The sequence below is a fragment of the Pyrgilauda ruficollis genome, unplaced genomic scaffold (assembly GCF_017590135.1).
Source record: "Pyrgilauda ruficollis isolate IOZ18807 unplaced genomic scaffold, ASM1759013v1 scaffold17, whole genome shotgun sequence".
Classification (NCBI taxonomy): Eukaryota; Metazoa; Chordata; class Aves; order Passeriformes; family Passeridae; genus Pyrgilauda; species Pyrgilauda ruficollis.
The window spans coordinates 10946974-11015423 of NW_024515875.1; the positions used below are offsets into that span (position 1 = coordinate 10946974).

At 50.1% G+C, this 68450-nt stretch overlaps 5 protein-coding genes, 1 long non-coding RNA gene and 1 other non-coding gene across 20 annotated transcripts in view; 1 reads left to right on the top strand and 6 right to left on the bottom strand.

Annotated features, from left to right (window-relative positions):
- The window catches only part of IFFO1 (intermediate filament family orphan 1), a 10512-nt gene extending 9745 nt beyond the window's left edge, over positions 1–767 (bottom strand). For all 8 annotated transcript variants that reach the window (XM_041463926.1, XM_041463925.1, XM_041463924.1 and 5 more), the window contains exon 1: positions 1–767. This exon is cut by the window's left edge and continues 126 nt beyond it. In XM_041463926.1, coding sequence (XP_041319860.1) covers positions 1–557 — 557 coding nt within the window. In that variant the 5' untranslated portion in view covers positions 558–767.
- Positions 768–7129: 6362 nt separating this feature from the next.
- Positions 7130–13114, bottom strand: NOP2 (NOP2 nucleolar protein). Of its 2 annotated transcripts, XM_041464027.1 has the most exons (16): positions 12980–13114; positions 12854–12899; positions 12693–12778; positions 11349–11611; positions 11014–11057; positions 10734–10900; positions 9747–9946; positions 9555–9644; positions 9388–9475; positions 9152–9292; positions 8845–8984; positions 8491–8580; positions 8098–8220; positions 7914–8011; positions 7686–7816; positions 7130–7577 (listed from the first exon to the last, which is right to left on the bottom strand). In XM_041464027.1, the coding sequence occupies exons 1-16, from the start codon at positions 13083–13085 to the stop codon at positions 7318–7320; spliced, it is 2073 nt and encodes a 690-aa protein (XP_041319961.1). In that variant the 5' UTR covers positions 13086–13114; the 3' UTR covers positions 7130–7317. The 2 variants fall into 2 exon arrangements, with proteins under 2 accessions (XP_041319961.1, XP_041319960.1); XM_041464026.1 differs by having other exon boundaries at positions 9555–9946.
- Positions 13115–13618: 504 nt separating this feature from the next.
- CHD4 (chromodomain helicase DNA binding protein 4) lies at positions 13619–34253 on the bottom strand. 6 transcript variants are annotated; one of them, XM_041463768.1, is made up of 40 exons: positions 34161–34253; positions 33298–33463; positions 31188–31315; positions 30811–31002; positions 30331–30449; positions 29674–29915; positions 29462–29589; positions 29198–29333; positions 28573–28754; positions 28210–28449; positions 27279–27482; positions 26987–27192; positions 26623–26754; positions 26219–26315; positions 25640–25831; positions 25352–25552; positions 24266–24403; positions 22213–22334; positions 21929–22102; positions 21486–21627; positions 20893–21024; positions 20662–20779; positions 20326–20450; positions 19796–20033; positions 19503–19675; positions 19158–19338; positions 18971–19081; positions 18717–18805; positions 18498–18631; positions 17863–18007; positions 17502–17667; positions 17032–17141; positions 16680–16812; positions 16455–16532; positions 16202–16339; positions 15999–16107; positions 15548–15680; positions 14576–14771; positions 14283–14474; positions 13619–14186 (listed from the first exon to the last, which is right to left on the bottom strand). In XM_041463768.1, exons 2-40 carry the CDS (start codon positions 33392–33394, stop codon positions 14125–14127), a joined length of 5835 nt encoding a protein of 1944 aa, XP_041319702.1. In that variant the 5' UTR covers positions 33395–33463; positions 34161–34253; the 3' UTR covers positions 13619–14124. The 6 variants fall into 6 exon arrangements, with proteins under 6 accessions (XP_041319702.1, XP_041319705.1, XP_041319707.1 ...); XM_041463771.1 differs by having other exon boundaries at positions 18717–18802; positions 18971–19057; positions 34161–34235; XM_041463773.1 differs by having other exon boundaries at positions 14299–14474; positions 18971–19057; positions 34161–34235.
- On the bottom strand, positions 17336–17474 carry LOC121351748. Its single transcript, XR_005954831.1, has one exon.
- A 9210-nt stretch (positions 34254–43463) lies between the features above and the next one.
- On the bottom strand, positions 43464–49983 carry LOC121351720. Its single transcript, XR_005954827.1, has 3 exons — positions 49788–49983; positions 45978–46260; positions 43464–45483 (listed from the first exon to the last, which is right to left on the bottom strand). It is a non-coding gene; the product is annotated as an uncharacterized LOC121351720 (long non-coding RNA).
- Positions 49984–55329: 5346 nt separating this feature from the next.
- On the bottom strand, positions 55330–56460 carry LPAR5 (lysophosphatidic acid receptor 5). The gene has a single exon (XM_041464005.1). The coding sequence runs from the start codon at positions 56458–56460 to the stop codon at positions 55330–55332; it is 1131 nt and encodes a 376-aa protein (XP_041319939.1).
- A 9231-nt stretch (positions 56461–65691) lies between these two features.
- LOC121351740 (protein Wnt-4-like) overlaps positions 65692–68450 on the top strand; it is a 3229-nt gene continuing 470 nt past the window's right edge. The window contains 11 exon segments of the mRNA XM_041464112.1: positions 65692–65756; positions 66092–66189; positions 66192–66329; positions 66830–66901; positions 66904–66960; positions 67110–67258; positions 67919–68009; positions 68012–68122; positions 68125–68154; positions 68157–68257; positions 68310–68450. The exon segment at positions 68310–68450 is cut by the window's right edge and continues 52 nt beyond it. Of these exon segments, the coding sequence (XP_041320046.1) occupies positions 65692–65756; positions 66092–66189; positions 66192–66329; positions 66830–66901; positions 66904–66960; positions 67110–67258; positions 67919–68009; positions 68012–68122; positions 68125–68154; positions 68157–68257; positions 68310–68450 (1053 nt within the window).

Below are 68450 nucleotides of genomic sequence, written 5' to 3' on the forward strand. Positions count from 1 at the left end.
CCCTGCACCAGGGTGGTCTCGGGCCCCGGGCCGAGCCGCCGCGCTTGCGAGAAGGACCAGATGGTGCCGGGCATGAAGCGGGAGCCGGCCGAGTAGGCGGAGGGCTGCCCGGGACCGCCGGGGCGGGAGCCGGGGGACCCCAGCGCCCGGGCCGAGCCCAGCCCCAGCCCCGGCCCCAGCCCCAGCCCCAGGGTGCGGATGGGACCCACGAAGCCGGTCTGCACCGCCTGGTCCCGGCGCGGGGGTCCGCGGCCGCGGCCGCCCGCCCCCTCCTCCAGCGCCTGCTGCAGCTGCTTCTCCAGCTGCCGGTTGCGCCGCTCGAGCTCGTGGACCTTGGCCAGGAAGCAGCGGAACCGCAGGTTCAGCGTCTTGAGGACGCTGATGTTGGAGCCCAGGTCGTTGCGGAGGGCCATGGCGGCGGGCGGCGCGGGGAAGGGGCCGGCGGGCGGCTCCCCGGACAGGGGCTCGGCGGCGGGCGGCGGCGGCAGCTCGGGGCCCGCCAGCCCCTGCTGCTCCTGCGGCAGGAGGAAGAGGTTGGGGCCGAAGAGCGGGTTCATGGCGGCGGCGGGACGGGGCGGGGAGCGCCGGGCGGGGGGATGCGCCCGGCCGGCCCCGGCGGCGGGGGCGCGGCTTCCGCTGCGGCGGGGATGCGGCGGCGGCGGCGGCGGAGCCGAGAGCCGCCCCCGCTCCCGCCCGCTCCCCGCCACCGGCCCCGGGCGGAGCGAGCAGAAGAGGGGACGCGGCAGAACCTCCCTTTCCTCTGCCGGCCCCCGCCGAGGGGCGGCTCGGCCTCCCCCGAGGGTTTTGGGGCGCCCCGAGGCGAAGGGACGCGGCCCGGTCCAGCAGGATTCCCCGGAGGGAAGTCCCTCTCCGGCACCGCTAGCTGAAGCCCCGCCTGTTACCGATTTCCGTAACTAGCCCAGCTGCAACACAGTGTGCTTCTGCCTCCTTTTTAATATTTTATTCTTTTTTTTCCATAGAATTTAGTGCTTTCCCAGAGCTGCCCCCCTTAAAGAAGGCATAAGTTCGCCTCTGCACCCCAAACCCTCTCGTTGTCCTCTCTGGAGCCCCCCAGGACGGCCCTGCCCCAGCTGTGCCCGCAGCCCGCCTACGGGCTGGACAATGGCGAGCCAGCGGGCCGAGGAGGCTGTGTGGAGGCAGCCTCTCGGATACCGTGCTCGGCTTGCAGCCGGCCTCCTCCTTCCTTGTTCACAAAGCAGCCTCGGGTCTTGCTCCATGTCCCTTCTTTTAGCCTTCTTTAGGTCATTGCCTCTTACCCCCTGACCCCGACCCCAGGTGAATTCTGCAGACAGCGCTGGCGTCGCCCCTCACCCCATTACCCGGTGGGAGGAGACTGCGCACAAATCGATCGCTACGTAAATATTTTATGGATGTGGACACCTGTGTTCCCTTGCTGTCTGCGTGCTCCTGGCCCGTTCCCCCAGGACTTGAGGAGCTGAGCCGAGTGTGGCACTTGCGCAAAGCGGCCTCGGATGTCTCACTGAGCCGTCAGCAAGGGGTGAGCGAGCAGTGGGTTGGAATTCAGAGAGATGCTCAGCACCACACTGCGCTGAGCTCTGTGGAAGGAGCTGGGCGTGCTCCAGTGGGGCAGTGTGGTACAGCCCTTCCCTTGGGATCAAAGGCATGGCTCAATCCACACTGCCGGGAGCTTCCCGGCTCCACTGAGGATGGCCAGCTTTGTGAGTCTTGACTGAGAGTCTGCCTATTGTATGTTCCCTGCTGCTTCTCCTCCAGGGCTACAGGTCTCCTCCATCCCTCCGTTACTCTTCTGCCATCCTGACCCGGGAGAAGTCCAAAACAAATCTGTTCCCCTCTCCTGCCTTGCTGTGTCCAGCATCAGTTATATCCTGTGGGCCTGCCTATCTCCCCTGTCCTGCCCACGACTCAAGGCTCCCCAGAGCAGCCCCCAAGTGCATTTATAATACTTCCACCAGTAACCATCTGCATCCTCCCTGGCACACCCATGACCACTGAAGCTCAACTGGATTTCAGTCCCTCCGAGATGGGCTTAGTTTGGGGAAGAAGTGAGCTTTTCTGTCACCTCCTTTTTAAAGCTTTTCCTCTTCTCAAGCAGATGTTCCTTTGCTCTTCCTCTGACTAGGGAGTCTGAGCAGTGGCAAGCAGTGCTTTTCTCCAGGGAGTGGAGGGCAGGAAGGCTGTCCTCATGGGCAGGCAGAAGAGATTCCCTTCTTCCAAAAATCAGTGCTGCAACAGCAGCTGGTAGGGAGCAATGTGCCTGGCAGCAATGCCACCAAATAAACACCCAGGGAAAAGAGAAGGACAGATGGACAAGAGGGATCCCAGTCAAGAAGCTTGTTTTGAAGCAGCAGTGACAGTTCCAGCTCGGAAACCTCCCAGCATGTGACTTTCAGCCACTGCTGACTCCCTCCTTCCTGCTGCCACGTCCTGTCACCCGTCCCCCACGCTGCCACAGCCTGCCTGCGTGCCTGGCAGCCCGTGCCTTCTGCCAGCATCCTCCCCTCTCACACACTCCTGGTTTTACCCCTCCACACCCTTGCACCTGGGAAAGCAAGGTCAGACTGGGGGGATCTGCTGGTGCAGTGGAGAGCACAGGCAAGAGCAACGCCACAAACTGTGCAGCAAGTGCTTTCCCAAGCTCTGCCCCTGTCCGGCTGGGGAAACCCAGCAAGTGGAGCTGATTAATGAAATGCCAGTGGAGGAAGGCATTGCCATCCATCAGGAAAAGCTTTTTTTTTACCAGCAGGCCAGCACAGCACTGGAGCAGGTGGTGGGATCTCTCTTTGTGGTGGTTCTTGGGGCTCAGCTGTGCAAATCCAGTGATGTGACCTAGTGCCAGGACAGCCCTGCTTACAGCAGGGACTGGGCTACAGACCTCCAGCAGCTCTTCCACCAACACTCCTGCTGCCTCCGGGACAGGAGGCAACGTGGAGCCTCCTTTTTTCTCTAACTTTGTTTGCTTAGGATACTTGCTGGAGTAAAGGATTCCTACTGATGCAGAAGATTACTGGGGCAAAGGGCCAAATTATTCTGCTTATTCCTGCAGAAGCCCAGAAGCTGGAGACAATCCTGGTACCCAGAGCACTTCTCCTCTGGGCCTCAATCTCACTGCGGCACAACAGCTCCTGCTCCTCATCTTCCCCTCTTGGGTCACCTAACACCTGCCACATCTCCAGACCCTCCCACTGCTCCTGCTCCCACTTTATCAGCTCAGGGTCAGCAGTGGCACTGCTGGACTGCAGCTGCTGACATGCAGAGCTGCTCGTTACAGCCCTTAAAATCATTCCTGTAGCCAGTGTGAAAAAAGACACTTGCAAACGTGGTATTTATCTTCCATGGATTTTAAGGCCAAGGAAGAAGCACTGCATTTTCTGACCCTGTGCAAAACAGACAGTGCAAATTCCTGTAGTTCAGATCAGGTACTCCTGTGGGACTCTGTCTCTAATTGCTGACAGTGCAGTGAAAAGAGATTAAGCCTCTACCACTATCCTCCATGGGCAAATCAAGGTAGGTTTCCCAGCTGCAAACCTCTATTAAAATCACCTGTCTCCTTTGCATTTGCCCAGCTGTAACATCCATTACCAGGCTGAGATGCTCCTCCTCTCCCAGATCTCAGAAGCTCTTGGTAGCTAGCACACCCTCCTTGCAAAGGTACTTCACAGGTGAAACCTGTCCAGATCAGCTCCACAGCTTTCACAGAGGCTCCTTTTGGAAGGCATAGGTCTCCTTGGCGTGTCTGTACCCCATCTCCCTGCTCTCCTTTCCCCCATGTACCTCAGTGGTACCTCCTCCCTTGCTCAACACTGCCCAAGTATTTCTGTGTAAACTCTCAAGTCTTCTGACTTCCAAGATTCTTCACTAAAACTGACCCATAAAATTGCTTCTGTCCACAACCAGAGGGAGGTGTTGCAATGCACACACGACTTTTGGGCCTAGCAAAGTCATGAGCCCAGTCAGCTGCCTGGATTTGAGTGCAGATGTGGAGAAATTGGTGCAGAGGAGCAGTTGCCAGCAGCAGCTGGGTGCTCGCCACACGTAACACACAGAAATGTTCCTGTCTAACAGCAAAGGAGGGCATGCATTTTCTTCTAAAAATACACAAACACCAGTCCAGGAGGGAGTTTTGAAGCCAGGTTTTCATGAGAAGACAGCTCTAGGCAGTACTAGAGCCTGGGACCCAACAGATTTTACCTTCTCAGCGGTACTCCAGACTCCATCAGGCAGGTGGGACTTGCAGACATCCTCCTCAGGAGCTCTCCACACCTCCCTAGCAGGGATGGACAGCTGGGGGAGCAAGACCCACTGATGGCTCTTAGGCCATTTGTGGATTCAGCCCCTACAAAGGTGTCTGTATCTCTGGGTGTTATGTGCAATGCAGTGTGTGCACGACGATCCAGATTTCATACCCTAGTCCCTGAACTGTGCCGGGCAGGATTTCAGCCCCTTGCTCAGGATACAGGCGGACATGAGGCAACGCAGCCAGAGCAGACATTACAGCACATGACATCACTGGAGTCAGTGACCGACCCTGTCACCGCTGCAGTCTCTTCTCTTTCCATTACACACTCCTGTCCCCAGAAGTCTTCACTTTCCTTCCTGCAGCACCCCAAGGGTGCAGAGCCTCTCCCTCCCGGCGTGCAGAGGGGAGCTGCTGGAGCCTGCAAGGCAGGAGCTGCCAGCTGGCTCTCTTCATTGTGCCCTGATAAGGCTTCTCCAACAGACTCCCAGTCTGGGGAGAAGGATGGCACACAGCACAGTGGAACAGATATCACGACTCCTCTCAACAAGCTTTTAATCTGTGACAGCATTTTTCCCCTCAGATCTGCTTTCAATCCTTGCTCTGCCTCAGTTCTTGCTTTGCTTTGTCTCAGCTCCCGCAAGCCTCGTTATCAGCAGCTTTCAGATATTAAAACACATTAAAGGAAGGTACTGAAAGATGATCCAGCAGTCACATTCTCCAGAAATCTCAGCTTTCAGGTAACAAAAGATTCCCAGAGTAAGGAGGTGCTGCAAGCACAAGCCTAATGTGACCACAGCCTGGTACCAGAATGCAGAGGAAACCACCAAGCTTTGTCCCCAGCTGCTGCATCCCCAGTACTGCCTCTGAAGCTCAATGGTGGCATTTCAATGTCACACTCAGCATTATCTCTCTGAGCAGTGATAACTTCAACAGCTGAAATCAAGAGCAGGAGATCAAACCACCAAAGAGAGATGAAAATTTATCCCATCTCTTCCCAGCTATAACAAAAGGTTTGCAGGCATGCAAAGTGATTGGAACAACGCTCAGCAAGAGAGAAATTTTCTTGACACACTTAAAGCAGTGGTTATTCCTGCATTTCAGGGCTGAAATTCCACCATAATTTGGACATTTGCTGGAAAACAGACAGTTAACTTGGGATCCCAGCCAGGAAAACTCCATCCCTGCTGATGGGGTTATCAGGATGAACCGGATCTCAAGATGAGGCTGCACACTCACATGGTTACCTCAGCAGGCAGCAACAACAACACAGGACAGATCCACATTGCTCCCGAAAGGACAGGCCCAGGGCTTAAAGAGGCTCTTGCTGCTTTTCTCACTAAAACTTAGGGTGCATTTGTCTTCTCTGAACATTTACCAGTTTTACAGCATTTATGCAGATGGGGGGGTACTAGAAATGCAATATTGAAGCAGTAATTCTTTCCCTTGGGTGCTATTGCACCTAGCATTTATTTAATTATTCTGAAAGACATCGAAAATCTTCCCTTGGGTCCTCTGTAACCAACAATCCAGACCTCCACACACAAACCCAAAGTGAGACAGTTGCATTCAGAGGCTCCTCCCTGACCTAATTCACATGGGGAAGGAAGCATGGGGAAAAAGTTAATTTTCAACTAGGAAGATATTTGTTTAATGGCTATTCAACACAAAATGATAAAGTCAGTTCCCCTCTCCACTCCAAACAGGGTTATAGTAAACAAAACAAACAGATAGATAAGCCCTAAAAAGCAGAAGATAACAAGGTCTGTAACAAAGACCAGGACTCCTGAGACACTGAACCATTACAGGAATCACTCAAGTGCAACCTTGAAGAGCTTTAGCCAGAAATTTCACAACTGATAAAAAACCATTATCATGGGCTTCGTGGGAAAGAGCAGATCTGTGATGGGATGTTTGAGAGAAACTGCAGGAGCGTGTAAAGTTTATTATGCAATGTTTTAAGGAAGATTATGGGAGCAAAACTTACTATGGGTTGTTGAGGGGAAGGATCAAGGGAGGCATCGAGCTAAATCAGGGAGAATTGAGCATAGGAAATGGAGAAAGGAATAAATAGGAGCCAGTCACACGGAGAGTGGCTGCTGGTCAGTGTGCCTGTGTGGCTGAGCCCTGCTCCCAATTACCACCATCTGTCCTGGCCTGGCATTAAGCTAATCCCAGCCGTTTTCCCTGCATGCATGCACGCTGCTGGCCCGTTAGCTGACTGCAAGCTGGGCTAGCCTGCAAGCAGGAAAGAGGCCTGAGAACCAGGCAGCAGACAGATCACAAGCCCGAGGACCAGCTGCCAGTGACCCAGCAAAGCGTGGGCAGACAATCCACCAGCATGGTCCAGTTTCTGCTGATCACTCTGTGCCTGGTGGCATCGATAGGGTGGAAAGCTGCAGCCTCACACGTAGCACACCAGGACATTTAAACAGAAACAGCCCAGACCACTGCTCGCTGTGTCTTAGGAGGAGCAGCTGCAGCTGGGTGACCATAAAGGCAGAGATTTCACTGTACAGCTCCACAAACCAAAAGCAATCCCTGCTCAAGTCTGGGAGGCCAAGAACTGAGACACTGCTGGAGACCAGAAAAATGGTGAAATGGGGACAGTCACAAGAGTGAACTAAGTGACAACGGAACTGGGGAAGCACTGGGCTAGAGCCTTGCCCAGACAAAGCACTCAGCTGACAGCTCCACACAATACAGCCTTCATGCAGGCAGCAAGGATTTCAGCTCCCACTGCTTCTGCACAAACATCCCTGTTGTAGGGAATGAGGACAGACACCAGAAATGCCAGAGCATCTGCTGGGAGTAAGAGGGGTTTCTGCTGCAAAGGAATAAGGGGACACAGCAGAATTCTGTATTTAATGTTCCAAGAAAAAAGAACAAGACTTGAGCAAGAGTATAAAACTTTTAATGGGTCAGTGCGTCAGTCCTTGATGCAAAGGGGGCTATCATTGTCCCAGGTGCTCAGAGCTGCAGAGATGATCTGCACAGAGCAGCAAAGTGGGGGTACACACAGAGCTGCAGCAGCCTTTGCTCTCCAAGGAAGGGACCAACACGTGGAAAAGCAGTTCCTCTCACTGTCCATTTGCTTTCACTCTATGCTTCTTCTTCCTGGTAGGGACTTTAGGCCGCATCATTTTGGGAGAAGGCCGGACAGACTTCAAGGGTCTCCTCTGGGCTTGCAATGAACGTTTCTTCTTCAAAGCAGGATGGGGCAGCTTCTGCTCTTCGTCAGCTTTTGATCCCTCAAGTTTCTTCTTTTTGGGGGGAGGCTCCGTGATAACGGTATCAGGGACAGCGGACGGAGCTGCCGCTTCCACAGCAGGCTCTTCATCTGAAAGGAGAGAAAGGCGCTGTGAGGAGAACCCGCGTGCCTTCTGCAGGGTTAGCAGCCTGCGAGGGCAGCCCCAGCCAGCTCAGCTGAGCTCCAGCACTACGTCACCTTTCTGTGCCTGCGGGATGGCATTGGAGAACTTCTTGAGCTTGGCGATGAAGAACCCATCCATATTGTGCGTGTGGGGGTAGAAACGCCGCGTGAACTTGAGGGACGGGTGGAAGCGACGGTCCTTGAACCTGGAGGAGGAAGTGGGGTGAGGAGCGATACAGCACCTCTGCTCAAGCCTGGCCACCAAGGAGCAGCCACATGTGCAGCTTGAGACCCGGCACGCACCTGGTGAAGCCTTCCTTGCCAAAATCCAGGCCTGTGGCCACCAAACGGACGTTGCGTTTCTTCAGGGCATAATCCACAACCCACTCGTTCTCCTCCACCTGCCAGAGGCTAAGCGTTAGGATCCAAACCCCAGCATCTCCTGAGGAGGAGGTGACCACAGCAGATGATGGTAGGAGGCACGTACCATGATGGAGCAAGTGCAGTAGACAATGTAGCCCCCTGTCTCTGAGGCAGCATTGACCGAATCTATGGCGCTAAGAATCAGCTCCTTCTGCAGGTGGGCACAACGCAGGATATCCTTCTCATCCTGAGGGAGAAAGAAAGGTTAGGATGCCACAGGCACAGGGAAGCACGCCAGGCCTCTGCTATGGATGAGGGAATGACAGGAGAGCAGAGCACAAATAATGTAAAAGAGTCTGGAGTCTTCTGCAGAAGTAATACCAAGAAACCAGCCCTGGTACAACACACACAATAAGAAAGAGAAGGAAAAAAATATTGTAGGTATCTCTCAAGAACAAAGCTGCCCCCAAAGGCCTTCCTCTCATGACTCATACTTGAGTCTGCACTTGCCACCCACCTTGTTGGTTTTGACAGCAGGATCCTTGGAAATGACACCTGTTCCACTACAAGGAGCATCAAGCAAGACACGGTCAAACCCTCCAAGCACCTACAGGCAGATGTAGATTTGGAATTACGCTCACAGGTGGGAACTCAAAACAAGGCCAAGACTAGAAGAGGAACCAGAAGACTGGGAAAGCAGGAAAAACTCCTTCTCCCTCTTCCCTGTCCACCTTCCTGCCTCTGTATCATGTAACAAACACACTCCCCAGCAGCTCTGCTCATCCTGCTGTGACAGGTGACTCTGGAGAGCACAGCTTCACCAAAGGGACAGCAGAGCAGCTCTGGGCAAGCACTGTAAGCAGGAACGTACCTTGGGGAACTGGCGTCCATCGCAGTTACTCACAACAGCATTGGTGACTCCCAGGCGGTGCAAATTCCCTACCACGCTACGTAGCCGCTCGGCATTGCTATCATTAGCCAGGATCATCCCTGTGTTCTTCATAAGCTGAGCTGCCAGAGGGCAAAACACACCAGCAAAGGGCTGAAAACCTCATGTGCCTTCATCTCCAGTGACAGCCACCCCCTCCTTTCCTCGAGTTCAGTCCCCCTCCATTCCCCCTTCTGTGTGGGAACTCCTCACGTGACAGAGCATCCCTCCCAAGGCCCCAGGGTGGTACCTATGTAGCTGGTCTTGCCTCCTGGGGCACAGCACATATCCAGGATGCGCTCATTCTCCTGTGGAGCCAGTGCCATGACAGGGAGAAGACTGGAAGCTCCTTGCAGCATGTAGTGTCCGGCCAGATACTCCGGGGTGGCACCTGGGCAGGGAAGGCAGAACAGAAGAAGGTGACACGTAAAAGAAAGGGGAGCAGGAGTGGGTGAGCTCAGCCCCGTAGGGTAAAGGTGATCTCACCGATGGGCACAGTGGAGTCATAAATAACCAGCCCCGTTTTCGACCACTTCCCCAGGGGGTCAAGGTTCACGCCACGGTTGATGAGAGCCTGCAGGGCAAGGAGAAGGGACTGAGCCGCCGCTCTGGGGGACAGGCAGCTCAGGACACGGCCAGCGGCTCCTGCTCACCTGTGCCAGGTCCCGCCGCCGCGTCTTCAGCGTGTTGGTGCGAATGGTGACGGGGCGCGGAACCTCGTTAGCCTCCAGGAAGTTTATCAGCTGCATGGAAGAAGGGACAGAGAACAGAGACAGAAATGAATTCTCAGGGACGCAGCCAAACCCCCGTCGGTCAGCACAGCTACGGGCAGGGCAGGATCCCACCTCAGGGAGAGGGAAGATGTCCATGAGCTTGGTGAGCAGGAAGTCGCTGTAGGAGTAGTAGGCGGCCATGTCCCGGCGCAGCAGCGCCAGGTATTCCTGCCGGGAGCGCCCCTCCTCCCGCTTCACCCCAAAGTCCTGCAGCACCTCCATGTTGCCCTGGATGCGCTGGTGAATGACGTGCAGGTCAGGGGGCTCAGCAGGTGGGAACACAGTCAAGGAATGACCAACAGCCAAGGAACTCACACAGGGGCTCTTTACAAGTACAATGAGCCGCGCCGGACGCGCGCGCCGCAACAGAGCCTGCTCCAGAAAGGCTCTGCTGGAATACTGCTTCCATCAGAGCTCAGCAGATGCAGGACTCAAGGGATTAAACTGGACAAAAAAAGTCCACAAAGCAGGACTAGAGGGTGTTTAAAAGAATTACTTTAGATAAATAGAGAAATTTTCTTTCTATTGAAAAAAAAAAAAAAAACATAAAAAAACCTAAAGAAGTGTTTTAATACAGAAAGCATTACCTGCAGCAGAAAAAGACCAGAAATTCTCCAAGGGCAACCAAGCAGTACAGAGGAGTGTAAGAAGGGAGGCAGGAAATTAAAATCACCAAAGTCCAGAAGCAAGCACTTTGGATGCTAGAATTGCTGTCATCAGAAACTCTGGGAATGGGTAATGCAAACACCCACCAGGAAAATCAGGGTAGAGAGGAACAAACCACATAATAAATCATCCATATGTATTCAGGACTAGAAAGAAAATTAGGGCAGGTTCCAAGCCCCATACAGGGCGTCACAGATTTCCTAACTGTGCTATACAGAAGCACAGCATTATACACTATCTATTAGGACAGCTCAGCTAAAAATACCTTGTCATGCACAGACACTTTTGCTAAGCAATATGCATGATAAAGTCCAAGTGAAGCTCTCTGGTTGTATCCAGGCCCCGTGCTGCATCACGCACATGGCTTCTGGATGTCACAGATAAAAAGGATATCCTCCTTCTCAATCTCTTCACTAGTTGGCAGTTTAAATGGCTCATCTATATCCAGGTTGAGCTGCAGATCTGGGCCCTCTTCTTCCTTCTGTCCCATTTTCTGCTTGCTTGCCTCCTCTGCTTCCTTTTCCTCCTCCTCTTCACTGTCATCTTCACTGAGGGCTTCCCTAAGGACAAAGAACACAGATGCTTTTCAACTACCACTTCTTAGATGGCACAAAAGACAGAAGAATAACAACACAGGCTCCTCATCTACCCAGGAAAGGCTCTACACACTCACCTCTCAGGCTTCTGCTTCAGGGCAGCTTTTTCAATAGGCAGCAGCTAAACAGAGACAAAAGATTAATCAAAAAACATCCACAGTCATCCCCTTGCTTCCCACCATCTGTGAAACTTACTTGCTCTGTTTAAAAGGGACAACAAACAAAAGCACTGAATGTTATGCTGGAATCAGCTGCTAAACTTGAAATCATTCTTGTGAAGGAAAGAAGGGAAAGTTCTCCACCATCTCTCCACCCCCTGCCATCAAAGCCATCCCTTCCCCCAGGCCCGAGGGGTCCTTTCAGCCAACAAAATCACGTGTTTCTTGTGTACTCAAGGGCAAGAAGTTCCTACCTCTTCTTCCTCTGATGATGAAGCACCATAATCGTCCACCATCTCCTCACTGCTCCCATCCTCATCCTCCTCCATCTCCCAGCCCTCTTCCAGCTCACCATCACTGGATAATTCCACATGGTTTCCTTTTGGCTGGGTTTTCTTGGCTTTGGCTGGAGCCAGCCACTTGGAATTGCTATCACTGAAGCCAGAACGGCCACGGGCAGTTTGTCCTGCTGCCTTTACAGCACGTTTGTCCTTCTGTGGGGACAGCTGCTCTTCAGCTACAGGCAGAAGAAGCAGTTAAAAGTTAGAAATATTTCCAAAATGAGCTGCTCTGCTTTTTTAGTTGTTACACAAGAAGGCCTTAGTCGGAGTGCTGAGCTGCCTGTCCAGAGGGAGGGACTGCTTGCTCTCTGCATCTCATGAAGTCCTGGGCATATTCTCACCTGTCCCTCAGTGGACCTTGCAGGAGATCTAACTAGAATTCCAAATTAAAACACTGCCACAAAACTCTTATGGTACCTGCTCTGATATATTGCAGTACCCTCTGTCCCAAGTCTTTGTCTATCCTTCCTTCTTTCTACTTTAAAAGTTTCCTGGGCTACACAAGATGTAACACAAAGACTTAAAAGCCTCAGCTATAAAAGCAGCCTGCAACAACCGTGCTGTGAATGGAGGTGAAGTAAAAAACGGATTTAACATGCAGAAGAGAGACCTTTGACTCACTCTTCAGACAACACTGCCTCCTGGCATGGCAGCCACCAGAAATCAGATAAAATTAATTGTTATTATCTAAGAGAACCCAAAAGAGGGCCAAGATGATGAAGGGTCTGGAAAGGAAGCTGAGGTCACTTGGTCTGTTCAGCCTGGAGAGGGGGAGACTGAGGGGAGAGCTCACTGCAGGCTGCAACCTTCTGATGAGGGGAAGAGGAGGGGCAGGCACCGATCTCCTCTGTGGTGACCCGTGACAGGACCCGAGGGTGCGGCAATCAAAGTTGTGTCAGGGGAGGTTTAGGTTGGATATCAGGAAAAGATTCTTCACCCAGAGGGTGGCTGGGCACTGGAACAAGTTCCCAAGGAAGCGATCACAGCACCAAGTCCGTCTGAGTTTAAGAAGTGTTTGGACAACACCTTCAGGCACATGGTGTGACTCTTGGGATGGTGCCAGGAGCTGACCCAACCATCCTTGTGGGTCCCCTCCAACTCAGGAATCTGTAGGATTCTGTGATTTCAAAGAACGAAATTCCACGTGTCCTTTGCCTTGAAAACGACGCTAGAAAAGGACGGTGGCGGCAGCGCCCGGGGGAAGCAGGACGGGGGAGCAGCGGCCCGCCAGCCCGGTTCGCACCCGCTCGCACTCACCTCGGGGCTCCCGCTCTGCTCCGGCTCCTCCCGCGGGCCTCCTCCCCGCCGGGCCGCCGCCCGCTCCCAGCCGCCTCTTCGCAGCCCTGCACCGGGAGGGGAAGCGCCGATCAGCCCCGGCCCGGCCCGGCCGCCCCGCCCCGCCGAACCGCCCCGCTCACCTCCTTCTGCCGTGACTGGAGAGCTTCTTCCTGCCGGCCTCGGGCTCTGCGGGAAGACACGCGGCGGTCAGACGGCCGCGGGCGGGCGCCGCGGGGCGGGCGCGGGCCGGTGCAGGCCGCACTTACCTGGCGGCAGGAAGCGGGCCAGCTCCACCTCGGCCCCGCGCTGCTTGCGGGCCTTGCGCCCGGGGCCGCGCTTCTCCTTCCTGCTGGGGTCGAGCTTCCGCCCCATGGCCGCGCCGCGGGACCCGCGCCCATCGCCACCGCTGATTGGCCCTGCCGGCAACGTCAGCGGCGCGGGCCGCCCGGCCCCGGAAGGCGAGGGCCCGCGGGCCCGCCCCGCCGCGGGAACGGCGGCACCGGGGCTCCGCAGCGCCTGCGGCACCGGGAGGGGCCTGCCGGCACTCGGGCGGGTCCTGCAGCCGGGGCAGGGGGTAAACAGCGCAAGGCAGGCAGCAGAGAAAGGCGTGGTGCAGGGGGAGAGTTACAGAATCAGACTGTTACGGTGGGGGTGCACAGGTTTAAAGATCATCTAGCCCAACACCCATGCCAGGGTCAGGGACACCGCTCCTGAGACCAAGGTCCTCAAGCCTTATAGAGCCTGGCCTTAAACACTGCCAGGGCTGGGGCAGCTACTGCCCTCCTCAGAGGGGTAGGGCACCCCAAAAGCTGCTCTGATGCAGCAAAAAGACATGACTACATCTTCTTTCAACGCTGAGACCACATACTTACCCCAGTACACTCATGATACTCGAGACAACAAAATAAAATACAAGGAAACTTTATTTTTTCAGTTTTATCAACGTTTTGCTCTGTTTTTTGTTGGTTTTTCATTGTTGTTTGCTTTTGTCTTCAAGCTGCTTAGTAGTTGACAAGTCCGGTCAGTTTTTGTATTAAAAAGGATTTTGATGGAGGTAGCTTTGTCTCTGTCCTGGCTTTTGCTTGGTCTTGCCTGCGCACTTGTCTCAGTAAACAAACTCAAAATAAAATTAAGAACGAAAACTGGAATTCCAGGCGGAGGCAACGAGCAATGCAGCCAGGTTCTCCATGTAACAGACATGGCGCTGGGGCCTCCAGTCACTATATACAGAGTCCATCATACATCCATCCCCCTCTCTCCTAAACACACTCCTTGCTCCAACGGGCTGGCTGCAGAGGAAGGAGTTTCTTCTCCTTCCAGAGACCTGAGCAGCAGCTTCCATGGAGGGAAACAGCACCCAGTCAGGAATGTCAGGCAGAGGGGTAGAGTGTGAAGGGGTGGGCTAGGGGAGTCACTTCAGCTTGGCCGAAAGGTCAACAGCACTGGGCCAGGAATTCACTGCTGCTGGGCCACCTGCAGGGCGAGAGGAGGACCTGAGACTCACGGGCTGGTCACCAGAGGCCAGGCTGGCCCAGGGAGGCCCCCTCCCCGCAGAGCTCCCTTACTGACCAGAGCGGGTACGTACTTGTTGGGGAGGGGGCGGCGGCGGGGGCTCGCTGCTGCGGTTGGCCAGGCGGCTGAGGATGTTGCGCTCCGACATCTGGAGGCGCACTGCCACGGGTGGGATGCGGGCAATGGTGGCGGGCAGACGGGTCACATCTGCCTTCATGTCACTCAAAAGCTCCTCCAGCTGCTTCAGAACTACAAGAGAAAGGGACATCTGTTCGGACGGGAAAGGGACACCCCAGAGGGGACAGCACTGCTGAACACTTATCCCACCCCTGTTTAACACACCGCATTACCTTTGTGCAGCACAGCATTGGCTGGTTTATTCCCAGCCATTGATTCCTTGGATAGGTGCTGGTGGCTCTCAGCCAGGCATTCCACCTCTGCAAAACGAGTGTTCAGAGCCATGGATGGGTGGGATGGGTCTTCAGACATGTTCAGGTAGGCAGCTCGCCGCAACTGTTCCTCGATCACCAGCGCTTGCTCCAGGAGCTGCAAGGTGGGGCAGGAATGAGTCTTTCAGCAGCTGCCTGAGAGGGAGGCTTGTCTGTACTCCCAGTCTCTCCTGATCCAATTCCCCACCATCTCGTGAGACTCTGTAGCTGAATCTCCTTTCACCAGCTGGTTTTACCGAGTAGCCCAAAACAACAAGGGCTTCATGAAAACCCAGGTACATTTGGTTTAATAGACTACTACAACTCCTCTACCTCCTCTTGATTCTTTTTACACGTTCTTTACGAGGCAAATGGGACAGAACCCAAGGGAAAAGTATTCCATCCTATTTATAGAAAGAGTCTAAAATCTTGTAAGGATTTGGAGAAATCAGCTGGAATCCTGTCAGTGCAGAACTTATCATTCAGTCTATAGTCAATCAGTGTTTTGCCCCAAGACTGAGACCTACATGGCTTTTACCTGATCGTAGATCACTCCCACAACTAAGCTATGCTCACTCCTAAAGAGGATGAAGTAGAGACTGAAGGCAGCCCATTAAGCAACCAGAGTTCTGTTCAGGCACACGGAGGGGGTTGTAGCACACGGAGCAGTAAACATTTGGATAGAGCACTGAACCAAGCTCCCCAATACCACTTCCAGAAAAAAGGGAGCTCCTATTGTGGAGCAACAGCATGATCCTGAGATATACTGCTTTTTTATTACCCCTAAAACAAAAGGCATTGCATACATCTTTCACTTTCTTGGTGGAAACTCAGAACTGCAAGAACCTGTTCTTAGAGATTCAGGCAGTTATCACACTAAAGAGAAACCCTTACCTTAAATCTCCTTGCCAAAAACTTATTCTTTATTTCCAGGAAGTTACCCCTGTTCATCTCACCCTTGAAGGGCTCATTGAGGATGGCGTAACGTGGATCATTCTGAATATCCTGCCAACGGGCATAGCCATGACTGAGATGGGATGAGCTCAGGCAAACAAAGGCAGTGAAAACAAGGGAATACACAGCCCAGGCAATACTGTTCTCCAGAGGGAGTTGGGAAATGGGGTACAGAGAGGGGACAAACAGGAGCCAAGGAAGGGGAATGAGAACTATGTCCTGCTAAGTCTTAACTATGCTGCAGGAAGCTCCCCCTCCCACCATCACGTTCACTCTTGTGAAGATAAAGCACTCTCTCACTTAACCTATGCCAGTCAGATCCAGAACAGTCACTTTCACCGTGACAAATTATGTACAAGGTGGGAGAATGTGTGTGTCATGGCAAGGATACTTGATAATCCCAGCTAGGAGCCAGTAGTCGTGACGCCGATGCCAGATCTCATAGGTCTTCTTGGTGACAGTGGCAGCCCGCTCTTCATTCTGCCAGAGGGAGTGTAGCTCTGCAAAGGCAAGAGACACCAGAGCAGTTGGAAGTTATTTCACAAACATAAGCAGGAGCTTATAAACAAGTTCAAGCAGATAAAGATCACATACCAGTGAAACCACCATCTGCTATGTTGAACATGAAGCGCTGCTTTACTGCCTTCTTGTGCCTTTCATCTACTGACTCTTTCAGCATCTCTCCGTTCTGCAGCATCACCACATCTCTCTTATCATCGTCCTTTTTCTCATCTGTACACACAGGAAATTATTAATACAAACATGGCAGACAGTGCAATAAGTTGGACCCACAATGAATCCTTGCAGAAGAAGGGTTAAGGAAGAGAAGGGAGTCATAATGCCTCACCTTTCTCATCCAGAGTGATTATAGGAGGGTCAGGGGGATTTTCAGTAGCTGCTCTGTCTTCCACTTTCTCCACATCAGCTGCAGGAAAGAAGGGGAACATGAGATGCACAGAATATAGCAAGTCCACAGTTTTGTTGTCCAACCAGTAAAACCCAATACTATACTGTAACTTCCCACTGATTTTCTACATTCAAGCCTATTTCTTTAGGATTCAGTGCTTTGTACCTTTGCTTTCTACTTCCATTGGTTCATCTGACCTTTCCTTCACTTCTGTTTCCTCTACTTTTTTTTCATCTGCTTCTGTGGAGTTCACTGGGGATTTTGCTTCCTGGGGCGGTGTCTCCACAGGCTGAGCACACTGCAGAGGACAGCAAACAGTGAGACATGAAGTATAGCAGTGCACGACAATAGAACACAGTCACAGTCATTTGAAAAGCAAAGACACAAAACTGTGAGGCCAATTCTGAGGACCAGAGAATTATCTTCAAGTATCACTATAAAAACTCATCTCTGCCTCAGCTGAAATGAAGAGGAGGCAGAAGTAGAGAAATTACAAGGCAAAAAAGCCAAAACTCACCTCCATAGGGGCCTCTGTTTCAGCAGCAGAGGCACTGAGCTCCTTCTCTGGTTCAGAAGGCTCTCCTTGCTCCTTAGCACTAGCTCCTTCTTCTACTTTTACTCCATCTTCTGTGTATTCCCCATGCCAGAGCAGCACAGCAGACAAAAGAGAAGCAAATCAGTAAGGTCATCCCTACTACCAAGACCACTTCTTTGCTCCCAGAGATCAGGCCCATCAAAATGGAACTAACATGACCCCTCTTTTCCTGCCCACTACAAATATGCCGGGCTTCTCACTGCTGTCAGCTCATCCCAGGAAAGCCAGTGTCCTCTCTTGCCTTTAAGGGCTTGCACATGTCTTTGGCAGCCCTCCTAACATGAGAGTAAGTTGATCTGCGTCCACCCCCAGGCCCCACCACCACAGTTCCGGTGAGGGGAACAGCCAGGCTAAGGTCAGGACGCAGGGCTGTGCAAGAGGGGAGCCCTCACCAGGTGGAGGAACAGGGGCTGGTGTGTTCGGCTGCGTATCCCCTGGTGTTGAAGGAGTTGGAGTTTTGGGGGAGGGTGAGCTGGGCTGTGAAAGTTTCTTGTTCTCCTCTATCTCTGCCAGTTCTGGCATACTCCAGCGGCCGTTCACATGCTCAAATTCCTGCACCTGCACAAGAAGGAGAGAAAGACTTATCACTGGAGGAGTCATACATAAAACCCATCCTTACACCTGCCGAGGCAGACCACTGAGCACACAACAAAGGTAGGTGTGAAAGAAGAGCTAACCCTCCAACTCAAGACCCTGGTGACTACAGCTGTATGCATGGCCAGCAAAGGCCACATTGCTCTGCCAGGCACCTACCTTTTTGCGTATAAGTGACATGACCCCAATGCGAGTAAGGACATGCTGTCGAGAAAGACCTTCCCGTGGGACCCCATCTGCAAAGGTCTCTGCACCATCAGCTCCAGGTTCACATAAATGGCGCATGAACAGCGAGACATAGGCCCTGCAGCGATGGAGAGACAAGCCATCCGTCCATAAACTGCATTATCTGGAGACATGCCTTGTCAGACCCCTTCCAGCACAAAAGGGAAATTACCCCAAGACTCTTAACTCATAGTAAGAAGTTCTGGGGCTCCAGGCTCCTTCAAGGGAGAATTTCCTAACAGAATCACTACATAAATAGAGGACACACAGCTAACTCAAGAGTCCTGAGCCAGAAGCAATCATAAAATCAAGAAAGACTCTGGGAGAGTATTTATTACATGCTTGCAGAGCTATGCTACTCCTATAAAAGCATTTACTTTTGGTAAATGACTGAAGAGTCAGATCCAAGCAAGAGAGTTCACAACAATGCCAGCTTATACTTCATTCTCCCATAAAGAATCAACCAATACATTAAGGAAACATAGTCTCCAAGAAAAGGCCCAATTCTCATTCTTCCCCAACAGGTCTAGCTGCTGTCAGTCTCCCATTCCTGCCCACTGCAAACTCACTTGAACTCTTTCTCTGACTTGCCACGGAGGTCCCGAACAAGCCACTGAGTGGTGAAGGCATCCTGAGGTGGCATTCCATAGCGCATGATAGCATTGAGGAAGGCTTTCCGCTGGCGAGCGTTGAAACCCAACACCTAGAATGAAGGAGCAGACAGAGGGATATGGCAAGAGGAATACAGGAGCAGCTGGGATGCAAATGTCTTCCCTGGTACAACTTACCTCGATGTTCCCTCCCACACGGGCCAGTAAGGGTGGCAGAGGCTTATCCTTATCGTTTCTCAGGCCCTTGCGGCTAGGCCGACGAGCTGCTGAAGAGAGAAATGCAGCTAAGTAAAGAGACAATGCACAGCACGTTGTTGTGTGAATACTGCCCCAGCAGCAGAGCACCACAAAATGTATAAATCGCCCAAATCAAGTCCCAGTTGTTTCCGCACTCAAAGCGACCCAGGAACTCTGACTCCAGTAGAACTTACCTTCAGATCTCTCATCAAAGTCCTCGTCCCCTTCTTCAGAAGCAACTGAATAGTCTGACTGATTATCTGACTGGTCGTCCTGCCAGTCTGAAAGAAAAACAGCACGTGAGCCTGAGACGCTACTCCGTTACTTCCCAGCAACACATACTTACACCCGTTTTTCCCTCAGGGTCCCGTGGATTTGTACCTCTATCCTCCTGCGAGCCATCGTTGTAGTTAACTTGCTTGCGAATACGTTTGCCCTTGCCCAGATTCCTGGCCAGATCCTCCTGTTGTTGTTCATAATGGTGACGGAGCAGTTTCTCCCAGTAATCAGGATCTACTGATTCCTCCTGCTTAATAATTTCCCGTTCAACCTCCTCTTCCTCCTGCCAGAGAGGCAACAAACTTAGGGCCCTGTGCTCCAAGTCCCAGCCTGTCATAGCAGATATATGCCTGCCTGCTTAGCCTTAAAAGCTTCAGAGCTCAATTAACTTAATTGATCCTCCATCACTCAGGAGAATGTATTAACTGATATCCACCTCATACTCACCCCCATCTCCTCCTCACGAACCACATACTGGGCCACCTTGAAGGAGCTGAGATATTCATTCATGCCCTGAAGTTCTGTATCTTCTGTTTCATCCTGGTTCCGATCCAACAGACGCTCAATTGCTTTGTCATCATAGTGGATGACACTACTGTCCTCACCTTCTTTGTTATCCCCTGAAGAAAGAGCACAGGCACTGTTGCTGTATGGATCTCACTGGACTATGAAAGGGAATGCCACCCTAGACCCTCTCTGTAGAGCTATAATCAGCACTTTGTCTACAGTCTCGCACTCACCCCCCTCAGTAGCTTCATCCTTGAAGAGCTCTTCAGTGCCAAATTTAAGAATGTCATCAAGTTCCTGTTTGGACATGGAGCCTGTCTTGGAGCCCAACCCTGGTCTCACTACGAGGTGAGTCAGCATCATCTTCTTCTTGGCCACCTGAGTGATACGCTCCTCCACTGAGGCCCTTGTCACAAAGCGGTATATCATCACTTTCTTGTTCTGTCCAATTCTGTGTGCACGGCTGAAGGCCTAGAAAAGAGATGTGCTCAGAACAATCTAAAGCTGCACATGCAGCAGGTCTGATATACCCCTCCTACCTCCACAAGCCTCCCACTCGCCTTCACATTCGCTCTTAGCATTAGTGAAGGCTGTGCTCTAGAAGATTCCTCCACTATTTCACCTCCCATCTTTACCCATCCTCACTGTTCTAATTTTGCATATTTCTAGAGGGGAAGTCTCACACTCCTTCACTCTTTCTGATGATTTAATGTCTCCTCTTCCTCAGGATTATTCCATAATGAGTGATCCCATTCAGACTCACCTGGATATCATTGTGGGGGTTCCAGTCTGAATCATAGATAATCACAGTATCTGCTGTGGCCAAGTTAATACCAAGACCCCCAGCTCGAGTTGAAAGCAGAAAGCAGAACTGCTGAGCTCCAGGAGCTTAGATTAAAAAAAAAAGAGAACAAAAGTAATCAAGAGTGTGCAGTATTGAAAGAAGGATTTGCAACTGACCCACATCACCTGACAGGGAATTGCTAATTTAAGATTCCAGGAAAGCAATAGAAGACTTGGGGCCCAACAACCCCATGATGAGCATTAAGCACATACAAGGCAAGCTTTCATTTTACAGAAAAAGCAGGCTACTATATACCATTGAAGCGATCAATAGCCTCCTGACGCATGTTCCCTGTGATTCCCCCATCAATCCGCTCATATTTGTATCCTTCGTGTTCCAAAAAATCTTCTAGAAGGTCCAACATTTTAGTCATCTGCATATAAGAAAAACACCACCACAGAAGAGTGAGGGACACGTGGATACCAGATCAACAGACTTCTTTCTCAGAAAAAGTATTCCAAGGCCTAAAGGTTTTTCTCCATATACCTGAGAGAATATGAGCACTCTGTGACCTCCTTCCTTCAGGTTCTTTAACATCTTCTGGAGCAGCAACAGCTTTCCAGAGGCTCGAATAAGTGCACTACCATCATACATGCCATTTGGCATTTTTGGAGCTTCCTAAAAAGAAAAAGGGAAAGAGGGAATAAGGTGCAAGGGACAAAAACAGCTTCAAGGGATGTAACTTGGCCTTAGTCCCCACCTGATGTTGGCTCCACTGACCTTGGCACAACCACAAGGTATAGCACTGCCTGTATGAAACATCAGTGCTACCCCGTCCCTGTTCTCTTGCAATTTGACTCCTACATACCTTCCCCCTCTTTTCTTACTTAGTCCCTACTCTTACAGTCTTCACCACCTCACACGAATCAAAAGATAGCTCCCCTACCGATCACATAAATGTGCTGGAAAAGAAATGGCCTTCCAGCATGTTGGGTCTAAATAAAGACAGGATGAAAAAAACACATAGAAGCAAAAGGAGAGAAACAGGAACCCCTCCATGCCTCACCTAGGGAGCTAACTGGCTTCCTGATAACAGCCAGCAGGGAATTTGCTTATACAGAATAAATGACTGGACATACCATAGCAGCCACAGGGAAGAGGTAGGGGTGGTTACAGCACTTCTTCAGATCCATAACAACATTGAGCAATGAGACTTGGTTACCACCACCTCGTGCATTCAGTGCCTCAAAGTTCCTTGTCAAAATGTATTTATAATATTTCCTGAACACAAAAAAAAAATAAAACAACTCAGACAGTTGTCATGAGAATGACTAACCTACTCTTCTCTTGCTAAACTCTGCTCAGCTTCTGGCATTACTACCTAGGCTCTGCCAGTGGCACTCACTATCTCTTTATCCCTTACACCAGAGCACACAATTAGTCCTTCCTCTGCTCTAGCAGCAGCCCACTATGCAGAAAATCGTGTAGAGTAAGGATAAGGCTGTTGCAGAATCTTCTTTGAAAATGCAGAGCAGAGAAACAGTAGCTCAACAGCACGTGCTCTCTTCATCCCCACACTCACTTCTGCATGGGACTCAGCTCCACTCTGACAATGAGTTCAGTCTTAGATGGCATATTCTTGAAAACATCAGCCTTGAGACGCCTCAGCATATGTGGGCCCAGCATGTCGTGCAGCTTCTTGATCTGATCCTCCTTGGCAATATCCGCAAACTCTTCTAGGAAGCCCTCCAAGTTACTGCAGGGAAACAGACACTCAGCAAAAGGCACAAAGGAAAAAGAGCAAAAGAGCAAGTGAGGGGAAAGGAGTGACAAGACAGGCAGGCTGACTGGCACTGCAAGACATACTGGAATCTCTCGGGCGTCAGGAAGTTCAGCAGGTGGAACAGTTCCTCCAGGTTGTTCTGCAGGGGAGTTCCCGTAAGCAGCAGCTTGTGCTGGAGGGAGTAACCATTCAGCACACGGAAGAACTGGAAAAGAGAGAGCAGGGAAGAAAGTGAGAAAATAAACCAAAACACGCACAAATACATCAAAGGCTTATTAAGTCATAGGCTTACAAAAAAAAAAAAATCTAGAAAGTTGACACTGATCTAGGGTTCAATTTAGATCACATCAGCTGTTTGGACAAGAGTTCCAAGTAGTTCACATTCCAGTCAGGGTTACTAGACTGATCTTATTTGGATCATTGTTCTGCATAGCTAAACCATGACTGCAGCAAATCCTCTGAGCCATCAGGTGCGAGTAGGTTTCCTTTGGTTTCCTTTGCTCTTACAAGTTACAATGTCTTTCAGACCACAAATCATTTCTAGACTGCTGTACTATGTATTTTTTCTTGCTAAATTAGTGTTCCACATTCCTACAACTACTCTGCCTTGAGAATTCTAGAAATAACTAAGTCACTCTTCTTATTCATATCACTCCTGGCAGTGTTCCAGAGCCCAGAACAAGCAGGCGAGAAAAAGAGCTAAGGGTTTGCCAAGGTGTCTTGAAGGTAATTTGCACTGGTTTTCACAAAAATGAAGTAATTCCAGACAGATGTAGTGAGCACTTAAAGTACTGCACTGAGAAGCACAAGTGTACCATGCTCACCTGCACAAATTGACAGTAAAGCAGTAATTTATTTATCAGTTTGGCCACTTCTTTGCTTATCTTACACTTTAGCACGATACAAGGTCAAACTTAATGAAAGGAACTGTACTAGATGGCAAACAAAAAACAAATCACTTGTGTTTTGGTTATTGCACCAGAAAAGCACTTCTAGTGGCCTCCACAGGGATTTATCTATGTAGTTATAGTTAAAATATTTTTGTTTTGGAATCAAATGTGGAAGTTACTTATTATATCTGCAAAACTTTAGAAGATGACCCAAATTTGTCAAGAAGCATCTGACCTATCTATCTTGGAGCCAAACACCTATAAGCTGTTCTTATAGGACAGGAAACGGCTGTAGAAAAAGATTTAATGGTTCTGCATAGTGTCATAGTGTGACCTTGAGCCTTTACATCCTCTTTCAATTAATGAATATTAATAGTAAGCATTCATTCCTACTTCCAATGGTTTCAATGCTAAGCATAGAATGGCATGCAGTCTTAGTGCCTACAATAAAATAAGATCTAGAAACTGAACTGCAAGCACAGCTGTGATGTCTCAGGAAGATACCTCATGCCAAGATCCAAAACACTAAAGCCATTTAAACAAAACAAACAAAAAAAGAAATCAAGCAGCAATTTTCTCTTAGTCTCCAAGAACCTCTAAAACCGGCTTTCCAATTATAATTTTTGGCATACTGAGCACTAGAATCCAGCTGAAGACAGACAAATCAATACCAGAATTAAGGCACAAGGCCTAGGGAGGGGCTGGATTAACAAAGTACAGTCAAGTCTACTCAATTCAAACAAGCTTAGTTAAGGTGCAGCCTCATATTAAAGCAGCAATATGGCTTTTCTGCACCTACCTAGGCATTTTTAAACACCTCTGCCCACCTTCAGTTTCTGTAACACCTAATTAGTTCTGCTACAAAGCCAGATAAACACAAGAGAGCAAGCCCACTCTGGAAGCAGGGTAATTCTGCTCATGGAGCATGGTAAACCTTTACAGAATAGAGGTGGTGCAGGTATGTGATGCTTTCAGAGAAATCATTTTATATTTGAAAGCAACAACCACATCCAGGTTTTTCTGTTTTTCAGTCCAGACCAACTGCCCATTCACCCGGAAAGAAAGCTGTTTTAACCAGTGATCTGTGTAAGTAAAGCTGTTGCCAATGATGATTGATCTCCAAATGCAAGCTGTTGATTTTTCTTTTTATTAACACATCAAATTTACTACTGAACAAATGACTAAGAGCTGTCTCTCTCCCCTGCAACATATGCCATGCCCATGAACCACCTATGCTTCTCTGTACCTTAGACTGGTTGTTCTTCAGTCTGTGAGCTTCATCCACAATGAGACAGGCCCAGTCAATAGAGCCTAGTATGGCCATATCAATTGTGATCAATTCATAGGAGGTGAGAAGCACATGGAACTTGACAGCAGCCTCCTTCTGCAAAGGAAAAGGATGAAGATGTAATGGGATAGAGGATGTAGTGTTCCTCCATAAAGTCATCCTGATGAGCTGTGGTCAACAGCACATCAAAAACTTTCATATCCGCAGTCTCCTGTCACAAGACCCAAAATGCTGCCCAAACCATTTTAGCCTTTTAATTCCTTATTGCTCTCAACACATGCAAGTCTCCTCAACCCCCTCAGTACCTGCTATTTTTGGACAGCTGCCAAATACTCTAAGATAGATGTTTAACAAGTAAGTAGTGAGTAGAGGCATGTTAGAGAATTCAGATTTTGAGATCTGGAGAAGAGTGGCTCATCAGAAAGCTAAGACTTCAAAAAATAAATAGTTTACCACGGAATTTTAAATTACTATTAGTACTTAAGGCTGTTCCATTTCAAAGGAAGGAAATGAGTCTATCCGCCTCTGCCACTGAAAATGCTATAGCTTCCATCTTGGTTTTACTAGGAAGACTTCAGTTCTACAAGAAGTAGCCACCTAGGTCAGGGTCTTCCTTCCTGTCTGGGCACAAAATGCAATTTCTCACGTCTGGGTATGGCCCGTCAGCCAATTCCTCAGGATGAAAAGGTTCATATTTTTTTTGTATATCTGTCTTTTACACACAGTGGCAATTCTGACACCAACTTTTATCTGTAGAAAAGATGCACAACTTAAGTAAGGGAAGACAGAGGGACTTGCCTAGGGCCAGTATTACCTTAGTCAACTATCTTTCTCCAGTACTAAATCAGTTCAGACTAGCAGGAGTGTTTAAAACAGTCTATAGCAAGAGTCTAAATGTCCACTGGTCATCAATTTGCAGTTATTGCCCCTTGGAAACTACAAGCATAATCAGTCCTCACGGACAGCAGAGTATCTGAATCTCAGCTGCTGAACGTCAGTTGAATGCATCTCAGTTCAGGCTTGTGTTACAGCAGAGTTCTGTACCTTCATTCTGGATGCCTTTTTGCCTCCACGTATGGCATTATCCTCAAAAGTGAACTCATTCTCACGGATGATGGCCCGGCTGTCTTTGTCCCCGACGTAGGTCACTACATACATATCTGGGGCCCACATCTCAAATTCTCGTTCCCAGTTGATGATTGTGGACAGTGGTGCACTCACCAAGAAGGGACCCTTCGAGTGCCCCTAGAAATAGAGGCAGTAAGAGCATGAGAAGGCTGCAATCACTAACACAGGCAGACTCTCCCTGGGCAGTGACCTCCCAGTTCTCACCTCTTTGTATAAGGAATAGAGGAACACTGCTGTCTGCACAGTCTTTCCCAGACCCATTTCATCAGCCAAGATTGTATCTGTGCCCTGGGCCCAGGAGAAGCGCAGCCAATTCAGCCCTTCCAGTTGGTAGGGATGCAAGGTCCCCCCTGTCACATCGAGGTACTCCGGTTGCCGGTCATATTTCACTGTTGGCTATAGTGGAAAGAAGGAAGAGTTGGAATCCTTTCACTCACTGAGATAACTAACAAGAGTCCTTTCTTAGCCACCCTTATATTCACCAGTACAAATGAGGCTTCACAGATGACAACCGGCCTAGCATCAAACCCAGTTTCCAAATGGCCAAAGGCATCCAACAAGAAGCCATTTCTTTTTGTAAAACCCTTTCAGCAAGAGCTAGGGAGTCTGACCCAATGGACACTGTGGACCTTTGTCTGAAGGCTCTCCAATGCCATTTATTCTTTGGGCTATGAGGGACCTCCAAACCATATGCTGCTCACTCTTCGGTTTCCTATTTACCTGCAGGCATCCCAAAATAAGCAGCTCTATCAGATGGCTCCAAAGCAAAAAACAATAACTCACATCTACTGTGGGAGTCTCAGGGGGTCTCTCCAGTTTCCGCATCTTCACTTTCTTTAACTTCTTACCAGGCCTGCCCTCTTCACCTCGCATCAGCTCCCTATGCAGACACAATCCCAAGTACATGTAAGTTTAATGGCTTTTTATTAACAGATCGAGCAAAAATTATTGCAGAGAATAGGAGGGCAATCACCCAACTCAAAGAGGCACAAGAGAACAGGGCTGGAACCTTCATGAACTGGTAGAGAGGCACAAGGTCCCTGCCCAAAGGCATAAGGAGTCAGCAACAAGAAGATGCTTCTTGCCCACTTCCATCTATTAATCCAGCCAGTGCTGGAGGCTGACATACTGAAGTACTTTCTTTTGAGGGAAGAGAAAGGAAAACAACCTCTAGATACTTCTCCTACCTGTGATTCCAGTAGGCTTGCTTGTAGAGGTCATAATCTTGAATATCCACATCTTCACTTTCCCAGGATGCCTGGTCATAGGGTAGGTCTCTCCATTTAATCAAATAGTGGACATTCCCCTTCTTATCCACACTGCAGAAGAAACCAGTAAGTCTCAAGCACAGTGAGATGGGAGTATTCCCCCAGTCCATTCAAATGGAAGGGAAGAACTCTTAGTGAAGCAGCAGAAACAGAACAACAATGTCTATCATACCAACAAAGAACTCCCACTGTTTCTCCCAGTCATACTGCAGTTTAGCTCATCCCCTCTCCCTTAGTCCTGCTTAAGGTCTTTGTTGAAAATCCTCTTTGTTACATCCCCTACCTATGATTAAGGATCCTGTGGATCATCATCCACTCTGGCTTGATCCCATATCGATAAAAACGCTCTTCCATCTCAGCGTATTTGGGGTCCTTGTTTTTCCTCTTTCGGCTTTTCTCTTCTTCCCCTCCAAAGTCTCCCGAGGGTGGCTCATCCATGTCATTTTTGCGTTGGTAGTTACGAAACATGACCTGGCAGTGCAACTCCAGCTGCAGTCAGGACACGAGCAGTCAGTAGGTGTTTCAGCCTCAACTGTCCAACCACCCTTACGCCACGGTTAGGTTCCTCCACTCACCTGCAACTCTGACACCCAGGAGCAGTGCCAGTAGGACATGCCCTGCCATTTGACAAAGAACTGCCTCTCAGGCCGACCCTCCAGAGGCTTTGGCGGTGGAGCATTAGGGTCTGCATCAGGTGGGCGTGGTGGTGCAGGGCCAACTGGGGGCTGACCCCATTTCCAGATCAAGATCTTCTGCACCTTTCCTTTCAAAGCTGGGCACTGGGAAGTTAAACAGAGCACGATACATCATGTATGTACTCTAACATGGAAGCACTGAGGAGCAGAAACAAGAGTCACTTTTATGGTTTCACTACACAGATAGAATTTGCTAGGCTTGAAGAGCCCAGTAGTCTGCCCAACTACAACTTCAATGCAAGTCTGTGCAAAAAATATTTTGCTGTAGAACTAAGGGCCCAACTTCAGCAGCTTCTCTTTTGTTCATCACTTTATGAAACCAATGAACATCATTTATACTATTTCAAGAACTTTCTGGAAAAGCATATTTCTCCTAACCATCTACTAAGAAAGGTCTTAGCATTACAAAGCTTACAACAGTGCTGGAAAAGCTTGTCTCAGCATCAGTTCTCAGCATCAGTTTAAATTACTTCAAGCACTGAATTTGCTTTCACTTGTTCTCCTGCCTCTACACACATACAGGAGCGAAAAAGTGATGCATGGCATGCTGGACCAAAAACTGTCCAAATGCCCTACATGTGGGCAAATCTCTTGAGACTCAAAGGTTGTAGCCCAGCTCTTCCCACTGTCTGGAGAAAGCAATCAAGGCACAATACAGCTACAAAAAGTCAGGCCTTTAAGCTTTATGACAAAAGTGTGTGAGGAGACAGTCTTCAAATGACCATGTATTTCCATAGAAATATGATGATCCAAAGGGATTAGATCAATCACCTCTTGTAGCAATAAGACAATGGTACTAGCAGAAACTCACTGTGCAGCGAGGACACAGCCATTCTCCATTGGGAATCTCAGGCAGTGGGGGATTCAGACAGTGGATGTGATAGGACGAAGGACAGGCATCACAGCACAGCAGCTCTCCTCCATCCTTGCAGACTCTACAGAACTCCATATGATGGTCATCCTCTTCCTCAGCATCCCCCACTACATCCTCCAGGATTTCCTCACCTTCAGAGTTATCCTCCTTTGCTTCCCACTGAATGCCCTCTTTTTCCTATGGGAGAGGGAAATCAGAAAAACAAAGCGATTATTTCATTACCACAGAAACAACCCCAAGCCACTTGACATCCCCCTCATACATGATTCTCTTGCACCATTTGGGGAATCCAATACTCACACAGTGTGGGCAGCTCCATTTGCCCTCTGGAGCTTTTTCCATGTCTGGGTCCAGGCAAACCATGTGGTAGGCACGAGGGCAGGTATCACACAATATAATTTCTCCTCCCTGCTGGCACACCTCACAGTAGTCCTGGTGATCAGTCTCATAGCCATCCACAGCCACTGTGGAGTCCTCCTCACCTGCAGAGGGTGATGAGGAGTTACCGCAGTACAAGCCACAGGTACAAGTTTCCTACAGCCAGGGAGGGTATTCTCCCAAAAGCCTACATAGAGATCCATCTAGAGATCCAGAATACAAAACTCTTAATCCATATAAGTAAACAGGGCAAGAAGGAAGACCTGGAAACAGGAGCAAAACAAGTCCCTTTGTGTCCCCTTCCACGCATGAAATAAAAGGTACAGTTAAGGACAGGAAAATTCAGTACTGCATCTGTTTCCCTAACAAAGAACTCCTGAAAGAACTTCTGAAAACCTTTTCCTTTTTCAAAATAATATCAAGTTCTTCCTTCACAATCAATTCTCCCTCAAGTATGCTATTAAACACCACACTCCACACAGACTACCCTCTAATCTTTCTACACACTTAGCTGTGCTTGTCTCCAACTGTTGGCAAGTATCTTTACCTTTCTTTTTCTTCTTCCCAGCCTTGAGTTTTTTGCGACTACGGCTACTACGGCTTGTAGATCCGTCTGACACAGAGTAGCTGTTGATGCTGGCATCATCAAAGTCTGACTCCACATCCAGATCATCATCTTCACTCTGAGGTAGGTAAGAGAAAAGCTTTGTTACTCAGACACATGCTGGGGAGTAGCAATCAGACACACCCCCAGGATTACTATCACATCATGACCTCCTCCTCACAAGGTCAAGAAAGGAGCATCACTTACTGATGATCTTTTACGCTTGGAACCAAATCCTCCCAGTTTGATTTTCAGTGGTGCCACCTTCTTTGTTTTAGGTTTCTTGATATCAGGAATACGAGGACTGGCCTTTGGCTTCCGCCGGGCATTGGGTCCTGGGAACACAGGAGGCAGAGTCAGAAGGGCTACGGCCTTGACGCCACTCACATTTTATCCTCCTGCCCGACTCTTCATCTCACCTTTGCCCTCCTTTGTCTTGGCTTTCCTGAGTGGCACATCTACAGGGGGCTGCGGCAGGACAGCATCCACGTTTGTCACCATACTCTCGACTACTGCAACAGCTGCAGCTGCAGCAGCTGCCACAGATGCACCTGAACTTCCTTTGAAGGGGTTGTTTGTGCTGAACTCCCTCCATTTGGCTCCCAGTACCATCATCATCTTCGACACTGCTATTTTAGGGTTCTTGGCTGCGATAAGTGGCCTGTGTACAGTTAAGGAATGAAGGAAAGGTTACTGAACCACCCTGAAATCTAGATTATTCCTCCCCACTACCACCCCCATCAGCGCCTTTATCTCAAGCTAAATTCCTTTCTAATTCCTGATCTCAACAGCTAAAGAATCTCCCCACTCTCATCCCTCACTATGTGAAAGATGGAAATGTGTGGGGGCAAAAAACTGGAATTTAGCATAGTAGGGAAGAAAGGGGACTGGGAGAATTCGCACCATCTTGATGACTGAAAGCAAAAAAGCTGGGGATCAATTATTTTACTGTTGCTTCAGTTTTCACTCTAGGTACTACACTAGTGTGCCTTAGGTTCCAAAATCAAGGAATCTAGTTTCTGTCCCATCTCTTCTTTTTGTTCCCAAGTCATTTCAAGTGTAGGCTTGCAGCTCACCTGACAAACTGGCTGAAAGCTTTGTAGTTGGTGAGTGTGCGGTAATCCTCCTCTGTGAAGATGTGATCAATATCCTCCATGCCCCAATCTTCCAGGAGCTGAGCAGATGACTTCGGCTCCTATGAAGAGAGAATCATGGCAACTCTGAGCAGAGTTTCCACACCTCTTCCACATTCCACAGATGACCCAGGGAATTCTTTTCCCCTGCATCCACTTATCACTACCATAGGACACAGCAGCAATAGCAGATCAGTGGAAATGGGAAAAGTATTTGGATTCAATATCAATTCCATGTGTGTTTAAAGTAGTAGAGAGGGAAGAATGCAAGGTGGGAAAAAAGGGAAGTCAGGAGGGTCTAGTGGAAGAAGAGACTACACAGTCCCAGCTCCCTGTGCAATCACTAAGGGAGAGCACAATGATCCCCCATATCAGATACAACATGGGAATGAGAAGCAAGCAGTCAGCAGGGTAGCTTGTTACCTTTGAGTCATCATCTTCTTCCTCCTCTTCCTCCTCCTCCTTGCGCTTAGCTTTGTTTTTCTTTTCCTTCTTGGGTCCTAATTTCTTCTTCTTCTTCTTCCCAGGGGTATAATCACTGCCCTCACTGTCAGAGCGCAGAACCTCTTCTTCTTCTTCCACAAACTCATTCCCCTCACCAGAGCTGTCCCCCAGCTGGGGAGGGAGGGAGAGATCAGGCATGAGAAAATACCCTGGATAAACACTAAACACTGTTCTCTCTCCCCAAGCTTTACAGGATTCATTCAAAAGATTGCTGCTATCAGCCAACAACAACAATAAGCACCCTCACCCTACACATCCATATTTTAGAGTGTGACCTTAGGCATCCCTTTTCTTACCTCCTTCTTCTGACGCTTGCTGAGCTTGGGAACTTTGGGTTCCTTCAGTTTCTTGGGCTTCTTCTTCTTCTTGATTTTGGGAGTGTCAGCCTCTGACAGAAGCTCTTCTTCTGGCTCTTCTTCAGGTTCTGGATGTGAAGAGGCAACATGTCTCATTCAACCCCCTTCTGCCTAGTACAGTATAGCCCCCTTCACAGAGATCAACTTGTCTGCTTCTTGCTACGTACTTACAGAGGTGGTTACAACTCTTACTGGTCACAACAGATACTCAAAAACTGTATCCTAAGGTACCACCAACACTGTTTATCCCCCTCACACGGTTTATCCCCCTCCTGACACCACCTATTTCCACAATCTTGCTTCTCCAAGCAAAACTTCCCTCAGAACTTGGGGACAAGAAGTTTGCAGTAACCCAACAAGAAGAGGAAAGAGCATAAAACAAATGGCCACATCTAGAAGGTGCAAAACAGTGACTTCATTTGAGAACCTGAGTAGGATACTGTTTCAGTCCATGGATCTCCAGGGAAAAAAAGACATCTAGCCTCTTCAGCAGTACAGAACATCCTACAGCTGCATGCAAAATACAGGCCAGTAAGCCACTACTTTTCCTCCTCCATAGGAAAGTTGTTACTCAGCAACTCTATTCTGATCCAGATTAGACAGAACCTTCCCCCAGCCCCAGCAGCCAGCAAGCTGACTGCCTGGCCAGAACACACGCCAGTTCCCCAGCACCAGTGCACACTTCCATCTGTGTGCCCCCGTTCCTGGCTGCCCTTGGCCCGAGGGGGCAGAGGCAGCCAGACAGCCCTTCCTTCTTTGTGGCAGGCTGCGGGAGCAGCGCGGCCACCCGCCCTCCCCTGCCGCCCCGCCCACCGCACACAGCCAGAGTCACTCCTTCTCCCTCCAAGGGAAAATGGCCTCCTGACCACCCGAGCTGGGTAGCATGGAGGAAGCCACAGGTCAGAGGAGCTACTGCAGCTGGGGTTGATACAGCACAGACAGAGGTCTCAGAGCCTGGAGTCCCATACCTGGCCCCTGCCATATTCCCAACCAATGGATGTCTCTTTGCTCCCATGGTGCTGCAACACCAAGTCCTTCAAGAATCATGCATCTTCTCCCACAAGTTCTTATTTAGAGCCTCAAATGACTCACCCTTTCCAAGGTATCACCTAAACCTCTCCATTTTGCAGTAATTTTACCAGTTGTTTTGCAAATAGATTTTCATTACTGATAGTCCCATGCTGCCCAAGATCTCAGAGATGCCAGAAAACTCCAGAGACAAGACTTAAGAAAAAAATGTCAAACAAACAAAAATCCTAAACTCCACAACACCATCTTCCCTCCTCCAGTTACGTTTCTCATATATGAGACAACCCTCCAGCATGAGTTAGTAGGAAATCCCACACTTGTCCTACAATTGACTATATACATCACTCCTTTTTCACAAGGAAGTGAAGAATCCCAATGCATGTCCACAGAGCAGGTCATCAACAGCAGCAACAACAAAAAAAAGCAAACCAGAAGAAATCCCAGGGCTCTAACTCAAGCCTCACATTGACAATGAGGATGCAAATACAAGGGAAAAAGCAAGATACATGGACTAAAAAAAAGCAAAGGTGAGCAAGCAGCACGGAGTAAGAATCCTCAATAATTGGGTGTGGTGATGAAGGAAAGTGGGTCACGCAACAGCCCAGGGCAGTTTTCTCTGGACGTCAGCCGGGTCTTAGTTCCCAGATGAAAGCAAGCCAGGCAACCTGCCCTTTCACATACTACCTCCTCTTCCCCCTCCCCATTCATGAAAATTGAAACCCGCAAGCATTTCGGTACCCTGTCAGAATTGGACACTCTGCCTCCACCCTCCACACCTCCTGCAAGCACAGGCCCTGACAACCTGCAATGGCTTGGAACAAAGTCAGCGCCACCTGACACAAAGCCTCGAGCTTCTCACTTCAAAGTAACCCTGGGATTCGGATATCAAAAACATACATGTGACTTGCAGCAAAAAAAACCCAACAAAACAACATTCCCCAGCACATCATGCATTTCACATATTCAGCTTGAGACCAACATTATCGCCACTGCACATGCATGCCCTGCAGGCTCCCCATACCTGGATGCTGGGGGATAGCGTTGTTCAACAGGATCTCCATGTCATCATCATCACTGCCCCCTGAGCATGGTGATGGAGATCCAATGCCCGAAGCCATGTCCTCCACACTGGGGGAGGCCTGGGCTTACACAGGTTGTCTGTCGTCTTCTTGCCAGTCTGGCCAGCACTTCATTGAAAAGAAAACGAGAAAGTTACAGCAAACCTGAACTCCGTTCTCCCAAGCAATAGTGCTACTAAGAGGATCTGTGAGAAAGCTTAGACAGCAACTTTACTGGCTTTGGAGCCTACGGATAATAGAACCACCGGCAGCAAGTATCAGTTCAGAGTTGTGATAAAGCAGGCTTTGGAGACACTAGATATTAAACTGAGTCAGCAACTCGTCGCTGGCGAAGAAGCCAAAAGAGCTGTCCTAAAGGAAAACTCTCCCGTCCTCTGCAGCCGGGTGCCCTCGGTTATTTGTGCCTTAGGCCGGGAGAAGGCAGCGAGGCAAGCAAGGCAGCCGGGCTTCCAAGGGAGCCCCGGGGCCAGCGGGGCGGCTGTCAGCGCGGTGCCCTGGCCAGCAGCCCCAGCCCGCCCCGGGCTGGCACTGCAGCGCTGGCCCAGCCCCTGCCCGGCCGCCGGCCGCACACAAAAGGCCGGGCGGGCTCGGCGGCCCCGCTCCGCCGCCCCCGCCCGGAGCGGGGCTCCGGGGGGAGGAGGGGCCGGACCCGTCCTGCGGCCGCCCGGGCAGGGGACGGCGCGTCCCCGGAGGAGCTGCGGCCGGAGCCGAACGGGCGTCCGGCGGCGACACGCGTCTGCCGGCCCGGACGCCTCAGGAGGCGGCAGATGGCCTCGCCCGCCCTCGTTCCCTCCCGGCTCCTCACCCGGCTCCGGACCCCGGCTCCGCTCTCGCCGCTGCCGCCGCTGAAGGGAAAATGGCTCCGGCCGCGGCACCGCCTCTTAAAGGGGAAAAAAACCCGGCTAGGCCCCGCCCTCTCCCGCCTACATCCCATAATATGCCCCAGGACCCCGGTAACAGGCCCCGCCCCCGTCTCCCCGGCAAACACACACCCCCTTCCCCCCCCCACCGACATCCCATAATACTCACCCTCCCCTCAGAACTTCCCACTCACTGCCCGGCCCGGCATCCCATAATAATAACCACCCCTCCCGCCGGTAACATCCCATAATACTGCACCCCCCCCGCCCGCACCTTCACCCCGAGAAACATCCCATAATACTCCCCCGCGCTCGCACCCCTTCGCTCCGGCATCCCATAATACTGACCCCCACCAAGAAACATCCCATAATACTGCCCCCCCCCCGCCCCGCGCGGGACCCCGCGCGCCGGGGCAGGGCGCCCCCCCGCGCTCCCATATGGGGCTGCCATCCCATAATAGGCACGTCCCCCTCCCGCGGGGAGAGCGCGCCGGGGGGGGGGGGGCCCCCGCTCGCCCACGGGGCACGGGGCCGACCCCTGGCACCGCGCGGCCTCCGCGCACCTCCTGCGCGCCGGCACCGGCCCCGGGCACAGGCTCCGGGCACCGCCCTCCCACCGCCGACCGCCCCCGACCTCGGGGCTGAGCGCCCCGCTCGCTTCCCTGCCCCGTCCTGCCGTGCCCCACGCCGCACGCTCCGCCGCGGGGCCGCAGGACCCCTCCAAGGCCGTCGGTGCCCGGAGCGGTCACTGCCACCGCCGGCCTGTGTGCGGGCAGCCCGCGGTGACTGTGGTGCCTCCCCTGCACCTCGAGGCTTCCTGGCTGCCCGTACCTGCAGATCTACCTAGCCCAGAGATACGCGTTCTCCCAGGCAGCTAGAGACAGCACCAGAGCATGGAGTCTCAGGCAGTGCCAGGGGAGGCTTAGGTTGGGCATCAGGAGGAGTTTCTTCATGGAAAGAAAGCGTGATCAGGCTTTGGAATGGACTGCCAGGGAAATGGTGGAGTCACCATCCCCAGAGCTGTTTAAGGAAAGGCTGGATGTGGCGCTTAGCGCCATGGTGGTGTCCGGTCAAAGGTTGGACTTGATGATCTCAGAGGTCTTTTCCAAGCTAACTGATTCTGCGATACACGGCGTGTCCATGCACTCCATTCCTCCCTGTCACCCAGCACCCTGCTCCCTGCTGCAGCCTCCACCAGGAAACTCATCATCGATTTACACAGACGGGAACGGTCCGTAGGTATAAGTATACTCCAATTATGCACAAGCAACTGTATCATTAATTTCCCATTAAACAGAATCACATCCCATAATGCCGCCTTATCCTCTGTTGAGCATTTTCATAACGCTATTAATCTCAACAAAGAGGCGCAGTCCTGTCCGTCTCTCCCAGTAAATGTGTGGGTTCCAACAACTGCGCGCGTTGCCTCTGCTGTCCCACGCCTGGTGGTGCGTGTGCACGTTTCGTCCCGCCACGGTGAAACACGCCATGGCACGAGTGCGTGGAGGGTTGGCTGTTCACAGACTGCAACAAGTCACTTACGGATCCCGTAACACAAGCCGGGCTTGGTCTCCTAAAGCTCACTGAAAACACGTCCACGCGCACAGCGGGCACACAGCTGTTCCATAACGCCATCCCATCACCTCAGCCGTGTGCCGGAGTGGCTCTGGCTGCTGGCAAGCTCTCCCTTACCTGTGCATGCAGGCTCCGACCGCTGCCTCGCACGGCAACTCTGCCGAGATACCAGCAGGCTCCACCACCACATCCGCGTGCCCATCTCCACTGCCTGCTCCCGCAGAGTTCCACAATGCACAATACGCATGCAGCCAGTCCGCAGCATGAGTTGCGCCTCCCGTGCCCTCGTTCCCACCTTGCCAGCAAAGACTAGACCAATACATCCCAACAGGCTGTTGTGTAATCCATGTTCCTGCACATAAAAAAATCCCACCTACCTCTCCAGCCATCAGCAGCACACTCCCTGTACATACCTTTGCCCACATGACAATGATGCTCTCATTTATCTCGGCTCCATGGAGGAAAAGTGGTAGGAAAGAGCACACTGCTCTTCCACAGATACTATCCATCCTTCGCATGGATCAAGCAGACCATCCAGCGCTACAGAAACACGTGGTGGATGACACCACCACCAAACTCACATGGACCTCGGCAGGACTTCTCATTCCCTCTTGTGTGTGCTGGCAGCCGCAATCCCCTCTTAACAGGAGCCGGGCAGAAAGCCACACCAAATTCCTGAGCTGAGCAGCCCAGCACCAACCAGTGCCCTCCAACTTCATATTTGCCTCTTTCCCCCAGTGGCTTGGCTACAAGGGGAGAGGAGTGATGCAGATGAAGATCCTGCAAAGGGAGTTATGTACTGGGGCTCTCTCTGCAGGTGATTCCCAACGCTCCTGCCAGCATGGTTAAGGTCTGAAGAAGGCTGCTTGCTGCTGGTTAGGCAATGTGTGCCCCAGTGCCTCTGATGTTAAGGCATGAAGCTTCCCAATGAGCCACCACCTCCCTGAAATCTTTCTCTGCCTGACAAATGAACACATTTTTATCATGAATGTGCCCAAGGTTCCTCACCTCAGCTCCAGCTCCTTTTTTCCTTTGTAACTTGAAGTTTCTTAGCAGAAATCTTAATTTTCCCTCAAAACAATAACTTCATATGGGATGTACATTATTATGATTAAGGTGTTTTTACTGTTTGTGAGGGCCAAGTAAATTAAATGGATTAAAATATATATATATTTCTATTTTCCTTTGATGAGGAAAGGATAGACTTCCATGAGATAGATTTCCAGTTATTTGGCTGCTTTAAACTTAAAAGCTTCTATACATTACTGTGGTTCAATATCTTACCCAGTTTAATTGAATCTTTTGAGTTTACAGCGCTTGGCTTGGAAACAATTACAGCGAGATCCGTGTAATACAATCTTCCCTACCTGTGCTGATGGGTGTCAACACCCTGAACAACCCCACAGCACACTTCCCATGGGGAAAACGCCTGCAACATCTTGCTTTGGTGCTGCACCCGTGGTGGGAAACCGAAACTGGCCAGAGGACCTTCCCCACACCCCTGCCCAGCTCTGCTTCCAAGAACAACTGGGTGAAGTGGACTCTGTACTCCCACAGCAACAAGCTGGGCTGACCTCTAAGTAATTTCTGTAGTTTTGTGCATGGTCTAAGTTAGTCAGGGCTCAGGTCCCTGCGTGGGACCCAGGACAGTCCTGCCCCATCTTCCTCTACCTCATGGGCAGCTGTCCCTGTCCAGGCTTTTATCAGGCCCACAGCCCTTGCTCACTTTCACTTTTAATTTATGTTCACTTTTAAACATATTTCCCCAAGGTAACAAGAAGAACAAAGCTTTTGACATTGTTTCATCCTAGAACTCAGGGTTGTAGGCTGGAAACCTCTGTCCTGTGTGTTTCAGTGTTGCCCACGGTAGGACAAAGAGGGTGGGAGGAAGGAACTCCAGAGCATTTTGGAAAGAGGGGAGACTCTCCAGCCTAGCATGGACCGTTCGTATGTGGGACACAGATAACAGACTACAAGCCTGACATGCTGGTGCTGCAGACAATGTGATCTGAAAGATCGGTTTATGGTCTTTCAGGCTATTTTTTGTCAGCTCCTCTTGCGTTCCGTAACAATACAGAGGGGCTGATGGGTTTGGGTTTAGACACTGGGCACTGCAATGCTGCCACTGTATTGCTTCATTTGTGAGCAGGGACACAGCCATACTTCTGTTCTCCTCATTTTTGCTCTTTCCCGGACTGAGGGTTGCTCCAGCCAATCTTTAATATCTGTTCTGTCAGGTTACATACAACCAGTAACATGAAAAATATCTTTCAGTGTCTGCACAAAACTGGCAGCCCCCGATGTACCTGTGAACGCGATGCTGTTCTGCAAAGGCTGCAGCTACATTTCACCTCTTCCTTTAACCTAGTTTTGACTCTTTGTAACTAATGTGGATGGACTTACTCCTGGTGTTTGCCATTCAGCAGCCCTGTAGGCTCTCCAGATCCTACTGAGGCTTGCCACGACTGAGCTAAGGTTTTACCACTTCTGCGAAGGAACCCTGAAGATCCCAGGATTTCTGAGAAGCCTTGCCTTTTTGTTTTTCCTTTGGTAAAGCAGAGAATTTTGCCCTAGATAATTTTTTTGAGTGGAGAGGGGGTATCAAACTCTGAGATAGGTAATTTTTACTTTGGAATTAGCAAGAAAATGGTTCAAACTTTCACTCAATATCCAGTTATTGTCCCAGAGTCTGTGTCTCTTCAACACTCAAATCCCCCTGCTCCCATTTTAAACTGTCTTGTGAGAATTCTGTATCCCCAGCACTAGCCAAAGTAACTGTTCTGGATTCTGCAAGTCTCCCCCAACACTTACAAAAGCTTTTTCCTCTGCCCAGGATACACTTCTCCACTCCCAGCTTTCTACAAAGGCTCCAGAGCAAGCTAAGGAAATCTAAATGACCAATTTTCATTGTTGTCTTCATCATGCACCCCCCTTCTATTTTTTTTTTTCCTTATGTAGTTTGAGTGAAGTTTTTTTCAAAGAAAAGCATGAGCTTACTTGTTTAGCCCAATGGAAGTGTCTTTACTTTGGTGTCAGACACGGCAGAAAATGACACAGGAAAGTCTCCTCATTTTGTGGAGAAAAGACAGCCTTTCCTGTCATGTCCAAGGAGCTGCTCCTGCAGCAGACAAATGCCACTGGAACAAGAGGCAGAAAGAGACTTGCACACAGAGGATTTTGGAGTGTACAACCAGAATAAGGTCAAGAACATGCGCTCCTTTTTTTGAGAACATCTTACTGTCAATGGAGGATCGAGTCTCTCTCTAACAGCCACCTAGGTGAGGGCTGCCCATATGCCAGCGTGACTCTGCATCTACTTCCCGTTAGGGGAAGAGCATTTCAGACTTCGCTCAGCACTCGTCATGAGCCTCGTCTCCTGTTTTGCCAGGAGAAGGAGGGGGCAGGGAGAGCGGCGTGGCCGCACCGTGTCAGCCAGACGTGCACGGTGCAGCAGGCAGCGCTGGCGGCACTGAACTGAGGCGGGGGAGAGACAGAGAACATTGGGGGTTGATCAGCCCCCTGGAAATCAGAACGGCTGATCTCTATCTCCGTGTGCTTCGCTGGTTTGTTTGCTTTAAAAAACATCACATACTTGGTACTGACACCTATAGCTAAGGTTACTCGATATTTTCCATCACAAGTCTGTTTTCAGTTACTCAGAACTTTGCCAGACATCAGATAGTCAGATTCGAATTTTCCATGTTTATTTTCACTTTTTTTTTTTTCTTGAACATGGAGGCACTTAGCAAAGCGTAAAAAACAAATGCTATTTTGCAATTATAAAAATTTGACTTTGACACGTCTTTTAACATAGAAATATGTATATAATGAATAACAAAAGCTGCAAGCAACACACGAAAGTTAAGAATGCTTATTAGTTACCATTTTTAGGTTCTTATTTCCCTAAAGTGCCTTAGAGATGTCCTGATCCCCTCCCCTCTTCATGAAACAAATAGCTGGATCCAGCCAGGGAGGGAGCCAGGGGTCTCAAAGGGGCTGCATCAACATCCCACTGGTTTGAGCTGCCTGGACTGCAGTTCTGCCATACCTATTTTTGCCTCCTGTATCAAAGCTGGTGCGTGCTGGCAAAAAATCACTTAACACCGACTCACATCTCTTGGGCTCATTTAACAGAAATACTGAAAAAACAGGCTGGGACAGAACTCTCCTTCATCTCCTACCTCCAGCTGGATCTGGGAGAGGTGTTTCCAGCACTGCACCCAGCAACAACTGTGCTCCAGGGAACACTGCTAATTAGCCTGGAGGTTGAATTCTCCATTTGGCTGGGTGACAACACCACTGCTGCTGAGCAGAGCTGATGGGCTGGCTGGAGAGGAGGGGAGTCAAATCTCCATGGATCTCGACGGTGATACCTGCTAAGTCACCATGGGCTCCAAACCGGGCAAAGCTGCCACTGGCACACAGGTCTGGAGAAGTTTTCTCTCATCTCGGGCAAGAACCAGACTGGGTACTTTGGGGCTGTGCCCCCGGTGCAGAAAGCAAGGATCACATATGCTCTGGGACAGACCGTGCAGGGACATGTCTTGCTTTGTGCCACCCTTGTGTGTTGTTCTTACACTTGTGCACATTTCTTGAACTTATATAAGTCAGAGCCTTGTGACACTTGGACTTAGACGGCAACTTTCTCCCTGAGAACGATACGCTTGGGACAAATGTACAAACGAGACGCTGAGATGCTGCACAGCCCCAGTTGGAATGGCTGTGGGTTTTTTCCCTCCCTCAGCTACGCTGGGTGAGAATTTGCTTGCGAGGGCAAGCAGGAGCCCGCAGCCTCGCCATGCTGGGGACCCGGCCGAGGGTTCCTAGGGAGCCCACGTGCAGCTGGCAGGCAGGAGCCGGCCCCGCCCTGTGCCCCGTGCCCGGTGCATCCCGGCGTTCCCATCCTCCCGCCGCGCTGCCCCGGGGGGCGGCGGGGCCCGCGCGGCCCCACCCCGCATCCCATAATAGTTCACAAAGGCGACTCCATCCCATAATAGCCACCCACGGGAAACACACCATGGCAACCACCCCCCCCCACCCCACCCCCGCGCCATCCCATAATACCCTGCCGGCTTTATTGGTCCCGACTGAGGAGGGCAGGGGGGGCCGGGGCCGGACGGGGGCACCGCGGGGAGGTCCCGGCGGGCACCGCCAGGAAGCCCGGCTGGGGCTGCAGCCTCCCCCCGGCATCCCGCAGCACCCCCTCCTCCTTCCTGCCGCATCCCATAATACTTCCCAGGGAGGCAGCCCCGCTCTAAGGTAGAGCCATCCCACAACAGTGGCCCGGTCACACCGCGCTGGGAATGGTGCCATCCCATAATACTCTCGCCCCTCGCCGGCTGCGGCGGGCCCTGCCATCCCATAATAGCCGCCCGCTTCCCCCCCGCCCGCTCCTTGTGGGGCATCCTCCTCATCCCATAATACTCCCCCCGGCGGCACGAGCGCCCGCCATCCCATAATATGCCCTGCCACCCACCTGCCCCCCTCCGGTCGCGGGAGGCCTCGCCATCCCATAATAGTCGCGGCTCGCCCTTCCCCCCCCGCAGAAGGGCTCGCCATCCCATAATACTTGCCGCTTGCCAGCCCATAGAGCCGCGGCTGAGGCCTGACCCCGTGGGCCAGACCTTGCCTGCTCGGCTCGGCCCGGCCCGGCTCGGCTCGGCTCGGCCCGGCCCCCTGCACCTCCCCTCTCGTGTCTGCCGCCCTGCCTCGCCCCAGCCTGGCCGCTGTGCTCCTCTTTGGCTTCCCCCTCACCTGGCAGCCCGGCAGCCGCTGCTGCCCCAGCTGCCGCCTTGGCCACGCGCCTTCCCAGAGCCTTGTCCTGGGTGTCCCCGCCCGTGCTGGGCCCCTCGCCGTGGTGCCTTCCTCACTCAGGCCTCGCTGTCCGCCCCCAGCCCAGGCACTGCCCGCCGGCCCGGCCACCATCGCGTCAGCAGAGAAGCACAAAGCTGGAGCACGTGCCGTGCCGTGCCGTGTCGATCCGTGCCACCCGTGACACGGTGGGTGCGTGTCTGCTTCGGATGGAGCCCCTGCTGCCGGGGGCGCGGGACAGCGCTGGCGTGGCCTTTGTGACCACTGAGCCCTGACCTAGTTTGCCAGGTGCTGTGCTGCCGTTGGAAAGGCCTCCCGCTCCTTGCCCGCGGCCACTGTGTGCCATGTTGGGGTCGGCTCGCTATCCACTCACATCCGCATTATCACACGTCTGGTATGGAAGATAACTCCACATCTTGGCATCCGCTCATATTGAGTGTATTTGTTGTACTTCTGAAGGCAGTTCTTACCACTGTCTGGGTTCTGCTTTCAGCCCCCATCCCTGCTTTTGTGCCCCAACTGGATTTAGTGTTACGGGAGTGTTTCGGAGCTGCTCCGTTCTTCTCCTGGGTTCTTTCACTACCTGCCCTTACAAGTACAGCTCAGCACTTGCAAGGTTTATTTCTTGTTAAAGCCAGCACATGTGTCCTGACAGCTAAGAGAAGAAAAGGAAGTGTGAGCCCAGAAGCTGAAATAGTGACATGTAAAAGGCTGATACGCAGAAAAGAACCAAAAAACTGTAATTCCCCACACTCTGAACGGAAGCGACAAATTACAGACTTTGTGGATTAAAAGGTGGGCTGGGAAATAGTAATGAATGGTGACAAGAGAGTGAGGCGTTTCCTTGTTGGGTGGGATTCAGTAAAGATGCCTGCATCCCTTCAGTCAGATCCTGGCAGAACATTCAAAGGGATGAGGTGTTAGAGCAGCAGCAGCAGCAAGTTCGGATGCTGCTGCAAGGAAAGGCAGGAAGCATTCTCTGTTCCCGGTGTTAGACCCACGGCTGCTGCTGCTGCTGCTGCTTCCATTGGGGAAGGTGCTCCATCGGGCCTCGCCCCGGTGAAACCAGAGAAGGGGTCTGCCAGGAGCACGCCCGTGGCTGCGTGCCCACCGCGGCCCCAGCGGTGGCCACCGGCACCGGCGCTGCCGCTGAGGTGTGGTCCCTTTGTCTGTTGGCTTTCCGGCAGCAAACGCAGGAGCCCCCTTTGCAAACTCTGTGTTTTACAGGGAGTCCCCCTGTGGCGGATCTGTTTTACAGGGAAAGCGTCTGCAGGGGAGCATGAGGCGGTCGAGGATGGAGTCTGCAAATTGCTGCCCGTTTTATTCTGCCTGTCATACGTTTTGTTTGCAGATGATCCTCTGGCATCTGTGAGAAACAAGCGAGCAGACGCACGCAGCACTCCAGTGTCTTGGAGAGGGAGCTCTGGACTCAGAGAATGGAAGCCCTGAGTCCTTGTGACAATTCTTCCCACTCGCTTTTTTGAAGGTTTCTGTGCTCTTGGGCACCTATTAAGCCAGTCTCCAGCCTGCCTCCTTGGGAATATACCCGTTTTTGCTTTCTTTTACCTAGAGAGTAGCTGAAGGGCCAAGCGAGGTTGTGCCAGTTTGAGTTAACACAGAGCTCTAGTTTGCAGTGTATAGTCCAGACCACACCATTTGCACGTGGTGTTTAAAGCAACTTTACATCTGTTTAGTAAAACATCATAATGCCTAATGCAGAGGACAAACTTAAACTGCTCCAAGCCTGGCTTTTAATTGGATAAATCTCTGGTTTGGGCACACGCTTGCTTAGTGGAAATCGTCACAGTTTGGGTGCTCCTGTCCCCTGGCTCCTGCAGTAGATGTTGCTCCTCTCTTGGCTCTGGCAACAGAGCAGATGTGCCTGCTCAGTGCCTGCTGCAGTGGGAAGCCCAGCTTTTCACGGCACAACAGCTGCAGGAGGAGGGCTGTTCTGACTGCAGTGGCCGTGTACAGACCCTGCTGGAGCATCCCACTTGTCAGGGCCTGCCTGCCCTGCCAGCAGCCATTTCCTCCTCTCCTCCTCTTCTCCTCAGCCACCATGTCAGGTCCTGTGCCGTGCAGCCTTTCCCGTCTTGCACCTCTCACAGGCAGACAGGGTGAGTGCTGCAGCCCGGCTGCTGCCCCGGGAGCAGGAGCTGCATTTCTGCAGGAGCGAGAGTTGCCACCCAGCGTCTGTGAGCTGCAAGCGGGCACAGAAACGGCATCGGCGTCCCGGGCAGCGAGCCATGCCAGCCTGCAGGCTCTCAGTTTGATTGCACTCAGAGAACAGGTGCCTCATCCTTTAAGAATACACCAGATTTAATTATACCACTTCAAAATGTTCTGTCTTAGGTGAGGCTTTGAACATGTCCACATTAGCCATTTATGGAGGTGTGACAAGACTGTTTTTAAATGGATTGATTTACACTGGTGACATTGCTAACAGACCAACCGCGTTATGAGAAGCTCCAGCTTTTGCGTTTGACCTTCTCTCTTTCCACAGAAATATTTTAGGCTTTGTGTGTGAATTTGTTTCCAGTTATCAGGCCTCATTTCCCCACCTGCCTCACAATTCAGACAAAGCTTCTGAGAAGCCCTGATCTATGGCAAAGCAAGTCCTGTATTCCTTTCTTATTCTGAAGCTGCTGGGGACAGCAATGTGATTGATCCCAGAGTGGCAAGTTCAAAGTGCAGGTTTTAGCAAGGAGAAATTTACCAGCAGAGATGGAATTAGATAGACTGGGCATTCCTACTCTAAACCATTCAGTTGCTTGTAATTTTTATGATTGGAGCTGAAATGTTCCATTCTGGCTGTCTGCCTACATCTGATTTTTTTATAATTTTTGTTTTCTTTTTAAATATGGCTTCAGCCTGTACATTAAATCTACTCAGGGAGAAATAAAAAAAGGCAGAGCAAAACATTTTGGATTTGAGTGTTAAAGTGTATGCTAAGAAGAACAGTCTTTTGCCCAACTGCTTTGGAGGAGGAAGCTGAAACCTATGAAGGAGAGCTGTCCTTACGTCAGAGCTACACTACTCACTATCCCCATAAAAATCCATGCCAAATTTTGATCAATGATAAACCTTTAAAAAAAAAAATCCATTTCATGCATGCTCTGTAGGGACATTTGAGATTTTCCCTGTGTAGTTCTTCCAAGATCTGTTGTCAACACTGTGTCACAAAGGTGGGATAAGGTTATGTGAGTGCCAGACATCTTGTGTAAGGACCCAACCTCTGGTGACTGCTCTGGACCAGGCAGGGGAAGGAGGAGCAGCTGAGTGAAAGGAGAACAGCAAGTCCCTTGGGGAAGGGAAACATGGAGAACAGATCAGGGCCAGGAGCTTTATGATACTGTCTGTTGTGAGGATAAAGACAGAAGGAGTTACTGGAAAACAAAGGGATGGAACCCTTTGGGAGAAAAGAACCTTGACTGGCTGAATAACGTGACTAGATGGAAAATCAGAGTGCATGGGATTATAAAAGTCAAGAGTGATTGCTGTAGTGAAAGCAGGGCCTAGAGAGCGGGAAGACTATTTGAAAAAGCAAGCAGCTAGTCTTGGGAGCTGGGGAGAGAGCAGCAGTATTGGAGCCAGTGAAACGAGGAGCAAAAGAGGAGCTAAAAATGGTAGGAGGGGTGTAACAACACTGGATGTGGAGATAGGAAAGAACAAGCTGTGCCAGGCTCATTAAGGAACCAAAGAGCAGGAAGAGCATTCAGATAACAGAACAAGGAGACTTGAGGCAGGGGGGTGGGCAAGGAGCTGGCCAAACAAGCACTATTGTCCATCTTGTTCTAGGGGCACAAGCAAACCTTTAGGTTCCCGCATCTCCTCATTGTTGAGTCATGATTCAGGAATCCTGAGGCTGGCAGCACTTCTGTCCTGAAATGTTGAAGGAAAGAAAAAAAAAGAATAAAAAGTAAGACAGAGGGGATTCTGCAACAGCTTCCAAGCTGTCATTCTCCACATGAAAAAAACACAAATCAGTTAATCCTAAAAAAGATCTGATTCCTTCACCAGCCCATATATAACATCCTGAGACCATCTCACGGGCAAAAGAGCATCCCTCCTGGTCCCAACATCCTCATTTCATCCTCATTTGCTCCCCTTCCAGACTCCTTGCTAATGTCACGGAGACTGGACCAAATGAATGAGGACTGTCTATTTTAAAGTCTGTGCCTAAGAAATCCACAAATCCTGGCTTTTTTTTTGTTTGTTTTGTTTTGTTTTGTTTTTTGTTTTTTAGGAGGGGCTGAGTAAGCAGACCTGATAGAAAGCTCTTTATATATAAAACAGATAAGGTGCTCCCAGCATCTGTGCTCTACCTCTTCCTAGTTCCTATGTGCTCTGCTCACTTCCACTTAAAGTTTCCGTACCTGCCCTTCACACTTGCTTGCTGCCCAAGCCGTAGAGGGTTTCACCAGAGTTGCTGATGGGCAGGAGACAGGGACATCAGATCTGGATGTGGTTCATCCAAAATGTGTTGAAGGCTGTGTGATTCTTCTCCTCTACCCATCTTTTTCAAAATCCATGAAGCCACAGAGGGTGAAGTGGGACAGGCTGAGAGTGACTGAGCCCTATGAGGTGTGCCATTCCCAGACATTTGTCTGTCTCTGCAACAACACCTGGTATGTTTGCTGACAGATGCAGTGACCTAGACTTGAAGCAGAAACAAGAATGACGTTAAGAAACTTCCCAGAGCAGCACATAGGGGCAATGCCAGGTGTTAAAGTTGTTCTTCAAGTCTTGTGTTACCATATTTTTAAAAACAATTATTTAGTCAACAGCCAAATATACTCCACCAGATACCCAAAACAAGGACATTGCATCTTACCAACAAAGTTTCCAGTTTACCCTGCCCTAGTTGCATGTGCAGGCAAGTGGAACCTCTCTTTTTGTAATTTGACCCCTTTTATGGATGCTCAAGCTTTTTTCTTCCCCTCTCCCTGTCCCTCCCCTCTCCCCCGCCTCCTCTCCCTCTGGAGAAGCTGTGGGAGCAACAAAATATAAGAGATGCTGACTTTCCTTGACCAGCTTTCTCTTCAAAATTATACCCTGGAAATAATTCCCTCATCTGTCTGGGAAAGAAATTTGAGATGGATTTGATGCAGGCTTGGTGCAGGACAAGGAGACACAACTGCAGCCAGGAGCTAGACAAGATCAGCAGGCTGTAAGCTCCAAATGGCTGCAGGTTCAGACACAAGCAAGGCCCCATCAGCTTCCAAAAGCATCCATCACTGTGGCATGAGTCCAAGGAGATGAGACAAAAGGCCATTCTGGACATTTGCCGTGGCATCCAAGCACAGAGCCTGTGCTATGAAGATCCTGTGTTCTTGGTAGGGTCACTGTGCTGTCGATTTCTGAAAATACTCCTCTGCTAAAGAGCACAAGCATCTTCTCCAATAGCTCTCAGAGCCTTTCCCATTTTTTTCAGGCTTTGTTGCAGCCTGATGTCTCATAGGCAGCCTTGGCAATTTGAAACATAAACCAGGACAACTACCCTCTGCAGTGCTCTGCTGCTTCCAGGAGCTTGGCATGGGGAAGAGCTGTCTGTCAGACTCCGAGATCCACACCCACCACCCTGCTCACCCTGACAGGCAGGAAAAGCAGTACAAAGCTCAGGCAGATCAAACCATCAGCGCTGAGGAAGTTGTTTCTCAGGATCATTAAAACCACCCCCTGTCCTAAACACAAGCCAGTATGTAAAGAAACACTTTTTAAAAATTAAATTATTTTTTATTTTCTTAAGTTGGTGAAGGCTACCCCCTATAGAGAGATGTGGAAGTCAACCCAAGGACAGAAATAAAAGGGTGAAAAAGGCAGGCACAATCAGCTTCCTCCTGTGTTTTGGTGTCCTTGGGAAATTGCGCTCCCAGCTGAATGACATTTTTGGTGGAGAGTCCCTCAGGTTTTTACAAGAGTAGTTTTTCTTAGTACTTTCAGATTGCATGTCCAGAAAATGGCATGACGAAGGACAGCATGGAGGGAACAGAGAGCACAGGGTCAAGTTGGAAGAAAGTGAAACAGAGAATTGTATCTATGACAGGGCCCTCCAAAGCTTCAAAAATAGCTCAAGTGATGAGCCTGACCATTTCCCTTTGAAGCATTGATGTCACCCTGCCTGTGGCCATGATCCACTTACCAGACTGACGATATATTGCTACTGGCAGTTACTCTGAAACTAAAGTCAATAAATACCATTTCTAAATTAAGTAGCCAGAGAATTTTCCTATTGCTTCTCCTATATTTAATTCTTCCTTGTCCAGTAAGTCACGGTGTCTCACCCATTGCCTTAACTCCCTCACCATTAGAAAGTACAAAATGCAGAATGACAGAATAGCCTATGTCACTTTTTGTCTGCCTTACCCTTTTACTTTCTGAATTTCTCAATCACATTACCTCTGACTAAGATGGCATTTTCCCCTTGATTACAGCTGTGGGCTCTTTCACTAGGTAATAAACTTCATGTAACCAGCCACAAGATCCACTGATGTTTTTCTCTCACTGTATTTCTTCCTGAATAATTCCCCACATCACTTCCCTCCTCTGGAGGCAGGTCCTTTTGGAGCACCAAGTGTGCTCCTTGGTAGTTCAGGTTATATTCCAGATGTGCAAACAAGGTGACCTGGTCAAGAAGACAACCTCCACTTCCCAGGCCAACAACAAATGCCTTGCCACCCTTTGCAGCATGACCCCAAACACATTGGCTTGTGGCAGCACAGGTCCTTTCCCTGCCTACAGACTGTCACCAATAATTTTGGCAAGTGCTAATGAGGCACCATTACTGCAAAATATCTCCCACGTGTTTCCCAGTGCAGGTCTCCCATAGCATGTGTGCCACCCCCTGGCTCCGTATCCTGGGCACACAGTGCTGCTCTCAGCAGCTCTACTGCAGGGACTGCTGTCCCTCAGCTGTAGCAGCATGTTTCCCCAACACTTCTCTCTTTTTCTTTTTCCTTTTTTTTTTTCTTAACCTCCCTGCTGCCTCTGAATAAGCTGTAACTGGGGACTTTTTTTTTTTTTTTTTTAACCTCCCTGCCGCCTCTGAATAAGCTGTAACTGGGGACTCAAGCACACTGAAATTATGCAAATCGTCCCACCGGGTTTTTTGTAATGCTAATTATATCAAATGCATGCTCATCAATGAGAATGTCTAATTCCCCTTGCTCATTATCTAGATGTCACACACTGATATAGAAGCATCTGAAAAAATTAATCTCCTCACAACACAGTATTTGTGAACCCCTTGCCACCACCTTCACAGCTCCTGCCTTTGCCCCAGGACCCCCAGGTGATACTGGGTACGAGCACATGCACCAAACTGTCCCCAAAACCACCACTCCTCTGCTCCTTCCTATAGAGGAAGGACGCCTTATCATGAGGCTTTGGTGTTTGATTCACAGAATTACTTAGGTCTTGTATTTATGACTTAAATCAACAGGAGTGACACGATGGCTATGTCCTATGTAGCACTCCAGAAAGTGCCATCCGAAGTAGTTCAGAACATACATTTTAGCTACTAAGTTTCCTGCCTATAAAATAGTAATAATACCTTATCAGCTAAAGGGCCTCCTGAGAATGACGCTAATTCAAATTTATAAAGCCACTGGAAGTGGGGATGGTAAACACTACAGAAAAGGAGAAGGAGAAAAGAGAAGATCAGGAGCCCTGTTTGCAGAATGGAGCTCACATATGTGTGATAGACAGCTGATGGATTTGTATACAGCACAGAAAAAAAAACAAAGAAGGGGAAAAACAAGTAAAAGGCCACTTTTTTCCCTTCTCTGTGACCGATGTTCTTCCTATATGGTGAACAAAGAAGGGACATCGAGGGGAAAACAGTCTGTCATTGCGTAAGGAAGGACAACCGTGGCACCTATGCACAAGGAGTCCGGGGAGGGGAAAAGTCAGTCTGGCATTTCTCGACTCAAAGCGCAGGGCTGCGACACCTTCTGTGGGGATGTGCTTTCATTTATTGAACTGCTCCCTAAATGTGTGAGTTCAACATTTGCCAGGTTCTGATCAGGTAAAAACTCTCAGGAAGACCGTGCCACGGGCTAGATTACTTCCAGATGTTTTTTTAATTCTGTTCTTAACGCCTTACGGGGATGTTACTATCCTGACAACAAAATTAACTCATTTTCTCCCCTTGCTTCCAGCGAAGGAGCGCTCACACATTTACTTACCTCGGTTTTACAGCTTCTTGCCTTTATTAACATTTTTTAAAATTTACAAACTGCTTTTCTTCCGAAAGCTGTGAGGAGCTGCTTTGCCCCGCTGCATCTCGGAGGAGGCCGGAGCTGAGGGAGCGGACACCCCGGTCCGTCCCGGAGCGCCGCCGGTGTCCGTGTGCCCGGAGCCCCCGCGGGGGTCCCGCCGGTCGGGCCCGAGGCGCCGCCGGGGGCCGCTGTTGGCCGCGGGGAGCGCGGGGCGGGCGGGGAGCGGGGCGGGAGCGGAGCCTCCTCCGGCCGGCTCAGCACCGCCTCCCTCCACGCTCCCCCCCTTCTTTTTATTTTTCTTTTCTTAATTTTTTTAATTTTTTTTTTCCCCCATGGTGTTAGAAAACCTCTTTCATCATCACCTGGAGGTGAAAAATTTGATCCTCTCCCTCTACCCCTCGCCCTCCTTGGGAGAGAAGTTCTTCCTTGTTCCTTTGTGTTTCAGGGGCTCCAGTGGAGGAGGGTTGACTGCCCGTGCTTCAGGGGACAGCGTATGCAGTGCAGGGAGGTTTTACAACTACCATCGGAGCTTTGTCGCTGTCACTGTCCGAAACAGGTAAAAGCAGTGACAGCTATGCCTGACTTTAGTACTTGCAGACTCCCAGATAACCTCAAACAAAATCACCAGCACGGCAGGTTCTTCAGTGATATTACATTATTTCTTCTTATTTTGCTTGGGAGCCGTCACTGATCGCGATCTCGCTGCTCAAGATGCTGTGCAAACCAACCAAACAAAAAAACCCCCGATCCTTGCCTAAAGATCTCTCCGAGTGTAAGAGCAGAGACAGTGGGAATGTGGGAAACAATGAGGAAACCCTGAGCCAGTTTTGGTCAGCAGGATGTACAGCAGCATCAGCACAGCGGCAGCCTGGCCTCTGCCGAGATGCTGTTAGCACTGCAGAACACACGAGTTTGCAAAAAAGGCTTCAAAAGCAACACACAAAATGTGAAGCTTTCGCTGCACTCAGCCACAGGATCAAGGACTCTGCAGCTAAAAGGCAAGCAGGGTATGCAAAATGTAATCCGAGCAAGAACAACTCCGGGAGGGAAAGATAATAATAAAAAAAATGCCTGGGATGACAGATCAGCATCTAAAACACAAGGTCAGGGAACCATACAATTATTTAGGTTGGAAGGACCTCTGGAGGACATCCGTTTCAACTCCCAGCAATAGCGGGGGGGGAGTGGAAGGCAGCATGTACCTCCCAAGCTCAAAGCAGGCACAGCTGAAGTTGCTCAGGGCAATTGTAATACAAAATACATGTTTTGTTGTAGGGATACATCTAGTGGTGGGAGGCAGACAGCCAGTACACAGTGGAAGGAATAAAAACAGTAATAAAAGCAATTTGAAGATAAGGTCTGGCTTGTTCTGGGACTTCTGAAACATCTTTTCAAGCCAATTTACAGAACTCAGAGTATCAGAGGGTTTCTAGAAAATATAAAATCAGAGGGTTTCTAGAAAGTATAAAATACATTTTAATATTAATAGTCAGGATTAATAGTAATAACAATACTTTTATATATCAACCAAGTAGGGAACCATTTCCAGAAGCATAGGACATATCCATTCTGGAAGTCAAAGGAGATGAAATCCTAATGTATTTGTACATTTTTGCAGATACTGTCTGATCATACGGAATAAGCGTTCTGTGCGCCTTTGCCATCTCTCTGACCTTTCACTTGTTTAGTCTTACTTGATCAGGAGACATTTGTTTAATGTTCACATCTGCAAATTAATTTAAGTACAGGGAAGTAGTGAATAGTGAATGGCACCTCTGACATACTTAACAGGAATGCTAATTCAAGAGCTATCACAGTAGGATGTAGAGGGTCACCTATACAGGTTGAAAAGACTTTGCTAAGCTTATATTCCCATTTAACTTTCCCTTCTTGAATACCATTGCTTCACATAGCTCCTGTTGTTCTGAACACAAACTTTCAAGTGGTTCTGTTTTGTACTATTGGACACCATCATACCATAGAACTTTCAGATTTGTTTGTCTGGGTATTTTTAAACACTGACTAAAAAGAAGCCATAAAGCAAGATAAGGGTGAATGACTCATTCCACTAAAAGACAGCACATACATGTGCTATTCCTTATCACCATGTGATGGAATAAAAAACTCCTGAAGCTTACAAAGCAAAAATGCGGAAGCAGAAACTTAGCTAACACCAATTCTCTCTGTCAAACATGAAAAATATCCCAAATCCCCTCTAGAATCCAAAGCAATTACATGTGACTAGAATCCTCAAAACCAAAACAAAACTAATGCAAGCTGAAAAAGACTGAATACCCAAAGGACAAAACACAACAGCCCACACTGGGCCCACAGCTATCGATATGCAACAATTAAGCAAAGCCTTCAGAACCCCAAAGTCAGGAACTTTTCTGCTGCATGTAACATGACCAGCAGCCCTCTTTATTGTTAAACTGGTTGATGAGATTCATTAGGAGATCAGCTTTGCAGTTATTTATAATTTAGTCAAAATATTTGAGCTAAAATTTCCTCTGCTGGAGGTGGAATATTTATTAAATGTTCCAGGTAAAAATAGTTCCACTATTTTCAGGAATGAAGCTACAAGAAAAGATCATGTTTTCTGGTGTGCTTTTTGAGAAGTTGTGTGCTGTGGAGATACTGTAACTTCAGCAGAGGAGCGGCCTCTTCCGAAGGTGTGGTATCTGCCAGCTGACATTTCATTCCTTCTTGGCAAGCTCGCCAAGAGAAGACAGAGCCACACTCTGCTCGTAGTGGCCCTGAGAAAGCACAACAGCCATGACTTGCAACAATCCTGGTGAGCATTAGGAAACGCCTCTCCCCAGGGCACGTTTCAGCACTGCTGTGGGTACCTCAGCAAGCTGAGGAATCGCCATCCTTGGGAGGTGCTCAGAGGACACCTGGGCAAGGCTCTGAGAAACCTGAACTTGCCACGTACATCCTCTCTGCTCCTGGCTTGGGCTGTATGAGCCTGGGGACAGGTCAGAGGCAGTGGAGCTGAGCAGCCTCTTCCCTCTGATGACTTTGGGGAGAGTTTCCAGAAAGCTCTGCTGGAGCCTCAGCCAGGCCTGGCCCCCTGCCCCAGGAGATGCTTTTAGGCTGGTGCACTTGCCCTTGGCTCCTGTCTGAGGAGTCTGGCCTGTGCCTGACCATGCAATCTGTGGATCTAGACCCGTGGATAGGCTTCCTGTCTTGACCCAAGACCTGTCTTGTCATGATGGACTTGTCAGGCAATCTCTGGACTGTGGCTCACCTTGGTTCCTGCCTCCAGACCCAATCCTGATGCTGACTTGACTTCTTACTTTGACCTTGGACCTGCCCCATCACCACAAGCTCGTGTGATGATCTGGATTCCCAGCTGAACCTGGCTATCTGCCTATACCTGCCTTTGTCTCCTTTCCCTTGCTGGCTAAGCCTCTTCCTCTGCCTGCCTTGTTACATGCCTGGATCTCAGCTCTTGTATTCCTTTAGGGAGCTGCCAGCCCTCACCGACCCCAGCAACCTGCCGTGAGCAGGCAGCCTCAGTAGAGACCTCCAGAGGTCCCTTCCCATCCAGATCTTTCTGTGAACTTATAACAGCACTCTAGCCAAGTTAAAAGGAAAGAAAAAAGTAGCTTCTCTGTGCAGGGAAGAAATCATAGCTCTGAAGGCATTGCATTGATGCTTAGGTGCATGGTGCATTACACTAGGAAAAGGAGAAAGGACCAGAGGGACAGGGACAAGGAAAGGGGTCTAGAAAGGATGAAGGTGGTAGAAGGTTTGAAAACAGGCAGCAGTGCATCTGCTGTAATATCACTCCGTTATCCCATAAATCCCAGGACAAAAGGGTAGCAGAAGAGATGCACACAGCTCTGTTTCCTCTCCAGCTACACTTTGTCACTGTGTCACATTCATGGCAGTCCTGAGTCTTTAAAATAGGAATATCTACTGCCCTACAAGCCCTCTTCCACCTTTCTCCCTGCATCTCTTGGGCACCATTAAATGTTCTTCATCTGCAATGGATTTCAAGGCTGCTGTGCTGGTGATGCATGGGCTGAGCAAGGGGACAGAGCTGGCTCACGCAGGGCATATGTCTCACAGGCAGTGGGTGGCACAAGGATGTCTCTGTGGAGAGTCTCATCATCTTCTACAGGTCTTCTCAAAGACCTGCTTCTGCAGTCATCTCTCATAAAAGAGAGGGTCTTCAAGGGAGACTGCAAAAATGGATTTAAAACATGGTATCTCCTAACACCAACCCGTGATGTATTACAATACATTTATTCCCACAGCAGTCATGAGGTAGGAACTTGAAACCAGATTTATTGCTTATTGAGAAGTCTAAAAACTATAAACCCTAGCAGTCTGGACTACATTTCTTGTCACTTTCCCTGACCTTTCCTTTAACATTAAGAAAAACAGAACCAAACCACTGTAATGAATCCACTCCAGAATAGCCTGAGACCTGCTGGAAGCCACAGAGAGGCTGTTTTGTAGTGCAATTGGAAAGGCAACCCTTGGCCATCAGCAGGAGTGAAAAACTGGGCCTTCTGGCACTGCCTGTGTACAGCTGGATCTCGCTTCTGGGGAGATTTATAGGGCTTTCACATACAGTGCAGCCTGAAAAAGCATGTACAAACAGTGCAAGCAAATACATCTCACCACAGCTTCATTCTCTGACATCATTCCTTTTCAACAGTGAAAATCACTCAGACCCGAAATCAATCGTCCTATATAGGGGCCAGCAACAAGAGAGTGCAAAGCACTAACATCAGCATGAGCTTCTGACACGATGACAGTATTGGTATCCTCTCTTTTGTTCTGGAGCCATTGGGAATGTAGTTTTTTAAAGCATGCTAGTGTTTCCCAAGCTATTTTGCTTTAGGTAAATGTGTAGCCATTGTGCCACGTGCGTGTGTTTACAGCTGCAGATTTGACATACCTCCTGAAGATTGTTTTGCTAAGGTCTGTGATTTTCTATATAATTAGGAACCTATTTTCTGCAAGATTACTGAAAACTCAGCTATTCTCCTTGACCTCAACAAAGCTTGCTAAATGCTTCAGTTCTTTTGGAAAATTAAGATACTCATTTAGGTGTCCTGTGCTGGACCTATGACTCAGATTGAAACATCTGGTCAAAGGCTTTCCTCAGCCACTGCTAGTAAATTCACTTTGTCAGCAGTGAGTGCCGTATCTGGGTTCTGTTGGTCCCCAGAACTACCTCGGGCCCTAGTGCAGCCAGGAGCTACTCAGTCAGGATGGGCTTGCTATAGGAATTCATGCTGGCCAGACCTAGACACACTAAGTTTGTTTCAAATCCTTGTTCCCCACTGTGTTTCCTGTACCAAAAGAGTCAGGTATGACCATGTCACGAAGGCACCTCTGTTTATTCAAAACAACCTTTCATCCTTCAGCTTTGCATCATCACGTTCACCCACAGAGAGTCTGCTGTGCTCCCTCAAACAGTTTGCTGCATCCCACAGGCTTGCTGTAGTTACTGCATGTGTGACTCTGCAATGGTATGGCTTTCCTGGGCTTAAATCTCTGAGTCCTCAATGGGGCCATTCAGGAATACTGCAGTAGGAAGTGATGGTGAGGATTCATTGGGACGGATAAAGTTTTCAGATGGGAACAGTTTTACTTTAGACACAGCGTGGTCTCGGGTTGACTTACACTCCACAATCTGATGCTTAAGCGTTCCCATCTCTGAGTCCCAGGCTTGTCCCCGCCGTAATTTCTTGAAGGTGTTACGGAAACCCTCAGTGCTGAAGTAGTAGACCAAGGGGTCCAGCATGCAGTTCATGCTGGCAAACATCATCGTTATAATTAACGCTTGGCGCACCGAGGCCTTGGTTTGTTCCTCGACCTTCATCACCCGGGCCTTTATCATCCCATAAACCGCCAGGGTAGTGTTGTAGGGCACGAAGCAGATGATGAAGATGACCAGGTTGACCAGGAGGAGACGGACAGTCTTCCGCTGTCGCAGGGTCTTCGTCTGGCTGGGCTGGCAGAGCTCCTGAAAGATGCGAATTGAGCAGTACATCACAGAGCTGAGAGGCAGGAGAAACCCCAAGATTTCAGCCAGGATTACCAGGGGGAAGAGGTTGTTCTGCCACATGTTGTCGCTAAAGCTTTCAAAGCACAGATAAATGGTCTGGTTTGTTACTTTACAGTGGTTTTGCTTGTGGACTATGGCTGTGGGGATGGAGCCCATGAAGATCACAACCCAGACGATGAAGCAGAGGAGCTTGGCCACCTTGGGGCGCCGCAGATGCCGCCAGCGAAGCGGGTGAACAATGGCAACGTAGCGATCCAGGTTGACGCACATGAGGAAGAGGCAGCTACCGTACATGTTGATCTGGAAGACTGAGCCAGAGACCTGGCACAGGAAGCTACCAAAGGGCCAGTGGTGGTTGGAATAGTAGTAGAGTCGCATGGGCAGAGAAAGTGTGAAGCTGAGGTCACTTATGGCCAGGTTCAACATGTAGATCATCACTACAGACTTCAGGCGCAGGTATCGGACAAATATCCACAGGGCTACCACATTGAGTATCAAACCTGTGATGAATATCAGGGTGTAGCCAGGCATGAGGAGGTGGTGGTTGAAGGTGTAATCCTTGCATGTCTGTGACGTATTGGATGTATTGGACGCTGACATGCCCAGCATGGGTCAGGGAATGCTCTCGCAGAGATGGCTGAGCCTGGTGATGGGCTAAGGAGGCACAAAGAAGAGCACTGAGGGAAGTTGTTCCCCTCTGAGGAGCCACGGGCAGATCATTCCTGTCACCTGCTGCTGGGAGGTAGATGAGCAATATCTCTCTTGGCTGGCACTGCTTTGGATTGCTGGTCTGTGGTCATCTGGCACGGATGGTAATGTGAAGTCTGCTTCTGCCCCCAGTTCAGCAATTCTTTCCAGTGGTTATGAGGTGACAAGGCGATGGAGGATCATTGCTAGCTGTCAGTACAATTCCTGGTCAGAGTAGGAGACCAAAACAAAAGAGTTTAACTTAGAGGAGGAAATCTCTTGAAATGTTAAAATCCCACCATGGTGGCTTTTGCAGTAAGAACTCACAAAGAAACCAGAAGATGAGGGAAAATGGACACTAGAAATGTGAATAATTACATGGCAGAAGAAGACAGAGCACAGAGAAGGTGGTTGGTGTACAGAATTATTTATCACTCAGCCCCAGAAAATGCACTTTGCTTTGATCACTGCTGAGAGCACATGAATTCCAGAAAGGGACACCACGAGCACACACGGAAAGCAGTTGAGGCAGCTCCAGAGAAAGAGAAAGAAAAAGAAGAGAGCAGTGTTTTGAAGGAAAAATGCTGACTGGAAGGAACTTAAAATAAAAATGGCAGAGTACTGTTTTATATCAGAGAAAAAGGACTTTGTACATCCACTTCAGATAAAAGAAATTACAGTACAGTTAGACCTGACTACACCCAAGCTCCTTTTCTTACGTAAAACAACACGCACAGACCTCAGTTCCAGTGACTTCAAGGTCCTTATGTTTCTTACATTCATACAGTTCCTTTGGTGTCCTTACTTGCATGGGACCAGTGGTGCTTATTTGCATTGTATGTCCTCATTCTGCTGCTTGAAGCAGCCCATATCCCAGAAATGCCGAGCAGCACAGCCACGGAGGGGAACACAATAAAAAAGGAAGTGCCATGGGATTCATGTGGACAAACATGACTTCAAAGCAGTGTGAGGCTAGTAACCACTCTAGGTACTAACTAGCAGCACTGTCCAAACACTGACCAGCTGGAGTGAGCCCAGTGGAAGGCCACCAAAATGGTCTGGGGGCTGGAGCACTTGTGCCATGAGGAGCTGCTGAGGGAACTGGTCTTGTTCAGCTGGACAAGAGAAGGCTCCAGGTGATGTAACAGCAGCACTGGGGTTTGCATGGCAAGGTTTTGGCAGCTGGGAGGGCTATAGGTGTGGTTCTGTGAGAGTGTGCTAGGAATTTCCTCTGTGTCTGATATAGCCAGAGCCAGGAGGGACCTGCCACTGGCCAAGGCTGAGCCCATCAGTGATGGTGGTAGCACCTCTGGGATAATGAAAGGGAAAAAGTTACTGTGAGACAGCAATTGCAGGCAGGGAAGGGAAGTGAGAATATGTGATAGAAACAGCCCTGCTGCAGACCAAGGTCAGTGAAGAAGGAGGGGAATGAGGTGCTCCAGGCACTGGAGCAAAGATTCCCCTGTTGCCCCTGGAGAAGACCATGGTGAAGCCATGTTGGAGCACTCTGTTCCTGAAGGACTGCACTCTGTGGAAGGGACTCACACTGGAGCAGGGATTGGATTACACAGTTCCCCACAGTTGTTTGCAGGGTCAAACAGGGACTCCCTCATAAGAGTCCATGTGGATTGTGATTTACTTCAGAAGGAAAGTGGAATTTTCTGTCTAGAGAACATTTTTACATGAGGTTGATATTACTCAGCAACTTGACAGACATGTCATGCATGTCAGACCTTCTGGATGGCATTGTGTGGCAATGCACAGATCCAGGGAGAATCTGCTGCAGACAGAAGCATGTGCTGACCCCACAGAGAGGAAGATAATCATTCTGCTAACAACATGTTAAACAATGGAAGTGGAAACCTAATACAAGCTGTTGGTAGACAAGCTGTTGCCCATCCTTTGTGTTGTTGTGCAGGTCCATCACCAAAACAGGTTTCTTAAGGAAATTTCTACTAGTTTATCAAACTATATCTGAGTGGATTCTACCCTTCCTTCTACCCTTACTTTGCATGAATTTTTGTGCAAGTTTGGAGTATAAGATAAGCTGACAAGGCAAAAGTGCAAGAATGTTGTTGTTTTCAAGTGAAATGTTTCGTGCTTCAAAAAATCTCAAGGAGGAGCATCATCAGTGGTCAAAGGAGGTGATTGTCCTGCTCTGCTTTGCAGTGGTGCAACCTCACCTGGAGTCCTGTGTGCGGTTTTGGGCACTATAAAAAAGACATTGAGCTATTAGAGAGTGTGCAAAGGAGGGCCATGAGGATGGTAAAGGACCTTGAGGAGAAACCGTGCGAGGGGCAGCTGAGGTCACTTGGTCTGTTGTGCTTGGAGAAGAGGAGACTGAGGGGAGAGCTCATTGTGGTCTGCAACTTCCTCGAGAGGGGAAGAGGAGGGGCAGGCACTGATCTCTGTGCTGACCAGTGACAGGATCCAAGGGAATGGCCTGAAGTTTCATCAGGGGAGATTTGGGTTCGATATTAGAAGAAGGTTCATCACCCAGAGGGTGGCTGAGCACTGGAACAGGCTTCCCAGGGCAGTGGTCACAGCACCAAGCCTGACAGAGTTCAAGAACTGTTTGGACAACACTCTCAGGCACAGGGTATGATTCTTGGGATGTCCTATGCAGGGCCAGGAGTTGGGCTTGATGATCCCTGATGATTCTGATGGGTCCCTTCCAAATCAGTATATTCTGTGATTCTGTAATTCTAGGAGAATATGTCAGCTTTTGCTAGAGCAAACACCCTGAAATGAACAGCAGACTGAACAGACTGGTCAGACCTTTATCCTGATGGAAACAAAGTTATTGAGACTGTGACTTAGTGAGTGACCATGACCTCCTGTAACACATGTACTCAGACCAGCCAGATGTCAGGTGAAAAGGACTTATCTCTACAGACAATGTGTTTTTTTCAAGCTTTCCTGAGGTACTCAATTAACAGATCTAGAGATTATAATATGTAAGCACAGTCCATGCTGTGTCAGGCTTTCTACCACTAATATTCCATCTCAAACTGTGGATGGTGAAGGGATTATGTTAACAACAGTACAATCATGTAGTTACACTGCCTCAAGTTGTCTTCCTGCTTCCAGAACAAACTGTAGCCCAGAAATTTCTTGAGCCACAGGTGACCCAGTTGTACTCAGTAGGCCTCAGGGGACTTCTATTTCATTGTGTTTTTTTCAGTAATTTTTTGAGTTGATGTTAAATTTACCATCTACATTATCCAGTGCTAGGAGTGCCAAGGAATTCCACAGCTTACTTGTGCCTCAGGTGAGGAATCACTTCCATATACCCATCTCTGATTCATCATCTGCTAGATTCAATTATTAGCTTTAGTGGTGGAACAGACAGGGCAAACCCCATCCCTATCCACCTTCATTTCATGGCTGATAATATTGTAAATATCTACCACATTCCCACTCAGCAACTTTTTTTTGGGTTTTTTTTTTTTTTTTTTTTAGGCTAAAGGGTCCTTGTCTTCATAGTTTTTCCTTGTAGAGAAGCTGTTCTGTAGTTTTGAACATCCTTGTTGCCCTTCTCAGCACTTTTCCACTTCTGCTACAGCCTTTGTGAGCCTGTGCTGGGGTGCTGAAAACAGGCAGTGCTGATAATGTGGATGCACTGAGCTGCGTAGGTGTAGATCTCATTTGCAAGTGGTAATGGCCAGTTCAGTTTGCTTTTTCCCATCACTTCACTAGATAAAATTTCAGCTGTTAGTTTAAGTCCAGTCACTCACACTTCTCTTAAGCTCTGCAGTTCTTCGCTGCCAAACCTCATCCTTTTAAACTTGAATAATTTTATGTCTCCAACAGATTTGTTATTTTATTATTCATCCCTCATGAATAAGTCAAACAGTCCAAGCCCCAGCACAGGTGTCTGACAACTCCACTGAGAAAAACAACCTTCATTCTCCCTCCCTTCTTTTAGGCACTTTTTATCCAGGTAGGAACATTTTCTTTAAATTTTTTTTAAGTACCATTGGTGAGACCGCCTTTGAAAGCCTTCTGGAAATCCACATGGGCCACTGTTCACATGCTTATTGAGCCCTTTAAGGAAGAACTGTGGGAACAGCATCTCTTTATAAAAGCCATGATGACTTTTCCCCAGTAATTAGATGTGACCGCATGCCAATTGATTTTTTTCTTTATTATAGCTTCTACTAATTTGTTCAGCAAAACCATCAAGCTCCCTGGTCTGAAACCCCCCAAGAGCCTTTTCTTAAATTGAGTCTGCCTTTAAGAGCTGTTTTAAGCAAAGGTTTCTATGGCACAATTAGTCAGATCTTCCACCCTTCAGTTATTTTTGACCTCTGGGTAGGAGCCGTGTGGCTTTAGACACTCTTTCCTTCCTCCATGGTTGATCCTACTACTGTTTTGACCAGAGACAGTCCTTTTTGAACTTCCCATAAAGAAAGTTTCTGCTGTGGAAATCTCCCAGGCTTTCATTACATGAATACCAGAGAAAGAGACCTCTTCATTTTTTTACCCTCCACCAGGTTTTCTTTCTTTTCTGAGTGGTCTTTCCTTACATACTCTAGCCTTTCAGCCTTCAACACGCTGAACAGCACAGTTCTGAACTGGCAGCAAACATCACTGAGAGCAGAAAATAGATTGGGGTTTTGAGGGGATTTTTTCTCATGGGTAGATGGAAACACAGAAGAAAGAGTCTGCTGTGGTGTTGGTATGGAAGCTGAGCTGATAGTCTCAGACTTGCCATAACAGATACAGTGACCAAGACACATGAGAAAGGAGATGTATGCAGACACAGTCATTGCAAAGATAAAGTTGTGGGTGTGCAGAGTTTCTCCAGTGACCTTTGGAGGTCCTGCTTTGACTGTCCCTCTCTAAAAAGGAAAGCTAGGGGTAGGTAAAGCAGGCTGGCAGCAGGGAGACTGATTATCCTTGCTGGTTAATGTCTGAGAGTCAAAAGGCATGTTCCTTGTGGCTGCCTCTAAAAGAACCCCACGTACTCATTGCTCTGCACAAAAGCTGCCAAGAGATCTCAAACCACCAGCTGTGTAAGGAGGCAGTGGTACCACAGCTGAATAACCCCCCTCCTCACAACAAGATGCTCTCTTTAAATCCTGAAGATACTTTCTCTTTGGTGACTGACCTTATTGTCCCAGGAGGTGGAGGAAGTATTTTTTTTCCCTCTTATTTGAGCCCCTGAATACCATCAACTTCTAAGACTTGCAAAATTAGTGGGATTTTGATTTTTTTCTTTTTTGGGGTGAGAAGCCCTAAATGTACTTTAGGTCTAGGACAGGCAGGCATGCCCTGAGATGGGATGTGTGCCTGGCATCTTGCTGCCTGGTCCTGAGAATCCTCTCTCTCCTGTCTCACTAGGAGTCACGGCCTCCAAGCACTACAAAAATGATGAAGAATCTGAGTATGGGGCTGAAAAATGAGGTGGAAAAAGAGAGCTGGAAAAATACTTATGAGGATGCTGCAGGGTCAGTGTTTCTGTTAGTGGCTTGCCACTAAAACCATGAGGAGTTTTGGGGCTCCTGTGAGAATACAGAGAGCAAATGTGGGATTGGGGTGCAGAACTTAAAACACAAACTGCATGAGCTCGCTTGCTTATTCTGAAATCAAAGAGGAAACAACAAAAATGTGTCAAACCTCAGAAAACATACCCGACTTTAGGAATTGGAGATAGATTTTTTTAATAAATGTGGGTGCTTTTTACCTGCTGTAGGTGATATTCAAGCCCCACTTTTCATCTGTTTTTCTACTCAAGAAATTAGATTTTTGTGAGGATTTGATTAGATTTTTGAAGACATTAAAATCTTAGGATGGCTTGTTTTTAAAGAGAGAAACATGATATAAAAGCTGAGACCTTTGTATTTAACTCATGAGGTTTGATCACACTGCTATTGCCTCCTCCTTAGAGATGCTACCCCTCTTCACCTCCTGAGGGTCCCGTGGAAGAGGGCTCCTACGGTGGGCACCTTGGCAAGTAAGCTCTGCAGGCTGCCCGTGCTTTTAGTATCACAGGATCCCAAGGAAAGCCTCAGTCTGAGTAAATACAGAGATGTGCCTTGCACCCCTAGGTCCACGGGGCCACTGATGAGGGGCAGATGTGCTGCAGTGCCCCGCAGCACACGGGCAGCAGCGCACGGGGACCGCTGCCCAAGGTGCCAGACCATCCGGCTCTCCAGATGTTCCCGCCCGCCTTACCTCACTGCTGGAGAAGAGCCAAGTGTGGATGCCGGCTGGCTTGCTGCTCGGTGACTGCTCCTTCTGCAGAGGTCTCGATTCGGGCCCCAAAGCCACAAAGCAGCTTGGATCGAAACAGAACCGGGCGGGCTCTTCATCCAAATCACAGCTGTCCCCTACCGCGCTGCGGCTGATTCTACATCTGGCATGCTGCAGTTTGTCTCTTCTCCTTTCTCACTTCCTGATGCACTTCTGCCTGGCTACAAAGCATGAACTTTGTTATCAAGGGCTGATAAGCTAAACCACATCCTACAACAGCAAATGCAATCATGAAAGAAGCAGTACCCAGGTGTCCTTGCAACGGAGGAGACCTGCCCTGGGTCATAGTGCCAAATATTTGCTTGTCTTGCTAACTCAGCCACCCCCAGGACTGACAGAGGGAAAATAAAATGTCCCTCTCCCCAAAATATTGCTAAACAGGAGGTAGAAGTGAAATATGGGAAGTGAGAGCCAAGTTGATTTAATTGCTAGCCTGCACAAAGACTTGGAGTCCTGTCACTCCCGTGGTCTAGGGGGCTTTGGGATTGAACTCCTGCCCGGGGGCCCAGCTGTGCATCACTGGCATGTGGCAGGATCCCAAAAAGAACCAGGCTCTAGAGAGGTGTCATTATCTGTGGCAAGCAAAGGCATGTTTGCCACGAACCTTAGTCCCTGGTGTTCAAGGCTACAGGAGGCAGAGTGCTATGAAAGTACAAGGGCTGATTTACCAGCACATCTGTGACCTGGCACTGCCACGTGTAGCTGGGAAGGGAGCTGCCCTTGTGCAGAGCCCATCTGGCACTCTGTTGCTTCGAGTCCTATTTCTGCTTTGCCAGTCTCAGCACACCTGGAAGAAGACACAAGACATGGCGACACTCCTAATCCCACTGTCGTCCTGCCCCAAGAACAGCTGCCCTGGGAAGTTGCTGTGGGCTCCCTTTCTCTGCAGCCCTTGCCTGCTGGTGTTTGATTTTCTCACTCCCTGCCTCCCTTGTTCTGCTGTTACCGACTCCTCATTCAGGGAATGACACACCAAGGGATATATATGTTTCTGCTACTCATAAATCCTTGGAGGGCACAATAGCACCCGAACCACTGAGCTCACCCTGCTTCTTTTCAGTGCCTCTCTTTTTTAACCAGACCCCTTTTCTCACTTGCTAGTTGCTGGGATCTTTGTTCTCATGGCTTTTTGTGTCTCTTCAGTTCCCATCAAGGTGTTGTTACTGATAAAAGCTTGCAGATATGCCACAGGGGGTGTCCTTTGCCTAAGGAGTGTCTGACACATTCTCTGGGAACTCCCCCCTCCCCTGCAGCCCTCACCCCTCACACACATGAGCACACACCTGGCTGAGCCTGGCAGTCCTGGCTTTTCCATGTGTGAGAAGACAAGGACACAATGGCACCCAGCCCAGCCCAAGAGCCCCACAGCATCCTCACCCAGCCAAGTTCACTCACCTCCCTGGATCTCGGAGCCTCAGCCCACGAACTCTGTGTCCCCTCAGCCGGGTGGGCTCACACATCTGCCCCTTGCTGTCTCCTGGAGGCTCAGCTCGTGGGGAAGAGCAGCTCAACCCCCGGCATTTCCTCACCGCTGTCTGAGCGAGCAGCAGGTAAGACCAGATTACTGGGGTGTGTGTTGGAGGCTACACCCTGATGCTGCAAATCCCAACATGCCTGCCACCCCGCAGTGCTGGCTCCAGAAAGTAGGAGCAAGGAACCCAACAAGAGGAAGGATGCAGGCAGGTGGGAAGGCAAGGAAAGAGGTGAAATGCACGCTACAAGAGAGAGGCTGCTCAGGTCTGAAAGGATGACTGATAAACCACAATGCTCTTGACTTCTTTGTGCAGCAAAATGTGGGAGAGCAGAGCAAAGGGGTGAATCCCCTTATGGAAGCTTCACTTTCTGAATGATTCAGACAGGAAAAGCAGAAACCTGTGTCTGCAGAGGAGTTTTACCTTCCAAGGCGGTGGGAACAGCTGGCCCTTCCCAGGTTGGCTGGGGAAATGGCAGTCTTTTGTCCCGGGACATTTCAGCTCTCTGGTCACACAGCTCACATTTTCCTGGGCTCCCAGGGGCTCTTAGGAAAGGGGTGCCCAGTGAGAAGGGTGCCAGCCACCCTGTTGTGCCTCCTAGGAGAAGGGCAAGGGCTGATCATGGGGAAGCAGAGACCTTGGGGAAGAAAATGAGGGAGGTGAAGGGAGACTTGCCAGGGAAAGAGTTAAGAGAGGCAGGGAGCAGCTGGGCTGTGTCTGCTTGCTGCAGCTATGTGGGCTGCAGGGTAGAAAAGAACAATCTCCAGCCTGGAGGAGGCAGATGAGGGAGTGTCTTCAAGAACAGTGGATGTGGATGAGGGAAGTAGCAGGTCTTCCCCTCTCTGCTCCCATGAGCTGTCACTGCAGGGAAACTCTCTGTGTCCCCAAAAGGTCTGGTGACAAAGCAGTGACGAGCTGGTGGGTCTGGCAACAGCTGCTTGGTGCTTCTGGTTCTTCTGTGGAAGGCTCTGTCTGCTGCTGAGCGGGTCTTGGGCTGCCTCCTGCTGAGGAAGTGACTGGACTGTGGAGGTAGGCAACCACATCATCTCCTGACAGGATGGCACAGGCCATGGGTGTGACACAGATGCTGTCCCCATCCGTGTGAGCTCCCTGTGATGGATGCCCACCCCAGAGCCCTAGCTCAGAGTTCTCCCACCATGCTGCCCAAGCTGTGGCACTGGTGTGGATGACCTCGCAGGACCAACCCAGCAGGGTTCTGCAGGCTGCAGGGTCTCTGATGCTGGCAGGCACACCTGGACAGCCCACGGTCACTGCCCAGGGCTGGAGCTACTCCTACTTTGCAGTGCTGGGCTGGAGCTGATGTGAAAGCCGCTGTTGGGCAGAGGCTGTGGAAAGCCACAGAAGGGGATTCAGGCAGCTGCAGTGCTGGAGTTGAAGGTGGTGAAGTTTTGTCAGGGACAGGATGGAGCTGGTGTGGCTGCATCTGATGCTGATCCACGTGCAGCACGTCACTGCAGTGACCTGGCTGTAAGTATGCTTTGTGCTTGTATTGTCTGGTTTGGTAAGCCACCTAGGGAGGTGCTGTCTCCTAGAAAATAGGGTGAGAACAGGGTGGAAGAAGGAATCTGGGCAACCAAAAAGCAGAAGAGGCATCTCTGGGAGCATGGAGGGAGAGGGATGGTAAGGCTGAAGAGGTGCAGACCAGAATGGGCAGCAAGAATGTCCAATTCACAGACAACATGGCCACAGCCCCTTTCCCTGCCCCATTTCTGCTCTAAGATATGGCTAGAGAGGGTTAGTCCTGCAGACATGAGGCTCTGGCTCTAGCCCATCTGCAACAGAACCTCTGCCCTGCCCCACAGGTCCCTGGCCAAGCAGACTTCCCTGCAGGCAGTCCTCTGGGACCCCAGGGGCTGTGATGGCCTGAGGGGGTTGGAAGAAGAGCAGGTCTGTGTTTGCCAGTGGCAGTGGAAGCCATGGAGGTGACAAAGCGAGGTGCGGAGCTGGCTGTCCTCGAGTGCCAGCTCCAGTTTCACTCTTGCCGCTGGAACTGCTCCACCCTGCAGGGGCTGCAGGTCTTCGGCAAGGCCACCATCCAAGGTCAGCGAGGGCAGGCTTGGCGTGGTGTCCCTCCAGTATGCCCACTGTCCCCTTGACGCATCAGCCTTTCCTGGGCTGGTGTGCAAGGGCTGCACTGGACCCATCCCCAGAGTGGCCAGTGCCTTCTTCCACGTGCTAACATGTCAGCACAGAGCAAACTGAACTGAATGCTCTCACACACACTAGCATTCTGGAGAAACTTCTTCCTGTTTGGCCACATTTGGCTTTTTGGTCCCACTGGACTGTCCTGGGTGCCAGCTCTGCAGACTGGTAAATTTCTCCCTGACCCTGCCACCCACGCTGCCACAGAGCCATGGCACTTACTGACTCCCAGCGTTGGGAACAGCTGCACTGGGTGAACATCCCGACATGTATTTCTCCCGAGCAGTCTCCATCTGAAGGCATCCTTCCTGCATGCAGTGACAGCCTCTTTTCCCACACTCTGCCCCATAAGTGCCTTTGCCCCCCGCAGACTGGTGCCACTTCTTGTCCCGCTGCAGGCACACAGGAGTCTGCTTTCATCCACGCCATCTCGGCTGCCGGCACTGCTTTTGCTGTGAGCCCTGCCTGCAGCCGGGGGAGCTGCACGAGTGTGGCTGCAACCGCAAGGTCCGAGGAGTCAGCTCTGAAGGTGAAGGAAGAAGCTGGGAGTAAATGGCAGAGGGGAAGGTCCATGAGGGAGACAGGCTGGAAAAGGAGACGCTTTCATTCTCCACAGGTCTTTGGGAGATCCTCTCAGGGCTTCTCTTTCCTTGTCACAAGGCTGCTTTCCCTCTGCAGGTTTCCAGTGGTCAGGCTGCTCTAATAACCTGTTTTATGGGATTGCCTTCTCTCAGGCCTTCATGGACAGCCCTGAGAGGAGCCGCAGTGTCTCCTCCAGCCGAGCGCTCATGAACCTGCCCAGCAATGAGGCTGGGAGGAAGGAAAGGGCATGAACACAGGCTGGGAGTGAGCCTGGCTGCAGGGCTTCTCCCTGGCCCAGCAGAACTCAGTCCAGCCCCCACATCCCAACAGGCACCTCAGGGCAGCCAGGGGCTCCCACAGCAGTCTGCATCCTGCTGCCTTTCCTAGCCCAGCACTGTGCTGATTATCCTGAGCCAGCTCCTGCCTGTGTGGAGGGGAGTCCCAGCCTCCCCTACTCAGTTCTGTGCAGTCTCCTTTTCCGCACAGATCCCAGCTATGATTCAGGAAATAATTTACTGTGTTCTGTTCTGAAGGGCTTCCCTGCCCCTCCAGCCTTGCTTCAATAAAGACAGACATCTGCAGGGCCGCAGTCAGATCTGGTCGCTTGAGCATCCTCCACTCTGGCCAGATCTGTTCCCCTCCCCGCAGCCCTGCAGGTCAGAACAGCTCCCCATCCCTCTCTCTGCATCAGGGATTTATCTTACAGACCCAAACCATCTTGTTTCCCACAGAGTGGATCTCCTTCAGTTCATACTGTCCTGGATTAAAAAGACACTTTTGCCCTTTCCCTTCCCCTTCCCGCCCCTGATCTCCAGCCCCATGGGCGGTGTTGGGGGAACAGCAGCACAGGGGAGGTGCTGGGAAGGTGTCCCTGGTCAGGCTGGCAGCTGCCTCCTGCTCCGCAGGCTCCCCTGGCCCACATGAAGGCGGAGTGCGAGTGCCATGGCGTGTCGGGCTCCTGCGAGGTGCGAGCCTGCTGGAAGCTCATGCCTCCCCTCCCCACACGGGCAACATCCTCAAGGAAAAGTCTGAGGGGACAACAGAGGTTTTCCCGAAGCGGGTCGGTTCCCGGCAGCTCCTGATGCCCAGCTCTCGCTTCAAGCCCTACACGGCCTGGTCTACCTGCGGGCCAGCCCGGCCTTCGCGAGCGGGACCCTCGGCACGGCCCCTCCGGCACCTCCGGCCGGCAGCGCAAGCGGCCATGGCCGGCCAGGGCCGGCAGCGAGCCGCGGTGCTGCGGCAGGGCAGCAGGGCAGGGCAGCAGGGCAGCAGGGCAGCAGGGCAGCAGGGCAGCAGGGCTGCCCGGGCCCGGGGGAGTGCTGCAGCTGCAGGCTCCAATGGTGCTGCTCCCTCAAGTGCAGGCAGTGCCGGCACCTCGTGGAGCTGCACAGGTGCCGCCGAGGGACGGCAGAGCCGCCGCAGGGCAGATGCCCGGGT

Excerpts from the sequence above, each read along its gene's own strand:
- LPAR5 (XM_041464005.1), bottom strand. The coding sequence starts at position 56,460 with ATGCTGGGCATGTCAGCGTCCAATACATCCAATACGTCACAGACATGC.
- NOP2 (XM_041464026.1), bottom strand. The coding sequence starts at position 13,085 with ATGGGGCGGAAGCTCGACCCCAGCAGGAAGGAGAAGCGCGGCCCCGGG. Across the intron at positions 11,058-11,348 it reads CATCATCAGAGGAAGAAGAG|CTGCTGCCTATTGAAAAAGC; the intron begins GTAGGAACTTCT and ends GTCTCTGTTTAG. Across the intron at positions 9,947-10,733 it reads TGAAGAGATTGAGAAGGAGG|CTGCTGAGCCCCCTGACCTG; the intron begins ATATCCTTTTTA and ends CTGTGTTCCCAC.
- CHD4 (XM_041463768.1), bottom strand. The coding sequence starts at position 33,394 with ATGGCTTCGGGCATTGGATCTCCATCACCATGCTCAGGGGGCAGTGAT. Across the intron at positions 29,334-29,461 it reads CCAAGCGTAAAAGATCATCA|AGTGAAGATGATGATCTGGA; the intron begins GTAAGTGATGCT and ends TACCTACCTCAG. Across the intron at positions 25,832-26,218 it reads CTGAGACTCCCACAGTAGAT|CCAACAGTGAAATATGACCG; the intron begins GTGAGTTATTGT and ends TTTCCACTATAG.